General features: G+C 40.9%; 1 protein-coding gene across 2 annotated transcripts; it reads left to right on the top strand.

Moving 5' to 3' along the window:
• Positions 1–3,264: 3,264 nt before the first annotated feature.
• NPR3 (natriuretic peptide receptor 3) lies at positions 3,265–44,428 on the top strand. Of its 2 annotated transcripts, none has more exons than XM_079329873.1 (8): positions 3,265–4,442; positions 8,945–9,067; positions 12,929–13,095; positions 29,521–29,656; positions 33,389–33,483; positions 37,148–37,283; positions 38,736–38,823; positions 41,692–44,428. In XM_079329873.1, exons 1-8 carry the CDS (start codon positions 3,737–3,739, stop codon positions 41,801–41,803), a joined length of 1,563 nt encoding a protein of 520 aa, XP_079185999.1. In that variant the 5' UTR covers positions 3,265–3,736; the 3' UTR covers positions 41,804–44,428. The 2 variants fall into 2 exon arrangements, with proteins under 2 accessions (XP_079185999.1, XP_079186000.1); XM_079329874.1 differs by having other exon boundaries at positions 38,739–38,823.
• Positions 44,429–72,089: the final 27,661 nt, after the last annotated feature.

Below are 72,089 nucleotides of genomic sequence, written 5' to 3' on the forward strand. Positions count from 1 at the left end.
CTGATTACAAGTACTTACAAAATAGGAAATGTAGGGATACTTTTTGAAGTGAAAATAATTGCAAAAACATCTTTCATCTTAGAAATGCAAGTTATATGGAAGGTTGTGATGTCACCTTCTGATCATTATGTTCTTTCCTAGGCGTTAGTGGAACCACAGGTGTTCTGTAAAAACACTAATGACTAATTCACCTAGTCATTGCTGTGTGTGAAGCTCCATTTTGCCCATGTTGCGTGTTGTCTGGAGTGGCAGGCAGCAGAAATATTGTTCCTCCTAAAACATCAATGACAAGAAGCTTAACCTTTATTATTTATGGAAAAGAGAAGAGTGAGGACCAGTCTTTTTCATCCTAGCATCTCATTCAAAAAATAAAAATGACATCTACCTGCCTGCCTTTACTTTCTGCTGTGAAGTGGAAGCTGTTCAGATAGCAACAGTAGCAAAGTGTTACTACTATGCATGTGTGTGTGTATATATCTGTATGTATGTACACCTATGTTTTGTGTGCACTTTGTTGATCTTGGAGTTCTTGTATCTCCACAGAAATTGTTGTCACTTAAAAGGAAAAAAAAAAGTCCCATTTCTATCTATTTTTTTAGCATCAGATTGTCTCATCTTGGGTTTTCATGCTGCAGTATTGTTGCCTGAAAACCATGCTGATTTTTACATAACAGAAGCATATGAAGGAAAGGTCACAGAACACAAAAAGAGACACAAGATACATCGTGATGCATTTAGAAATCTATTAGGTGTGTACCAAAAGAGTATAAATCCCTTAGAATAAGAAGATAATAGATTTCTTGAAAAACAGGGAAAGAGTTTGCAAGTCTGAGTGTCAGGGCATATTTGCAGTACAGGCGATGTTAAAGCATTTCATCTTTTTAGCCTGTAGGTGGGACTGTGTTTTCAGCAAACTCATCTGTGAAAAAAATTCTGAATTGGCACCAGCAGCTCAGGCTGCTGCTAATGCTAGCTGGAGTGAGTCAAGTGATTCTTGACTTGTGTTTGAGTTATTTCTGGGGAGAAAATAGCCTGTGTCCGAAATTACTTTAGTCCTAACAGGCTATTCTGAAATCTCTATTCTCACTGCAGTCTTTGGGCATTCTGCCTGCTACAAATCTGCAACTGCAGGATTTGTTCCTATTAAAAAGCATTTATACAGCTGAAAAAAAATAATGTCTGTGGAGAAATGTTGAATTTATATATATGGAAAATACTGTAAGTGAACTGATGATGGTGACATTTTGAATTGAGATTAACAAGTAAATTCTTATGGATAACTTCTTGGCTCAGAAAAAAAAGTCGATCACAGGCTGGGATTCTTCTTTAAAAAACCACTTACTTAGAGCAAAGGGGAACAGAAATGTATATAGTACTCTAGGCCCACAAAGACACTGACTCCCATAACACTGAGTGCAGTTATGCAGGTGAGAAAGAACCACATACTGTGGACCAAATGTTTTTATGAAAGCACTGAAATTGGACTCTGACACTACTACTGCTACACAGTACTGGCTAGATGCCTTTTGTTTCTTGTTTTGCCTCATGCTGGCCCTGCTTCTCCCACCCTTATTCATTCACAGCAGTACTATACCTCACAAGGAGCAGCCCATGTGAAGGGGCAGCAGCCCTGTGGTTCATGGGCTTACTGTCTCCTCTATTGTGTTTACACAGCTTACACTCAAATAAGACAGCTAAGAGAATATGGAGCTTTACATTTCATGTAAAATGAAAAAGATACTCTGCTGGGGGAAGAAGGAAATTGAGAGAGATCTGACCAGATTTTGGTGCTGTAAACACATCTCTGGGTAACCATAAAGCAATGACTACAAAGGTCAGCATTTCAAAATGTGTCTTAAGAAAATGTTTTTGCAAGCTTTGTGGTAAAGATGGCTGGTGTGTTGTATATTGTAACATTCTGCCTAATCTCCTCTATGTTATATGGAGTCATTTACAACAAAAAATGCCTGACATAACTTACAGCACAGGAACACACAAAACCAGCTTCACCAGGGTGGATGTTTATGTAATCTTGAAGAACACTCTGAAGTTTGATTCAGTAATCAAATAAAACTACGAGAGGCACATTTCCCAGAGACACTACCCATCTTTGAATTTCTGAGCTTCTTTATTTTACCGAGCCTTATTAGATAAATGTTGATGATTATTTCTGTACTTCATGTTATCTGCTGCTTTCATTCCACTTCTTGGATGTAATTGCACAAGTGCTTTGAGCTTTCTTTATTTAATTGAGACGCCTTAAAGGTGAGCATATGGTCACCACAGGAGTGCAGGTTTCCCATTCATAGCCTGCACAGAGAAGACAGCAACAAAAAAAGTTTACACATACTGCCCTGACAACGACCTCTGTGCTGAACTAAACAAACTCCTTCTGTAAAGCCAGGAGCAGTTCTCTCACCTTTTGAATGCAAACCTAGCATTCTCTAGCAGCCATAAGACATCAAACCATGCAGCCCTGCCCTGGCTTTCAAGATTTGTGCTGCTACAGGGCTCACAAAGCTCCACAGAGTGCCATCCTTTAGGACATTGCAGTCAAAAAGCATCAGGTGTTCCAAAGCCTCTTTCACAAAACATCTTGCACATTTCACATCACTTTATTACAGAAAAGGCTAACAAAATCTGAAGCATAGCAGCTTTAGACCAGTGAGTAGAAATGAGCAGGGATGCTCTTAGGACCAGGCAGTGTTATACCAGTTATTCCAGTAATCCCAAAAGTTCTTTTTTTTTCCTGGTAAAATAATCTCAGACATCTCCTTCACTGGGGTTAACCTCTGTTGCTTGGTGCATGAAACTGTGTCTCTCAACACAATGGGCAATGACAAAACCCGGCATCCAGATTTTCTGGACACAGGGATGGCTCAAAAGGATCCCAGATGGACACAGGCGGGAAGCACAGATCCACTGTGAACTTCCCGGAGGCTTATGGTGTGGATGGGCACCTTTGTGCGTGAGGAGATGGGAGCAGGGCAGCCCTGCTTGTGCCCTGCAGCAGCGCCCTTGGCTGCCGCCTGCATCCCCTGCTGCTGATGCTGCAACCCCTCCATCCCCAAATCCCACAGCCCTGCCGAGCGCCGAACTCCTCTGAGCCTTCGGGGTGCCTCGAAAGCCTTCCTTGCACTGAGCGACAGCTTAAGCGGGCTGGAGCAACCCCCAAAAAATACTTAAGAAAAAAAAATGTCAGTGTAATGAGATCCTTTACTCCCCGAGCCCGATTGCGGGGACTCATTTGGCAAGGGAGAGCAGCAGCCGAGCAGGAAGGTACGCGAAACACACACATCAGTGTTGGACGTAGGCGATAAGGACACCCCCGCCCGCCCGGGCGCGGAGGTGTGCGGGGCGGGGGGGCCGCAGGGAGGGGCCGCCGGAGGGAGCGCCCGGGCCGGCTCCTCCCTGCGCACAAACCCGGCCGCGCCGCGCCGGGCGTGCGGCAGCCGCCGCTCCCGCGCTACTTAAGCGGGGAGGGCGCAGCGCGGCAGCCCCGCGCGGGGATCCGGCGTGCGGCAGAAAGTGATCGTAGTAATAGCCGTCCATCTATAAGAGAACGAGAAAAGCAGAGATGCTCCGTCCGTGACCCGCAGGCGGGGTGGGGAGGGGCAGGTTGTGAATCCGCCAAACACCTGAGAAATAAAGCACGACCGAACAATTTCGAGGCGGGCGGGGAAAGGGGGGGCGAAAAGTTTGCCGGAGCTCGGGCGGCTCCGGGGGGGCGGGCGCGATGCCGCCCTGGCTGCTCGGCAGCCTCTGCTGCGTGCTGGCGGCGCGGGCGGCGCTGGGCGGCGGCCCCGCGGGCGCGGAGGAGGAGGAGGAGGAGAAGCTGATCCGGGTGCTGGTGCTGCTGCCGCAGGACGACGCCTACCTCTTCTCGCTGGGGCGGGTGCGGCCGGCCATCGAGTACGCGGTGCGGAGCCTGCGGGAGAGCGGCGCGGGTCTGCCGCCCGGCTACGCCTTCCAGCTCACCTACGAGGACTCGGCGTGCGGCAACCGCGCCCTGTTCAGCCTGGTGGACATGGTGGCCCTGCAGCGCCGCCGCCCCGACCTGCTGCTGGGGCCGGTGTGCGAGTACGCGGCGGCGCCGGTGGCGCGGCTGGCCGCGCACTGGGACGTGCCCATGCTGTCGGCGGGCGCGCTGGCCGCCGGCTTCGGCGCCAAGGGCGGCGAGTACTCGCACCTCACCCGCGTCGCGCCCGCCTACGCCAAGATGGGAGAGATGCTGCTGGCCCTCTTCCGCCACCACCAGTGGAACCGGGCCACGCTGCTCTACAGCGACAGCAACCCCGAGCGCAGCTGCTTCTTCGCCATGGAGGGCGTCCATGTGGTCTTCCAGGAGGAGTCATTCCACATGGCCGTGCACAGCTTCGACGAGACCAGCAGGCACCTCGACATCGACGACGTCGTCCGCGCCCTGCAGACGGGCGAGAGGGGTGAGTGGCGGCGGAGTGCCCGGCCGGGCTGCTCCGCGGCGTTGGGTGGCGGCTGGGGCGGTGGGAATCCCGCGGAGGGAAGGACCTGCGGCAAGGGGAGAGCCTTGGCTCGTCCCCGCCCGTGGGGAACCCGCTGCGAGGGCATCCCCGGGCCCGACGGATGGGAGCCGCAGTCCGGAGTGAGAGCTCCGCCCGCAGAGGTAGAGTTTTGCCTCCCGACGGCGTGGAGAGCCGTTTGCCCTCGGGGACCACCCTAGGAGGGTTTTGTGGCATAGTAAGAAGTCAGCTTTCTGCTCGCGGTCTGGTTTACCCAAAGTTACTCAGGTCTGCAGGGCAGCAAATCTGTTGCTTATTCTGTGAGATTTTTGCAGTAACACTGTAAATTCAGGCACTAAGCAAAGATGTTTTCTTCCCATCCCGCTGTGCCATGCAGCAGGAGACCTTTTCACGACTTCTTCCATTGGGAGCCCTGTCGAGTACCTCGTAAATAACAGATGCGTTTAGGAGAAATGGCAATTTCAGGGAATGTGTGCGTGTGAGACACCTAAGTGCATGCTGTGATATTGTCACCGACAGTTAGCAAGACACCGTGGGAATAAATGGCTTGTAAAACATCTGAGTCAGTCATGTCTAGGCTGGATGAACTGACTTTGCATCATGGAGCTGCGAAGCAAAGTGCTTTGGAATGTGTGTTTTGTAGTTAGATGTGCTTTAAAGCGAGACCTTGCCTAGCAATGCATGGATATATGGGCTTATCAGAAATATTTTTAGTGAGTTTTCCCAGCCACAGGCTTCCCCAGTAAGTCATGCAAAAAGAAAATATGTGTTCCAGGAGTGAACTGCAGGATGAGGTTAAAGTCCTTAGGTATTTTCCAAGAAAGCCATGGATGTGCAAAGTCTTCTGTACAGTTCTTACATATCTTGTTGCAGAGTGTTAAAATAGCATCAGAAATGGACAGCTAAAGATGGTGCTGTGTGTGGCAAGCAGAACTGATACTATGGTGCTGCAGGCTGTGGATGGAACAGCCTTGCACTGCTGATGTTACTCTGCTGTGAAATCATTAATGTGTCAGAGTGTGTGAGATAACTGAGGTCTAACAGTTGTACAGCACTCTTCAATTTCCAATTCACTGAAGCAGGTGCTTAAAATGCAGCTTTCCTTTTAAGTACCATTTGGGGAAATATAATGAATGGAGAGAAATAAATGTGTCAGTGCTGGAGGAAACCACAGTGTGGGGAAAGATGCTTGTCAAGTGTGTGTGTGTGGGGGTTTCCTGATGCTGAGAGCATTACAGCATGCTTACAGCAGGAAAAGCCAAGTGTTCACCCAGCTCCACTCTTCACATCATGCTGACAGTCAGGGAAGGGCTTTTGCTTTAAGCCTGGTCTGAAATGCTTTGCTGAGCTGAGACATATGATCTTTCACAATTCTTGCAAATGACTGGACAGAAGCAGCCCTTTTCTTTGTCCCCACTGTGCCCTGTGGGATCCCTCCTTGCATCTCATCTCTTCATTTGTTCTCTGACTTCTTCCACACAAGTGGGGCCCTCCAGCTTCCACCTGTGCCTTTCTGACCTTAAAGAATCACCTGGTGGATTCCTTTGACCCTGTCTCTCATGGAAACTTTCAGGTTACCACAATATTTTAAGAGTTCTACATCATGTGGAGGTTGCACCAGATGAGGTCTGAAGATCAGTCAAGGTCTTTGTTTGTTCTGGGGACTCTGGGATCCCCCCAGCAGGACAGCAGGATTTGTGCTCAACAGCACACTGTCCAGAGCACTTTCTAGAAATGTTTTTCTTGGTTGGTTTCCAGTTTTTAATGACTTCTGTGTCACACCTGCTGTGACAATCTGATGATGGCTTTAAGCCCTCACCTTTTCTAGTTTTCAAAAATTGCTGCTGTTTGGGGTCCCACCTGAGTGGTCAGCCTTCCCTGAACTCTCTGACTGGGAGTGGGCTTCCAAGCAGATACAGGGTTCTTCCTTGAAATTCTGCCAGAGCTGGGACAGAAGCTGCCCCTCCATCTGTCCTGTGGGAAGCAGGGCAGAGGCTGGCCCAGGGGTTAGGTTGCTGCTGGCTGGGGGTTTGCACGGAGCTCTCAGATCCCTGGGAGGAAGGGGCACACAGCCATTCACCCCTGTGTACCAGGGACTGTGTTCAGTCCTTGGAGCTGTGTGAAATGACTGAAGTCTTGGAGCCACAAAAAAATAATGATGAAAAGTATGATAATAAAAGTGCTTGTCTACAATTAGTTTGATTAGTAGTTCAAGCTTCCTTTTAGGCTCAGGTAAGCCTGCTGCACAGTTCATATTGTAGTCTCAGGTTTGCTGTAAGGTTTACAAATGCAGGCCTTTGCTTAAATGAGTAGGCACGTAGTCCAAGGAATGTGTGTAGCAAAGGGAATGTTTATTCCTTTAAACTGGAATTAAACTCTAAAGTATTTTCAGGATGAGTCAATAATCCTAGTCAATAAATTCAGCATATTAGTATTAGAATTACTGTAGTCTGTGTGTATTATGGTGGAGGGAGAACATTTTGTATGGGTTTGCATGTTCGTACATATACAATGGTAAGGTACAGATGCAGATTAAATACATAGAAGATTTTGAAAAACATATCCATAGCTTATTTGCTTTTGCTTCAGAATCTTGAAATATGTAATCTCTGCTTTCCTGCTGGGTTAGAAACCCCTTCCAAAGTTAGTATTACTTCCCTTACATTCCTTTAGAGGCTTACAAAATACCATTTAATGTATGTTAAAGTAGTTCCCCACACACTCTTTCTTTTATTCCTTTTGCTCAATGTCTTTTATTGGTGTTGTGGGAATCCCTTTGATTCCATCTACAGATTACAATTTCATTATAGAAGTGAATTACAAAGGCAAAGTCAAGGAGGGAGGGCAGCAAGGAAATATTTCAAAAGGGGATCTCTCACCTATACTGAAATTAAGAACAGTGAGACAAATTCATTCCTGATGTGCGTCTGGAAAATATTTGGTCCAAATTTTATTATAAGAAATTTTTTTTTCTTGTTCGTTTTCCTTCATGCTAATATACTTCACAATGGTCATGAAATATGTCTTGCTCTGTTGCTCTGGAAATTATTATATTGCTCTGCCATAATCAGGAGGACAGAGCTATGCATGGTATAATTCTCCTGAAGCGTGGGGTTGCACTGAACATGACTCACCCCAGCGGCACATCTGGAGGTTTATGCCTGTGATGGCATCCAACCAGAAAGGCGATGGGAGAAGATTCATTGTGTGCGAAGAGATTTGGCCTGCTTGGCGTTTTCATTTCTTATAATAGAAAACACTTCCACCCAGAAGAGCAGAATGCGGTTTTGATTCATTTTTACTGTTGGGTTGAAATATTTGTGTACATTATTGTAGCTTTTGAGTCCTGCCATGTGTGACGGCGCTCTTGGAAACGTGCATGCAGTTGGTTTTGAGTCACCATCCTAACAGGGTCTCTTATGCCTGTTGTAGGATACAGTCCTACAATGATAAAATACCTTGTTCCTCCCTCTGATATCAGGATCTTCGTACCTGTAGTCTTGTGAACCCGTGTAAAAGCTTGTAGTGTAATTTGCTTTGTGTTGGAGTTCTCTCCCCATTGTTGAAGACCTCACCTGTTGGGATAATCCTTTCCTTTTGCAGAAGGAGGGAATGGCAAGGGCAGCAATCCCCCTGCCCAGCAGATTTGGGAAGAGACCTACCAATGACAATCATCACAGTGGGGGTCACACCTGGGCTTGCAGGTCTCATCACAGCAGCAGATCTTCTGCTTAGCTGTTGGCTCATGATAAATGAGGCTCTGTACCCACCTTTAATCTTCATGCTTAAATAATGGTGCTTGTTTTTTCCATTTATTAGCATTAAGCATCCCATCACAAGTTGTTGCCTAGGCTTATTGTATGGTCTCTGGAGAGAAAGTCACATTCTGGAAGGACTCATACCACTGTGCCTGCTGAAGAGGTGCTGCTCTCTTTTAAGTGCAGAGATGCAGCAAAATGTAGGCCAGATACCTAAATATTAGGTAGCTGAAGTGTAGGCAAGTTCAGACTACGTCAAACTGTTCATTGGAATGGAAATTGAAATGGAAATTGAAATGGTAAGGTCATGGTATATCCACCTTCGTCTTGTGGCTGCTCAGAAATAACAACAAAAGCTTCTGATTGTGGTCCAGTCTACAAATACATGCAGCTAAAGAAATTTGGAGCCAGAACTAACCACATTTTGCAGGGGTAAAAAACTAGATCACACAGAGGTTTTATTTGTCTGTCTTCAAAGGAGACAGGGAAAGAGGAAGCCTCTCTGTGTTCACCACCTGTCTTATCAGCTCTTTGGGAAATCAGCTTTGTTTGCAATCTGTGTTTCCATGTTTCTTGCAAAACTGGGAGGACAGCTGGGGTCACTGTTTCTGGCAGCATTCTTGCTTCACAATCTGTTCTCTGAAGTTCTTGAGCTGCTTCTTATCTGTGTTTCTCATTTTCTTCCAGTTGTAATCATGTGTGCCAGCGGTGACACTATCAGGAACATCATGTTGGCTGCTCATCGGCAAGGAATGACCAACGGGGACTATGCTTTCTTCAATATTGAGCTCTTCAACAGCTCATCATATGGTAATGTTTTTCTTGCCCAAGTGTGTTGCAAAGTCTTTTGTAAGCTTGGTGGTATTTTTAGATTTGTTAGCCTCAAAACACGCAGCACTGAGTCCCAGAAAACACCACTCCGTGTTGTTGCAGTTATCTTCCACTTGGGATATGGTGTTGCAGGAAATAAAACAGACCTTGTGGCTATAGTTACTGCTGGGTGGGTCACAAGATGCCAAATACACTACAGTGATTACTTATTTACTTACTCTTTGGGGCAGTAGCACCAGACAGAGGCATTGGTTATGGTGTGGGTCCCCCATTCTGCAGCATGTGTGCTCAGGTCTAGGTGACTGACACCATCCCCAGCCTGGTGACTGCCAGCTCTCAGGGCAGGGACACTCCTGGCAGCCTGGTGACCTGTGGGCTAAACAGATGGCTGGAGGGAGTAATTAGTACAGCCAGCAGCTGCAAGGTTTGGGTCTCCAGAAATCATCACTGTGCTGGGCCATCTACATGTCTAATTTATTTATCTTTTTATTATAGGCTCTGTCTGCAAAAATATTCAGCCATGCTGTGTTAAAGGGAAAGCACTGCATGGGACACAGGCTGTCCAAAGTTTCTAAAACAGAGTGAATAAAAGTGACTGTTTACACCCATGAGTAAAAGGGATCATTTTTGTCAAACTAAAACATGACTTCAAAATGTAAATTAAATGTATTTTCTTTGGGAAATATATCTAATATATGTATCCCAAAATATAATTGCAACTGCATGTTACATCAGTGCATGGCAGGGACTATACCTGCTCTTAGCTGGTGCTGCTGTCTCACTTAAATTCAAGGTAATACTGGAGCAATGTGTTTGCAGAGATCAAACATCAGATGGCTGAGGCTGGGCAGGTTTTATTGAAGTTTAACATGGCTCTTGAAAGGAGCAGATTCCTTTGCAGATGTAGAGAAAAGAATTTCTTCTGTGCAGACTGCTTTAACTAATCCACTACAATAACAAATTCACTTCAAGCTAGAAACTAAGTGCAAGCTGGGAAAAAGGGCAAAGTGTGGGGGTTTACTTTCTTTAAGCTGCAAAGACTAACCAACAAAAACAACTGAATTAAAAAAAGGATAATTAAAAAAAATCTGTTAATTGGAAGTTCTTTTGCATAAGCTTTCTGTTACTTATCTACTAGGTCTGAGATTATTTCACAGTAAACAGTACTGTGTGACACTGTATAATGAAGATACATAACTGCATAAATTCTGGGATCTAGATATGTACAGAATTACAGACACTGCTACATGTATCAAGATAAGCTAAAGGATGCAAAGTTTTGCTAGATAGGAAGGAAATCACTCAAATATCTAAAACATGAAGTTGTTGATCAAGATCAAAGCCAGTGTGGGAGCCTCATTACCACCTCCTTCGCATTACAGGTAGTCCAGTTTTCTTGTGGTGTTTCTGAGGGATTAATGAAAACTGTCTGCCTGCTGATGTAGTAAGAATGTGGCATTTCCTGACATTTGTTTTAAAACAATTTTTCTGCTTGGGCATGTGTTTCCCATGTAGAGTGAAATGACTGTGCACCAGGAGTTGACTTTTGCACAGATGGTCATTGCATGTGAAAAGCAAACACAAGAGGAGTGTAGAGAAATTCCCCCAAAAGTCCTTGTTTCCAGTGCCTGGAGATACTAGATTTTGTACTTCATAAAACCCAAGAGTGGGTGTGATTGGGCAATTGGCACTGTCTTTGTGTTCAGATGACTTTATTGCAGTTTGTTGTTGCCCTCTGTTCTGAATATTTCTAATTTTTCAGAACAGGCTTATTAAATGCCAAGATTGCAATAAGTGTACACAAGTATTGTAACAGGGTGACCTTCCACAAAATAGTCCATGAAGGAATTTAAATATGTAAATTATTCTAGGAACGCTGTTATGCAAGTGAACCTTCCCCAGTCCCAATGTCAGGATTTAAAGAAGGAACATGCATTAGTGTCCAGGACAGAAAGCTACATTTTACTGCACTACCTTTTTTTAAATTGTCTATAATCTCCTTTTTTAGCTATTTCCATTTGCAAATGCAAAGCTATAGCAAAGCCCTCCATGCAGTAGTCTCTGTACTCCTTGAATCCAGCATCTCCACAATCCAGGTGCCCAGCTGGGACAGAAGCTGTTCAGCTTTGAGGCTTTTGCAAGGCTGTACTCTCTTTTGGGGAAGGCTGCAAGATGTGCTTGCTTACAGCTGCCAGATGTGCATTTCTTTCTCTTTGAAAGCTAAGGGGGATAGGTGCAGGCCCTGAAGGGAAGAGTGGTAAAACCAGACAGTGTTTGTTAGTTGCTATCCAGTGACTCCATTACATGTGATGAATAGGGTTCTGGGTAAGTGATTTTGACCTTGTATTGGGAAATAGATCCATCAGCCAAGGCATATGTATCTACAGCTCCTTCCTAAAGAAATCAAATAACTTAAAAAACAGTGAAATTCACGGTATGTGTAAATATTACAGTCCTAGGTGGTGCTGGGCTGTAGTAAATAAGGCTATCCTGGAGTGGTCAAGAGAGGTGGAAAAGCTGAGGTGTTCCTGTGCAGGGACTGACAGGAGCTGCCCTGGACCCAAAAGGTGCAGGAGAAAGGGCTCAGCCCAGAGAAGTGCAGGGCCTGGACTCCTTCCCTTGTGCTCTCTGAGGAAGAAGAGCAAATCTCCAGTTAAGTCTCAGCAGCAGTGCTGGGAGGACAAAAAGCAAGCTCTGTTTACCTGCTCCAGATCCAAGAGTTTGTTCTTGCAGCTGTTGATGCAAGTGGGGAGCACTGTGCAAGGAGCACCACGGGTTTTTTACCTGAACTCCATCAACGTCTCTACAACTTGCTTCTCTTGGTCCAAATGACACTGTGCATTATATAATCCAATATAACCCATAACCCAAGCCAAATAGCCACATCCTCTCTGATTTCAGATTCCTGTGTGCCTCCAGGTCACCTTGGGAATTTGGCATTAGTTTTGTCTTGGCTCATTTAGTCATAATGGGGTTTATTGCTGTTGTTCAAAAAATAAAGACTGTCTAGCTTTTAATTACTTGTAAGCATTTAAAGGCTCACTGCTTAGGGCTACCACTGTTCCCTTTAGCCTGTTTTTAGTTATCATTTACATCAAATAGCACAAAACCTGCTCCAGGACAACATGAACCCTTCCACTGACCTCCTGAAGCTTTGGATCAGGATCTCAGGGCCTGCTAAGGCCCAGGTCTGTTTGTCAGAAGGACTTCTTTGCTAATAAATCAGCCAGTCATCTATCCTGCTTTTTAAAAATGTGGTTTCTTCACTGGTGGTCTGAGTTAAATTCTTCCCTTGCTGTGACACAAAACACATGTAAATACAGTGTAGGCGCAGGATTCCATTTTATTTTTACGTATTCCTTTTCCATTGAAAGCAGGGCTGCTCTGGCAGCCATGGCATGCATGGTTTTGTCTTTGACCACAGTGGGAGAGCTGCACCATCTGCCTCCCATTCTGGGTGATGACTTTGCTGGTGCCTTTCTGACTGTCCAGGAGGAATGATGTGTAACAAAAACTTTGTGCTTGAATTCTCCTTCACTTCATCTAACTTAAATATCTGTGTGTTTGAGATATGGCATATGTGTTTGGCTCCAAGATGCCATCTCACACTTAGGATTTATTCCACTCTTTTAAAATGAACAAACACAATGTGGGAGTAAGATTATCCTTTGGTTTACCCATTTACTTCTCTCACTGCCTGGTTTCCTGCACACCTTGAAAGAGGGTCTGTTCTCCTTTGTACTTTACTGTCTCTTCAGTGATCAAGAAATGGAACTTTTGGGTGGAAAAAGGAATCCCATAATGGTACCTGTTTGGAAATATGCTTGTTTCCCTCTTTAGGAAATGGCTCTTGGAGAAGAGGAGACAAGTATGACCTTGAAGCCAAGAAAGCATACTCATACCTCCAAACTGTCACTCTGCTGAGGACTGTGAAGCCTGAGTTTGAGAAGTTTTCCCTGGAGGTGAAAAGTTCTGTTCAGAAGCAAGGTCTTCATGAAGATGATTATGTAAGTACTTGATGACACTCTTCAGATCACAGCATCTTCAAACAGATGCTCCCAGTTAAAGGGCAGTAAGACCTTGTCAGGACAGAATCACCTGGGCTCAGTTGCGAAATTGTGCTGTTGAACATAAATTTTGGGTTTTTTGGTGGATAATGCAAATTACAAGGGTAGGCTTGGTCTAGGTGCACTGTATCTATGCACCAACATCCATGACCAGTTGTCCTGTGCTCATCCCTAATTTATCAGCAGAAATGATGGGCAAAAGCAAGTCTCTCACTCTACCTAATAAGTCTTCTTAACAGGCAAAGAAATACAGTTTTCTTTTTTGTTTTCTCACAATAATTATTTTTTTTTTTTAGAATCCAATCTCAGAAAGTTACACTATCTGTATTGCATGCAATTAAGTCATTCTTGATGTGAATGAGAAAAGCGGTCTTATTTCTCAACAAAGCATATTTAAGTAGTTGCTGTTTTTTATTTTGAACTGTCTAAAATATCAACAGAGTCCTTGCAAGTTGCTTTTAGCCTTGGAGAACGCCACTGTCTTCTAGAGGTGAACATGGGAAACTATGCCTTTTTCTAACCTCTCAAAATGTAGGAGGAAAAATGCCTTTGAGAATTGTTTTTGAGCTAGTGCTAAGCTAGTTCATTAGGCATTTTCATAGAAAAGTCATGTGTGGAAGGAAGAATGTGTAGCACATACCTGCAGGCATTTCTGCATGCTGATACAAGTACTTCCCAGACAGTCAACCTTCTCATGATGTAGTGTCAACTTTCCAGATATGCTTATGAAGAGTGGAGGCTTGAAGAGAGAGTTTGGTCAGTCCTTAGCTGTAAGAAATGAGAGCCTGAAATTCAATAAAGCATCCCAAACCCTTCATTTTCCAGCTTTCACTTGGGCTTCCATCTCATCCCTTTGCTTTAAGCATTGTGTCCATCTTTAATTCACCAGCTTGTGCTTGAATGGTGTGTTAAAGAATGAATAACCCTTCCTGCAGTTTATTATATAACTTTAGAAAATTTGTGGTTTGTGGTTTTTAGAACTTGAATATATTTCATTTAAATATTTTACCTAAAATATTAATTTGAATCACAACAGTGGTTTATATTATTCCTGTGATGCTTTCAAAATCTAGTCATAGTCTTTTCTTGGCATGTTTTGTCTGGGGCTAGTGGAGAAAACCCACCTCACAATTTCAGGGTGCTGCTCTCTGAAGAACCTGCTAAATGAGTTCTGAAGAAGGCCATGGGACTTTAATTTGTGTTGTTGCTTCCTTTTCTGTGTGTCCTTTTGCAGATGTTGCTTATCAAGCTACGTCCTTTCAAAACCTGCTATGTGCCTTTGGTTGTGGTTGTTGAGAAGTGTGATTTTAAATACTTAAGATCCATTCATCAGCAGTATTGTGCCTTTTATTTTTTTTTTTTTTTTTTTAAGTTTGGGCATGTGACATCTCCCTAGATAAGAACAGCCTTATACTGCTGAGAGCTCAGGATGCTGTCTGTGGGCAGTTTGGAGGCAGGCAAGAGGATGCTTGTCTCTTCTTTAGGGTGGGGACCCATTGCAAACCCTGTGCAGTGTTGATTGGGCTGCATAAACACAAGCCCTGTTCTGGTCAACCAGAACTGGATCTAGGGGAGAGCAAATTCCCCTGTGACAGTATGGGGAGATTTTTCAGGCTAATGTGTTTGCTTGAGTGACTTCCCCACAGCTGCACACCCACTGCCAGAAGTCCTCTGTTGTCATTCCTCACCCCATGGCTGCTGTGTGTGTTGTGCTCCTGGCTCTCCTGGGGCAGCAGTGGGGGCTGGCTCCCTACCATCACATCCTTGACCTTCTTCTACCTGGCTCTGGGGGCTGCTTCTCCCTGGGTCCCATTTCCACCTGCGATCCAGAGTCCTTCACTTTGTTCCAAACACTCCTTCACACAAAACCTTGAGCTTTTCCTAGGATCAAGCTGTATAGGTCCCCTCCTGCAGCTGCTTCTCCTTCTCCCCTCTTCTTGTTCTTCCTTTCCCACTTGGCTTTCTTCTTGCTTCCCAATCTGTTCTTACTGGGACAGTAAGAAGCATCTTGTGATCTGTGTGCACCTACCACAGATTCCTGCCACCTGAAACATCAGCCCTTGGCTCACAGGCAGTTTCTGTGGTGGAGGACATTAGGACCTGCAGCTCTCTGTAAAGGAGATGCAGGTCATGGCTGTGGGGGAAGGAGGTTTGGTTACAAATGCAGAGTATCCTGGTATTAGATGGATGCTTAACTAAAATGGATCTCAGCATAGCCCCCCTACATGCTTTTTCACAGCCTTCTAACAATGGTAAAATAAAATGTCTCTAAGACAGTTTCTGGTTGAGTATAGCAAAAAAAAAAAAAAAAAAAAAAAATCCATAGCTGTGTTTCTTCATTAACTGTGTGAACTTTAAATTTCTGGTTTGCTTTGCATCATTTATGATGAATTATACATTTTTCCACTTTGGACAGTTGGAAAGAGATGTATCATATTTCTTTAACTAATTGTCCTGCTGCCCTTTTCAGAGGAGAAGTATTTTGGGGCAGTCTTCAGGATTAAGAAAAAAAGCCATTCTGAAAACTAATGGGGAAAAAAAAGCCAGACTAAAGGCCAGTTCCTTCCCCTCTGAAAAACTTCTGTGTAGTGGGCACCCATTAAGTGTGCTTTCTTTGGCAACATGGGAAAAAAGTGGCCTGGATATGCATTAGGCAAAGCTGTGTCCTCCAAGGGAAGACTGGGAAGGAAAAGTCCTTGAGCTGGGTGGGTGGGAAGCAACAGAGATGGATATTGCTCTGCTGGATTCTGCTCCTGAAAGCAAAATTATGTAGAAAGATAATCAATTGTACAGCCCATGTCAAGTCATATCCACGGGTGTTGAAATGCAGTCCTCATTCTTTTCTGCAAGCTGTGTCCCAAGAGGAGGCGCTTAGGGAGGTTTGGGTTTGAAACATTCAGTGTGTCTGCTTTTCTGTGTGGATTTTTCCAATGTCATGGGAAAATGGGGCCCCAGGCCCATGGTCTAAATTATCTCACAGTGACCCTAACTCAAACAAAATTCATTAATGCTGCCATTTTGTCCTGGCCTCTTGCCAGCACTAATTCTAAAGGCATTATTATCTACCAAAAAAGAATATCATAAAAAGGGAAAATAAGCAGATGACAGAAGGAAAGATAAGGGAGACAGAAAGGGCAAAGTCCTAAAGCAGCAGCTGTCCCACTGCCAGATGCAGAACATACGGCCCTTGGAGGAGTAACAGGTCAAAGAGTGTTGGCTGTCTTCATCTCCAGCTGTGAAATCACACAGAAAACAGAAAAACGTATTTTGAGTACATCTTTCCCAGTTCAAAGTTTCTATTGTTTCTGCATGTATGTTATGCTTTGGAAATGGGGAAGGTGAATGAACATGTGCCTTAAGAGGGAGCAGGAAAGCACGGAAAAGACAAGTTCTAAGGGAATCTCTCTTGTGAAGTTAAAAGCTTCCTTAAGCACCTTTTAATTAGTCAGCATTGAAAATAAGAGTGGCAGAGAGGTTCTGAGAAAGCATCTTAGAAATATTTGGGTTGCACAGCATGGGGCAATGGTGATGCTCCCTGTCTGCAATGTCCCATTGCAAAGTCCCATAGCAGCAGCTGCCTGAATCCATGAGCAAATATTGCTAGATTGGTTGTTCACCAGTCTGAGTGTGAAAGCAGTTGCTGTCATGTTAAGGTAACCCAAAGAACTGTGGGTTGAAGCAGTAAAAATGCTCAGCCATCATTTCAGCATTCAGCAGTGTCTCATGCTTTTTCAGGAGACATCCTGTAGTTTTGTACAAAGCCTGACCATTTTTTCCTATGTGAAGATCTAATTCTCCGATAAAATAAGCAAAAAAGGAGAAATGTTTTAAAAATTCTAATCAAATTGGGGTTTTGGGCATGCAGTAGAATCACTTTAATCCTTTATTTAAATGGTGGTAGTTTTCTTCGTTTTGTAATGTTAATACATTAATAAGACATTAACAGCAGGGAGTCCTGTTCTCTATAAACCAGCTAACATCCTTGGTTTAATTGCAAAACACAGGGCAAGCTCTGCTTGCAGACCTATAGCCTAGTTGAGGCAGACAGCACTGGGAATTGAATGCAATTACTTGAAGGAAGAATGTAAAACTGTCTCTAAAGGGGTGTGTGAATAATTCCCAACACATACTGTAGTTAAAAATGTTTGTGAATAAACAGTGTTTCAGTTAAAGTATATGCATAAGCCATTTTTATTAAATAATGCTGAACAATTAATGAATTGATGGTAGGGTGCAGTTTGGAAGTTCTTAATGCACCTTCTGTTCCTGACTTAGGCCTAGGATTCAATAAATGCTTTTTTTATGTCCAACACAGTATTCTGAGCTCAGATGGTTTTACAGCCAGGAATATTTGCTCTTCTGAGGTTACAGACCACCCATGGCTTGTTTTTTCTTCTCATTTAAAAGCTGAAAATGTAGCTAATTAAACAAATATTTCTGCTGTGTTAACTACATGACAGCATTGTTCACAAGGTGGATGCATTGGTTTTTTCCTATCCACAGCCTTTTTCACTCTGAAAATGAGCATCAGGAGAAGGGAACTGGAGCCTGATTTGTGAGTAGAGTTATCTCAGCGAAAGAATGAACTATGTAAATTAATTAGATCAGCAAGATACTACTCCCTTTTAGAAAGGGGAACTCTGTTTTATTTAGCATTTTCAGCCCTCTGAAAGGATAAATGGTGCACTCAAGAACAACCTTTTAGCTCCAACAGTTAACTACAAAAGCTTCATGGGAGGTAGCTGTGCTCGTAAAGTTTATCATCTCATCCATAACATCCGTGCCAGACTCTTCCCTGTGTATTCCTTACGTCAGCCTTTTAATTAGGATTACACACCAGCTAAGATAAGGCTGGGAGAAGTGAGCAATTCAGTCTTGTAGCTGTGATGCTGAAAATGTAACTTATTCAGCAATGTCCTTCTCACTTGTCTTTTTTCAGGCACAGGCAGGCGAGATTCATGTCAGGCAGTCTTTTGTGTCTTCTGACTGCATGAGGATGGGAGAGATTTTCGAGGAGATTTAAGGGGAAAAAAAAAAAAAAGAAAGAACCCCCAAACCCTGCCAGGGGATAATTTGTTCAAATGAATGGGTCTATTCAGCTGCTGGAGTGCTTTGCTAATTGTGTTCCAAAGAATAAAAGCAAACCACAAGCTGCTTTCAGCAGCCGGAAAAAATGGTTTCACATGCCAGCTTATTAACAAGATGAATTCTATTAGTAAAACATATTTAGGATTTTCATGACCAACCCTTCACCCTTGGAATTTAATGAGACTGTCTTTATTTTCTGTAAGAGGAGTATTGACCTGTGGACTGCTAAATTTGGTGAATACAGCAGACACTTATTTTTTTTCCCTGAAGTTAATGGTTTCTCAGTGGTATGGTAGACCAGTGTTGTCCACAAAAGTACAGTGTAATAGTAAGTTATTTGCCAGTAACAGATGGCATAAAAGTCATTAAAAGAAAGAAATTGTTCTTCTCTCTTCCAGTGGATTTGTTTAGTTTTTCTAGCCTATCTAAGCATATTTTTGAAGAAACCATGGAGGAGATAGTGTAAAACTGTATGTATATCTGGAAATAGCAACATCTGAACTTTTTGGGAATGTAAAAGTTTAGAGTTGATCTTCATGGATATGTTGTATATTTTCCGTAGCCCCATGTTTTTACTTGAATTTCACAGATATTCACGTTCCAATTTACTAAACAGGCACTCAGAAATGTATGGGTAAGGCCCTCTTTGAAGTACTTGTTAGAAATATACCTTATTTTCCACTAATAAAGTGTGAAAAATATGTCCTCTTGCAGAATTCATAGCCTGTTTCTTGTTTTAATACTTCTCCATGCTGTTTGTGTTGCAAGTGAACAAAAAGCTAATTTGTCCCATTGAGGTATTATGTGTTTTATTGTAAGTTCATAGGCTTTTTGACACTGGTATAGAATGGTCCTCAGGCTGGGCTCTGAGATGTTTGAATGAAGCAAAGGTAGACTATCTCATTTTGCATAAAATGTCACTTGAAAAATTAAATACCTTTGCTTAATAGACTTTCTAGCAACCACTGTCTTTTTCTGTGAGTCTTATTCTCTGGGTATCTCATGAAAATAACACTGAATTGGAAGTGTCCTTTTTTACTGAGAGAATATTCATCTCAGCAAGGCATGAGAGGAGGTTTGGGTGAGTCTGTCCCATATCAGGCTGGTGTTGCCAGCAGCAGGATCCTGGGCTGGCACTTGGAGGCTGTTTTGCACTTGCTGATGGGATGCTCCAGCGTCAGCACCCTGGGTGCTGTGGAGGGTTCTCCTCACCTGTGCTGGTGCCTCCTCACTGTGGTCACACAGATTGGGTTGAGAGCCCAGTGTTTGAATTCTGTCTGAGCCAAGCAGTTTAAACAGGGTTTGATTATGAGGGTGGCAGGAGGTGTGGGGAAGGAGCCATGCTTTGTTTTCATTACAGATGTAAAGGAAAACAGTTCTTCAAGACAAGAAATCCATGTGAATCCAAGTGAATTCCTTGATAGCACCAGAGCAGAAGAATTGTTGCCTCCACATTGAGGTGTTCCAGGAAAGCTTTCTTGCACTCATCTGGGGTATTGGAATTATGTAACTGATTCTGAATGACAGCAGGGCAGGGTCTAACTTTTGTGATATTTATAAGTAACAAGTCTAAAAAACCAGTGCAAGTGTCAGTCAGTAACACCTCAAGTCTGAGACCTTATGCTGTGTCTGCACATTCATTTCTTATGGCTGAGTGCTTGGAGGTTGAGGTGAAGGTAGCTTTGTGAAAGGCTTATTCTTTGGAAGGAAAAAAATCTTTTAGCAGAAGGGCAGGCCAATCTCGTGGGTGAATCAGGTCACCCTGGTGTATGAGTGTTGTCAGAGCCAAGACAGGCAGCAGGGCTTGGGTGTGCTCCACTCCGTTGGGCTGTAAGAAAAGGTCAGTGTACAATGTGCCAGCTCTGATTTTTTTTTTTAATCCTTTTTTCAGGGGATATTTAGCAAAATGCAGAGGGGGTAATGTAGTCATCCTGTGAGAATGGGCTGTGAATAAAAGCAGTGGTGTTTTTGTGCACACAAGGAGGCATAGGAACCTGCGGGAGGATATTCAAAACTTTCCTTCTCTCTTTAGTAGATACTTTTTTCATTAGGAAGAGAAGTCTGGGACAAAAATGAGAAGGTCTAGCCCATTCTAAAAAGAACTAATATATCAAAGTGTTTTGAAAAGACAAGGAGTGTCTCTGTCCCAGAGCAAATGAATGAGAGGGGCATGAGAAAGGGGCAAGGGACAATGGGAGGAGGGTAGGTGAGGACGCCCTTTGCTCTGTGTCTGGGAACAAGGTGACATTCACTGAGCAGGACATTTACATTTGATGGGAAATGCGTGTGTACAATGTGTCCAGCTCCCCATCAGCCTGCAGACTACAAAATACCTTAGAGAGAAAAAGGAAGGAGGATCTCAGGGATCAGACAGTCAGCAAGTATCTCGGAGTGGCTGCAAATCCCCAGATTTAGAGGTATTAACTACCATGCTGCTGCTGAGGAGTGGGAGGATGTGTTTCAGGTGTGCAGCTGGAACCTTATTCCCTGCTGACAGGTACACACAAATACCTGCTGAGATAGCTGCTGTGCCTCTCCTGTGCTAATGGGATCCTCACAGGGGTGCCAGCAAAGGGATGGTTAATCAGCCAGCTGAACACCTTTCATCAGATATCCACTATCTGAAGGAAAATAACAAAACCAAATAGTTAAATTTTAAATTATTTGGAGTGGAAGCATGACTAATAGCAGCCTGAGGGTTTGCATTAGTTCCATGCCATTAAAGTTTTCAAGTTCATATGTCCATTTACCCTGGAATTTAATAAAAGGATCATTTGTCATGGCAACCACAGCCTCAGGTGGGCTCTCCTAGCAAATTATTTACTCCCAGCCCAGAGGTCCCCCAGGTCTTGGCAGGTCATACATCTCCCCCAGCACCTGTATTTCAGTTCCAGGAGTGCCTCCACCTCAGGATGCCCTGCAGACAGGGCAGGGGAAAGGTGGAATTCAGATTCTCTGAAAGCAGAGATTGGACCCTGAAGTTCTCTCATGCTAACTCACTAATGGGAGGCCTGAGGCTTTTAGATGAAAGGGGCAGGGAATTTAAAAGGACTGGTGGCCTGTGAGGTTTTGTAAAGGCTTTATTGCAAGTTTATGCAGGGGGGAGTCATTACCTGCCTCTGTGAGAATAAGAGGATCACATTCATCTCTCATTCTCTACCTCCTGTGCTGGCAAGGATGATGTGGGATGCTGCTGTTATGAATTCTGGTTTTGGGTGCCTAGTTTTTCCCTGCTACTGAGTAAGGATCTTAGATAACTGCTCCCAGCTCCAAACATACTTTTGAGCTAATCATCCCTTTTGGCTGTGTCTAATTTGTGTTTATCTAGTGCTTAAGACTGTAAAGCAAATGCTCTGCTGGTTAATCTTTGCTAATCTGCTGCAAAGCAGAAATCAAATGGTCAGATGTTTTTTTTACCCCATCCAAGATTTTACCAGCCCACCAGCTAGTATAGCAGAGGTAGATTCAATTTGAACACAAGTTGTCTCCAGTGTGATACAGTGATTTTTCTGAGTTTTGCATAGAACTGATCTTCAGAGTTTTTAATACAAAAACCAAAATATGTCCATGATTTTTGTGGTTTGGTGATAATGCTAGCAATCCAGAACCCAAAACAATTGCACATTGTATAATGATAAACATTTAACAAAAAAATGTCCTTCCTGTTTGTCCTAGCTCTGCATTCATTTAAACCACTTTAACTTACTTTAGCAAGTGGAACTGATTTTTTCAGATGAGGTGTCTGTAATCCTGAAAACTGAGGTGTTCCTGCTTGTAAAACATTCTTGCCTGCTGACATCAAAAACTTAGTATTTAAGGAAAAGATGGGGGTAGTGGGTTTTTTTTCTGCTAAGTGTTTCTCTGCAATTAAAATGTTGCAATTTAAAAGCCAGCTGAAAATGTAAGCATTCATTGCAACTGTATAACAGATTATCAGACCTCCAGTGGGGATTCTTAGAAAAATCTATTTAAAACACGCATATTTTGGTTTCTTCATGTCTGTGTGTTTTCAGCTGAAAAGAGTAATTTCTTTACTATCTTCTGTTTTTCACCACTATGACTAGACATAAAATTTTTGGACATAGTTTTGTTACTGATCACGTGAATGGCCACATAGTTTGTTAGAAGGCAGGAAATCCCAAAACAGTTGGAAGGTTAATTTTATAAATGACAGCTGTACTTTGTGTGGTTAAGATCTGTTCAGTACTCAGGCAGTCACAGTATGGTGCTGTGAGGGATCCTATGCATTGGCTGTTTGTCTGATGTTAGACATGCAATATAAACATGGGATTTTTCACCTTAACTGCAGGAGCACCATAATGCATTCTCTGATTCTATCCTTTTCCTTAATAGATGACCTGGGGCCCTTTAGAGCTAAATTATACATGCAGATAGTATGTGTGTAAATCATACATAAGGGAGAAATTCCTCTGAATGATTATTCTGTAGGTAGTTGAGTTCTGGTATGAAACAGTTCTGCTCCTTAGATACATCACTTTCACCTCTTTGAGGAAAACTTTAAAAGGTAATGCAGGAACAAAAGCCACAGAAGGGTAAACAGCTTGCAAAAGGAATCAGTGAACACAATGGATGGAGCCAGAAATAAATGCCACACAGGTTTTTCAGGGGAAAATCTGGTCTAGAAGAGCATCCTGTTCCTGGAGCAGGGCAGTTCTCAGCTCAGCCTGCCCTGCTTTGCTATGCCAGTGGAGGTCTGGGGAGGGTCTGAGAGCCCAGTGGTGTCAGGCCAGGGTTGGGTGCAGCAGCCAGAGCCCCTTGATGTGAACTGACTGTGGGTAAGGTTCTAACTCTGCTGAGGTGACAGCTCCTCTTTCTGTGTCTAAGGGAAGGAACTAATTTTGGCTGTAGCTGGAAATTTCCTCCCAGCCTGTTAGTAGCAGGCACTGGGGGTTTACAGCCATTTTTTAGATAACTATAAGAGAGTGTTGCAAGCAATAAACAAAGAATGGGCAGCTTTTGCAGGCAGTGGGGTGGAAGGTTTTCCCCATGCCTTTGTATCTCAGTTGTCACTGTAGCCTGACGTGCTTTAGCTGACATTTCACAGCACAGCTGCCCTGTAGTCTGGGACTGAATAGATTTTTGCTTCAGCTTGCCATTGAGACAATAGAGCAACTTATGGCTGCCCCAGCCAAATGATTGTGGGTAAATCTACCAGTTGTTCAAGAATGGGGTATTAAGAAGAAGACTTGAAGAATGAGATGCTCTGTGGTTAGTTTTCTTGCCATAGCAAGAAAATAACCTTCTCTGACAAATATCCTTAACTCCCTGAATTTGGCTGCCTTTTCTGAGTTAATCACAGATACTGCTGTAATTTGTGAATTTACTTTTATTTCCTTTTTGTTAATTTGTTTTATTTCAACAGACTTTTTCTTGAAATGAAAGGCTGGCTTCTGGTCCACAGTTGGCTTTAAAGTGGATGGGAGTTTGTCACTATGGTACTCAGTCCTGTTGGAGTAAGCATCCTCTTGTCTGAGTGGAGAAAGGCAGCAGTGGTTTGGCATGTCTGGAGTGCACATCAGTCGTGTACCAGCTGAACAGTGCAGGCAGGCAGAGGCATGGTCTCATCTCAGAGAAATGGGCTTAATTGCAGCACAGCATCTTAGTATCCAAATCAAACAGAAAGTGCAGAAAAAAGCAGGGATCCTGCCTTACATGCTGTCTCTCAGATGGTGTGTCAGGCTGTTTTGTGGTGGTGATGGGCAGCTGGTGAGCTGCAAGCAGTGCTTGTGCTGAGACTCCCCAAACCTGGGCTTCAGTTCCAAATTCTTCATGCCAGGGACACATTGCCTGGTGTGCAGAGTGCTTATGTGGAGCACACACCTCATCTCTGCTCTCAGCAGCACTGCTGCTCCAGCAAATGCTGTCAAAGAAATGAACACAAGCAGGCAGCCTTGTGGAAGAAGCCTCCTTACAGGGAAGTGATGTCTTGTTTAACTGTAGTGTTGAATTTTTAAGCTCTGAATTTTAGAGTGGAGTATAAGCCTCAGTCTGCAGAATCCCACTGATAAAGTCATATGCCCCCCTGTAAGAAAAATGTCTTATGGGTTTCCACATGAACACTGCCTCCCAGTGAAACAGTACTTGAATAAATCTCTCCTAGATATGTGCAAGACTCTTCCTCTTTTCCTAGGGAGAGATGTGAGTTCCAGCCCCAAATAATAAATGTAAGTTTGGATATATCCTTTAGGAAACCAAGTCCTGGGCCCTGGCCTCGTGTGTTCTTGAAGAGGTGCCCATTTATATATTTATAGAGACTGGGTATCAGTGAATGCAGTGTGAGGCTGTCCTTGGCTGCAGCTGTGTGGCCCAGAATTTGGTGTAATGCCATAGATTCTTTTTCAGTTTAGAATTAAATATTGTGGAAATGGCCTTCTCTGAAGAAAGCATGTGTTTCTATTATTTTTTCCTTTTTCTTGCTGTTTGGTTGAAGCACTATGATCCAGTAGAAGAGCAGTATAGTTGCCCAAGGCAACAATCTGTATTTTTAGTCTTAGGCATCTAAACATAGAGGTTTGATTAACTTACAGCTTTATTCTCCTTTCCAGCTCCCGCTTTGGTTCCACAGGGATGCATCTCTGTCTGTAGGCACCCCAAGACATTCTGTTTATGACAGCTGGCTATGGGTGTATCCCATGGCTTTGCATTTGTTGTGTTTGGGTGTCCTTGAAATCCCAGTCCCAGTGCATTACCCAGCTGTTATCCATAGGTGATGTTCAGGAGCTCTGTGAGTTTCTGTTGCATAGTGGAATGAAGAAATCCTGTGAGCATCTGAGGAGGTGGGTGGTGAGTTAGTGAAAACTTTGTCAATCCTGCTAGGGTGGTAGCATGCAGAATGATACATGGTTATGGCAGTAAGACTAATATATTACTGCAAAGCTGGAACTGCACATTGCTGGTTTGAAATGCACTTCACCTTTTCTCAGGTAATGATCAGGTGTAAGAATATTCTTCTTCAGCTTCACAGTCTCAATCTGTATGTCAGCTCCACCCAGAGTTTCTCACTGGGATTATGTGAACTAGAAGTTTAACACAAAATCAAATTGTAATAGTGATATTTTATGTTAAATTAAACATTAATAATTTCTACATGTTGATCATCTACTGTATGGGAATCATGAGCACCCAGATTTGTGCAGCTCAGAGCAAGGTCATAGCAACTCATCAAAGAACTGCTGAAAGTCCCTGAAGATCTCAGAACCATAAATAAGTACTTAGAACAGCATGGGCTGTGGCAGTATTCTGAATGGGAATATGCAACATCAACAAATGGTATTAAAAAAAAGAAATTCCTGCAGTGGAGTTAAGTGAATAGTGCTGGATAGTGAGTCAGCAGAAGACAACCTAAGATATGTGTAAAGAATGCATGTGAGAGAGGTTAGTTATGTCAGGGCTTCTTAGAAAAGCTCATAAAGAAGGGACTGTAATTATAATTGGCTTGGTGAAGGGGAATTAAAAGGGGAGAACTGACAGTAAATTGCAACTGCTCAGAAAAATACTTCTGTTGAGATACATTATAACAGTGTGAGATAGTAGGACCATCCTGTCAAATATGTGAATTGTTAAGATTTTTGCAAAATTGGTACAGCCCTCTGCAGTTCCCTAGGGTCCTCACTGATTGGGGCTGAAACTATAGTTTGACAACTTGAATATCACTATGAACATAGAAAGCAAATACAGTGTGGGAGGTGTCTTTTGTATTTTCAACAGAAAAAATGTGGTGATGATGATGTTCCCCACTAAGCATGAAGTGGTACAGTTGCTGCAATTGCTGTGATTCAGAGCTGGGCAGTTCCAGATGGAGGAGAATAATCCTATTTTACAGCCAGTAGGCAGGATATGGGGAATTATGGCTCCTGCATAGCTGTATCTTGGCTGTCTTCCACATCAGTAGTGTTTTGCATTGCTGTGTGTGCTGTTAACACCTTGGTATATATGAACAGTGTGGTCACGATATGGCTGCTTGGGGAACTATAACTTTGAACTGGGTAGGATTTATGCAATGTGATTTCCACTGAGAGGGGTTGTTGGGTTTTGGTTGTTTTCTTTTCTCTGATAGAAGACGATTAATTAGAGCAGAAAGCCAGGAAGTTAAAAGGGGTATATATCTTATTCACCTATGCAGTTAGCATACTTGATTTTTAGCTGTATATATTAGAATAGGATGTGAAAGTTATACAGAAGATGTCTCAGAATAAGGTTTCCATATATTTATACTGCAGCCCCCAAAGAGGCTCAGCTCACCTGGCAGATTCTCTGCTGCCACGTGGAGGGGGTGGCCCTGCAGTATGGGCCAGGGACAGCAACATTTCAGTAGATCTGGCACACAAATTGTGATCACACCATTTGGAGCTCTGCTCACACCTGTAATTAAAGGGTGGCATAAACGAAAATGGAAAACACTACAATAAAAAGACTCTGCTTTGTTTTGGAGCTCAACTAAAAGAGCTTTGAATTACCTGTAAGATTAGTGGGCCCTTAATAGATTTTTATGCTCTCTTCAGTTTTTATCCTGAGGGTGTCTGTGGCTGAGCTAACACATTATTAATTGTTGTAGTCACCTTCAAGCAGCCTGTGAAGACATCTTCACAGTCACTCTCATTCCTATTTGAAGCATTACTGGAATATAAACTTTATAGTGTAGCCATTTTTAATGCTTTTCCTGCAGCAAAGAGCAAACCCTTCAAAATTTTTTGCAGCTGTTGCTTCACATTTTAATACTTCTCTGTCCTACACATCATGCAAACCATGGTCTGTGTGGAACTGTGGCAGCTTACAAATGATTGAACGGTGATATGCAGGAAAACTTTATTCCCTTCATGGGATCCTGCATCACCTTTCAAGAACTGCTGCTTAAACGTGTTCCTGTATTAATGTGGAATGTTTCAGGTGAGCCCAGCATATGGTTTGGATGGGGAGTGTAAATGCAATCCCATCTGCAAACAGTAATTACAACTCTTTCAGAAGATTTTAAATGGCATTAATTATCTATAGTTTCAGCTTCCTTGACAACATGAGATAAAATGCTGGGGTTTGTGTATCAGCAATGGAGCAGTGGCATAAATGACTTTCTGACTATTTTCTAATGTGGTTTTTCACTTGCAATGTAAGGGGGTTTTGGCCAAGTGGAGCTTTGGCAAGAGGCTGTGGCAGTAACCTCCCAAACTGCCAAGTGAGTTTTGACAGGGCTTATCTGGCAGATCTGCAGTGTCTACAGAAGGGTTTTCAGGCCGGTGGCATGAGTAGATTTTAGGTGGAGCAAATAGCTGACAAAATGGATTTTGAAGGTTGTTGTGTTACACTGAGAGGTCTTTGCCATGGACAAAAGAAGTGACAAATAGCTTTCCTTGAAACAAATGCCAGCCACAAACTGTAAATCAGCCAGCAGGGAGGTATAGCTACTGGAGAGTCTAATTTCTCTCCTGAGAGAAAGAATGTCACATTAAGAAAGCTGAAGTTTGATCATCCACAGGCCACTTGGACTCTAACGCTGGCACTTGAAGCAGTTGTCAAGATTTGTGGTTTCTTGGTTTGGTTGGGTTTTTTCAATTCTGAAAAGTTAAAGCCCCTGCTGGCAAAGCCTGTCCTAGTATGCACTCAGTCCATCAGCTTTTATTATTCCACCAAAAGCCTGACTTTCCCCTCCTTTCAGGCTTTCTTTTTACTTCAGAATAACTGCAGCTGCCCTTTACTCTGTGGCTGTCAGAATGAGCTGAGCAGTTCTGCACCTCCTGTAGCACCATGGGCTCTTCCCCATGATGAATGTGATGCATTCAACTGCAGCATAGGTTGAAGTTACTGAAAGTCCAGTTTTAAATGCCAGAGAAATGTAAACTTTTATATTATCAGTAAATAATTCCGAAATTCTCCTTACTGTTGGCAACTGCTTTAAGAGTGAAGGAATGTCTTGGATGCAATTACATTATCAGGGTTTGATTAGTTCAGTTTAGCAAATCAACTATGTAATACTTTTTATCTGTTGAGCAGTTATTTAGTTAACTGTTTTGTTTTGTAACATTTTTAATGTCCAGCTAAACCCGTGAGAGTTAGAGTAGCACTTAATTTACTGGCATTTTAAATTGTTTAGATACACTGAAATGGAAGGTAAACTAAATGTTACTTCTATCCAGGAGACTATTTGTGGAGGTGAGCTGTTCACTGGCAGTTGCAGTAAGAGACCCCATAATTTGGTTACACCCTTCCTAGGATGTCAGGAGTTCTTTTTTTTGTTGTAGTGAAACTCGGAGTGGATGGGAACATCTTTCTTGTAGCTGAAAAGATAATTAATTCTGCGTTACTGTGCACTGACTGAGTAGATTGCACTGCTGAAATGTGAGTTGCTGCCCACAGAAGAGGAGTACCTGTGCTGGTCTAGTCATTCTGCATCAGCTTCTGCTGATGGGTCTCCATCTGAATTTCACTCTTGAAGTAATTATTGCTTCACCCCTGAAGCATATCAGGCTCCTGAGAGCAAACTTATAATGTTTCTGCAGCATTCAGCTGTTAACTGTTTTTGTAACTCACAGACTGTAGGTTGGCTATGAAGGTTCACTGGCAATCTTCTTTTGTGTTAGGGTTATAAAGCAGAGTTAGGGTTATTAGGATTGTTTCATTCATTTCATGTAACTTGCTGAGAAAACTATAAAGGACAGGAAAAGGTTCTCCTGGCAGTTCCAGAGAACACATTACTGGAGAGGGTAAGTAGTTTTCTCCATTGCTCATTTGCTAGTGGAGAGATGCTTGGCTGAACAAGAGCCAGAAATGGAAGTGGTAATCATTAAACAAGCAAATTCAACAGCTGAGCTCTCCAAAAAAAATCATGGCAGAAAATGCTTCCCAGTCCTGAGAGGTGCTAAGCCCCCTGTGCAGAGGGAGTGGGTTGTACTTGCTGCTGTGGGGTGAGGGTGCTCAGCACCTGACAGGATCTCACATGGTCAAGTGCAGAATTTGTGCTCTGTACATGGGAACTGGGATCTGCAGATTTCTCCCATATCTGCAGAGCTATTCAGACATAACATTATGAATGTCCAGAACAGCAGATAGTGGTTAACTGTTTTTAAAAATGGGTCAGGAGTTGCTGTCGTCCCCCTGAGGTTTTTTTGAGATATATTCATTTCTGTTCCAGCAGCTGAGAAAGTAACTCTCCAAATTAGTCAGTTTGGTTAATTTTTAGATCCTCTCTCATCAATCAATTACCTAAGAAAGAAAAATTTTGTTATGTGTTAATTGCTATTGGGTTTTTTTCTTCTTTCTTTTTAGGTGAACATGTTTGTGGAAGGATTCCATGATGCAATCCTTCTTTATGCTCTAGCTTTACAGGAAGTCCTGAAGATTGGTTTCAGTAAGAAAGACGGGGAAAAAATTGTTCAACAAACACGGAACAGAACATATGAAGGTAAGAGTTAATATCAAATTACAGTTTTCAGAGTCAGCTTCAGGTCTTTGTAAGAACTCATGCCTATTCCACTCCTAAGAGAGGAAAGCAACCATATGAAACTATATGCATCTTTAAGACTGGCTCATATCTCACCAGTCTGTCTTTTTTTTTGCACCAACTGTTGAGGTCTTGACTCAGTTCATAAAACTCTGAACAATCTAATGACCCTCACGGATGTTGTAAAGAAATACCAATAATTTTCTCAGGCTCCTTTTTTGTTTTTGAAAAGATTACAGCTGCTTGCTTTGTTCACATTCATCTATTAGCTCTGAGATTGCCTCATTTTTTCCATTTCACTTTTTTATCTTGAAAGCCTGGGAATGGATAGAAGCAAGCAGGTGCCAGAGTTGGGGTTATTTTGTGTTTCTCAATGGGATTCCTTTGGGCCCTAGAAGGATTTCCCCCAGCCTCCTTTCAGGAGCTGTGTGTGCTGTCTCAGAGGCAGCAGCTGAACAGCTCTGTGCCTAATCCTTGAGGCTGCAGTTCTGCAGTGCAACTGGCACTTGTATGTCACCTTGCTGATGCAAAGCAATGCAGATGCTTTTGCCAGATAAGACTTGTAATAAAGCAACTGAAGATTATTGGTTTAATCTTTCATGTCTTAAAATATTTCCATTCATCTCTTTCAAGTATTTCCATCCATCTCGTGTAATAGTCCAATCATTTGATGTAGGACTGGCAAGATTTCCTGTGGAAATGCCTGAGAGAAGGAAACATTTCCCCTAGATAAAAAGCGAATGATTCATCTGAATGTGTAAGAAAAACCTCAGTGGCCAGGTTCTCAGCTCTAAGAACATGTTGGATATAGTGTAGTAAGGGCAGCACCTCCAAACCAATTTTCTGTTCTCAAATTGAGGTGTGAACACAAGGAGGAATACTCAGGGCAGCTTAATGGAACACTCAAGCACTTTAAAACAAGGAATTGCTCTAAATTGTGCTGGTTGCAATCATCCCATAAACAGCCCTGCATCATCTGTAGGTTGTGCTTTGCATCCCACTGTATCTCTTCATGTCTGTGACTCCCCAATACACTGTTTTAAGAGGGAGGGATTCTGGCCACTCTGTTTGTTTGTGCTGTGCATGAGCAGATGCCCCAGCACAGGCTGTGTTTTCCCTGCTCCTGTTCCTGTGCTCCACCAACTGATGCCCATGCATCCTTTATATATCACATGCTCCACATGGACTACATGGTTAATTCTCACACCCTGCTGGTAAAACCTGGCAGGAGGAAAAAATGTTCTCTTACCCAGTTGTGAAAACCAGATTGTTGCTGGTGGCTGACCTGTTCCACCTCTTCTGAAAATGTAGCTGAGTTGGGCTGTAAGGGTGCAGTTGGTCAAAATTCTTGTAAGTCATGTGCCTTTTCCTCCCTGTGGCAGTACTCTGCTGGACATAAAATTGATAAAATTGATAAAATTGAAAGAGGCCTTTAACTCTATGTCTTGCAATCCAGCCCCTTAAGGAAGATCAGGTCCCTTTGCCTGTGAGCCCCTCTGCAGTGGATGCAGCATCCCAGAGTTCGTGCACACCCATCAGGTTCTGCTGCAGGACCAAAGCTTTGGAATTCCCTTTGACTTCTTCAGGCCTTGATAATGAGAGCTTCAGTTTTGCTAATGACATTAATTTAACTTCTGACATTGATTGTCTTGGCACCTCATTTTACAGCCTCCTCTGACTTATCAGGACTCCCAGCAGAATGTAGATGCTGCTTCCTGCAGAATTCCATCTGCCTGCCACAGCTGCACAGATATTATGGGCTTAGGAAAGAATAAGGCTGAGGTGATCAAGTGATTTCTTAGTGACTGGGTTGTTAAAGGCAGAATGGTATAATTTCAGGGCACATTTGGTGAAGAATATTTGCTATTCATTGGCATTTCCTCTGAAAAAGTAGAAGAAATTTTGTATAGGTATCTCACATAAAAAAATAGAAAGAAAGTTGAGATAAAATCATTCCACCTTCATGCAAATGCAATTCTTCATTAAGGTCGTTTCCAAATTTCCTAACTCTGTCGCTCAAGGAAATTGCAGGAAATTTCAACTTTTCAAATTCAAATTTTGATTCAGATGAAAAATTGAAAAATTAGTCTTTCCTGCTGAAAAAACAACATTGGAATTCCAAGTTTCAATTTCACTACCTGTTCGCAAAATCTGAGTTTTGGTCTTCTTAGATCACAAACATGTCTGTTCCAATAGCACCACCTGTCAGATTCAGAATCCAAATTGATGTGTGAGCAGGGACATTATGGATCTCTTCAGAGTAGCCTCTTCTTTCAGTGTCTCACAGCCAAGTAGTTGTTACACCCATTTGATTTCCCTGCAATAATTGAATTGACAATGCCTTGATTATTGTGTTTTTATAATTAAACAGATGCTTGACAATAATCTTTGATTACCTCTACATATTTTTAAAACCTCAGCAAGCTGAAATATTCCTGACATCACTAAATCTGAACAGGTACAGATTAAATGGAGGTGTGTAAAGTCTGTTGCACGCTCACCATCACCAGGCACAATGGGGGAAATTTATACTCATAATATCTGACCTCTCTTTTCTGAGTGTCAATGATAGCCTGAATCTCCATGGCTTTGTGCCTGGTCTAGATGTGTAATTGGTGTAACATGGATGTGCAGTGATGCCTGTTTTCCTGGCACGGGTGTAAATGGCTGTGTTTGCTGTCAGGCAGAGGAGGATCACATTTGGGAACATCTGAGGTGAAAAAGTGTATCAGCAGTCGTAAGAGGTCTTCACCATAGTGAATTGGTCTTGTTTGATGGATTTTAAGAACCTATTTGACTTACACCTTGAGAATTTGAAGCCAAGTACAAGGGCATACATTTAAAGAAGAGGTTTAGATTGAATCCAAGGATGTGTTCATTTTCCATGACAGATCAAACAAGTTTCCCCAGTGGGGTGTGAAGTTTCCGTCCTTGGAGATTTTGGAGAGCAGATAAAACTGCATCCTCCTGGCTGACATTGCTCTGAGCTGGAGGCTGGGCTCAAGATTTCCTGAATCCCCTTTCAAACCTGAGATGTCATATGAATCACTGAGTCCAGTTTCACCAAAGTTTTCTAGAAACTGTAAAACAGTGAAGTGGAATGGGGCTCTAAGAATATAAACCTAACTGCACATATTAACTAGTTAATAACCACATATTAAGTAGTTAATCTTATGCAGATGAATGCAGGGCTTAATGCATATGTAGTGCACGTGGTGCCCTTGTCCATGCCATCTCCAGTATCCCATTAGGTGTAAACAACATTGGGCTGGTGTATGGGTGCAGCAGCCCCTTCAGCCTGTGGGATCTACATCTCTGCCCCTGTATCCTCTGCAACATGAGCTGGACTCTCTTTAGTGAGATATTTCAGGATTAGGCTCTCTGTAAATAATTAATGTTAAATAGATTTGTGTTTTAGTCTTACATGCTGTTTTGTTGGATTAGATTTTTCTCACGTATTCTCTAGTCTCACACATTTAATATTTAAAAGGGAGAAATGTTAAGAATTCAGGAATGCAGACACCGAGATGAAATTACAATTTCTTCTGGAATGCCAACAAAAATGCAGGGAGACTGATGAGATTTCCTGTCATATCAGTCTGTAAAAACCTGTCCACTGTTTTCATGTTTTGCTTGGAAAGGCTCAGTATTTTAAGTAATTAATCTTCTGATTCCTCACATGCCATTCTTTAGGCATTGCAGGGCAGGTGTCCATTGATGCCAATGGAGACAGATATGGGGATTTCTCTGTGATTGGAATGACAGACCCGGAGGCAGGCACACAGGAGGTAAGGAAACAAGCATCATTGCAATTGGCCACTAAGGAATAGTAATTCAGTGTAAAGTAATGTGGTATCATCTCTTTAATTGGTGGCTTCATCTTATCAACTTAAAGACCAAATCCTTTCTGTAAAATAGCTATCCTGAAATAGTTACTGTAAGTATTTTAAACTTTCTTCTTTTCTTTAACAATGCAACTTCACATGATGCTAGTCTTTAACCAAAGGGTAAATTCTTACAGGCTGGCTAAGCAGTGATGCTTTTGAATATGAGAAATTACTGTTTAAAAATGAGCAAGGTCTTTTATTATTGGTGGGAAGATAGATTAATCTTACAGCAACAGTGATGCACAAGTTGTCCTGATGTATTCACACAGCAAGTACAGGTGTGGTCAGCCTGTGGTCAGCAGGAGTGCAGACCTTGCCTGGCCTTGTTTGCCAGGCAGCCATTCCTGAGTGCCTTATTTTCAGTGTTTAAGAAACATTTTAATCAGATGGCTCCATATATATCAGATGGGTTATTCCACTGGACACAAAAGGATGGAAGAGATGCTCTGCAAAAAGTCTGTGAGAAACAGCACCAGCTGCACACAGAGAACAGCATGTCTGGGCTGAGTTTATTAATGCATGCAGTGCCCCAAGTCCAGCTGCAGTGCAATGCTTTTGTTGGTTGCAAAATCAGCATCAGCCTCGGCTTTTCTGAGTTCAAACAAAATGTAGCAATATCTGAGCTGGACATTTCAATATGTGGTTTTGAATCCAGTGAAGTCACATTGTTATTGGTATTGCTGCAGCAGAGAAAAATTCAAGGAGCCCTTTTAAAAGCATGAGAATGTCTCGTGTGTTTTAGTGTGTAAAAGTGATTGAAAAACTACTTTACTACCAGTAAACTGCAGACACTCCCAGGGGCAGCAGGAGTACAAAATAGTTGGGATAACTTTGGTGCAAACAATCTGTGTTTCTTCTATTTGTTCAGGACAGTAGCTTTTTATCTCATTTATCAATTTAATTTCCTTCTCTTACTCTTCCTTGAATTGCTCTTTCACTTGCAATTTAAACTACATTTATTCTTTTAACTTATTGTGGAATTTCCCTCTGCTTTATTAGGTACATAAATATACATGCAATTAACATTTTGTGCGTGATTACTTACCACTTTTGTCTGCCACATAGTTTCTACTCATGCTTCACTCTAAAAACATTATTTCTTTGATAATTTGTTCTATTCATCTGGACTATTTTTTCTGTGTATGAGAATGTTTCTCAGCTGAGCTGAGCCAAATGGATGGGTGTTTGGGCAGAGCTGTTTTCCCAGGTCTATTCACAGAGTTTAAAGCTAGAAGAAAACTTAAACTTCCTAGTTTGAGCCTCTGCTATATTAGACACAGGCAGGTTTCATAACTTTGTGGAGCACTGTAGTTTACATGTGACTAAATCTCATGCTATTACAGACGTTTATTTTTTTGTTTGGGGACACTGAAAGAAAGAGACTGCCTTGCTGGTGCCCTCAGTGTTTGTTCCACAGATGAACCACTACTGCTCTTCAAAAATCTATATCCTACTTCTGATCTCAATCCATCTGGTTCCTGCTTATAGCTTTTTCCTCTTAAACCATTTTACATATTTTCTTATTTAGTAATTCTTGCTGGTAGAGGATTCACCTACTCCTGCTTGATAAATTAAACAATCTCTTAATAAATAATCTGATGTTTGTGAATGGTCTCTTTTTTTCCAGTTTACTGAATTTGCTTGAATTTTTGGACAAATGTTGAACACATTCATTTTTCAAAGGATTTTCTATCACAGCTGCAACTGTGAGAGAAATAAGTGTCTTTATTTAATGTGAAATATACATTTGTGTATTTAACCAGAGCAAATGTTCTTTAACTTCATTGGCTTCAATATGAAATTCAGGGGAAAGATTTGAAGACGCTGTCCATGCCTTAAATTCTAAACCTAGTGTATTAATATCCGGGTTTTATCTATGGTAGCACAAATAGATCTATTGATGTGCTTCTGCCATTGCTTCTGACCATTTCATTGTCACAGTATATGGTCTTGCTGCTGTACATAGATACCTTTAGACATATTGCTGCAGTAGATTTAACATAGGATTTTATCTTGAATAAAGCCTGAAACTGCTGAAGACAGGGCTGAAATCCTTAGGTGCCCTTATGAATTGGTATGGAAAAATATTACCATACTACCAGAATAAGGCATATGTAAATGTCAACAACTGCAGAAATGCAAGATTTAAAGTTTTAACTTAACATGATGAAGGACCTCCGAATTCTGCCAAAAGAGAAAATTCCAGCCTGCAGTGTGTAGTTGGGAGTCTCAGCATGCAAAGAGGTTGAATTCCTGGAACCAGAGAAGTGATTAGATTGGGAGAGGCCTTAAAGATCATTGAGTTCCAACTCCCCTGTCATGGACAGGGACCCCTTCCACTGGACCAGATTGCTCTGACCTCATCCAACCTCGCCTTGAACATTTCCAGGGATGTTGAAGTTATACCCTCAGCTTCTTTCTGCTGCCTGTGCCAGTGCCTCACCACCCTCAGAGCAAAGAATTTCTTCATAACATCTAATCTAAATCTTCAGTTTAATCTAATCTCTTTTAGTTTAAATCTGTGTCCTTGTACTGTCACTACCTGCCTGTGATAAAGTTTTCTCCCTCTATTTTATAAACCCTCTTAAAGTACTGAAAGGCTTCAGTGAGATTTCCCCAGAGCCTTCTCTTTTTGAGGTTGAACAATTCCAGCTCTCTCAGCCATTCCTCAGAGCAGAGGTGCTCCAGCCCAGTGATCACCTTTGTGCCTCCTCTGTGCTCTCTCCAGCAGGTCCCTGTCCCTCCTGTGCAGGGACCCCAGCTCTGGTGCAGTGCTCCAGGTGGTCTCAGCAGAGCAGAGCAGAGGGGCAGAATCCCCTCCCTGCCCTGCTGCCCACGGGGCTCTGGGTGCAGCCCAGGACACGTTTGGCTCTCTGGGCTGTCAGTGCCATGGCTGGGGCATGTCCAGCCTCTCACCCACAGCACCCCCAAGTCCTTCTGGGCAGGGCTGGGCTGGGGCTGTTCATGGCCAGTCTGGACTCATGTCTAGCTATTGATGCTTTCACTTTGCTGGGTCACAATCCTGAGTGCTCAGCTCACTATGGAGCAATTGAATAAAAGCCTAGGGAGACTAGGAAAATGCAGAATGTTAAGAAGTTTGTGTAAACTAGATTTATATAGAAGAGAAGCCTGAGGGCAGAATCAGGTAGGAGTCTGTAAATATATAAAGCAGTGTTTCAGAAAGGAAGATTTGCTATGACTGCTGGCAATTTGGTAACAAGTGATGGATAATTACAAACAAAGAATTTTATGTTACATGCTAGTGAAAACAACTGACAGTAAGGCTAGCTAAGTTCCAGAATAATTGGTGCAGAAATTGTCGAGTCTCCATCTTTGAAGGCTTTCATGAACAGATTAGATAAACATCTGTCAGGAATGCTTTTGTTCAGCTGATTCTGCCCTAGGGAGAGCATGCACTACATAACCTCCCACAGACCCCTTCAGCCCTCTTGTCTGAGATTCAGCATCATGCCACAGGAATCGAGTGAGTGATGCTTCTCTGCTGTTTGTTCCACTTCTCTAAGTTGACAGGAAAATCTTTTCATCCCTTTCTTGTTTTGCACAGGTGATTGGGGACTACTATGGGAAGCAGGGGCGATTCGAGATGCGATCGAACGTGAAATACCCGTGGAACCACGGCAGGCTGCGGCTGGATGAAAGCCGAGTTTCAGAGCACACAAACAACACACCGTGTAAATCATGTAAGTTTAGTGACTTAATACTTCTGCCCCAGCTCCAAAGAGAAGAATCCATGAGTTGCTGCAACACCATGGGCCATATTAAATTGTTTAGCACAGCTGTCCGACTGAGATGTGGTGACTGTCTCTCTCTTCCTTCAGCTGGGAGGTTAAGGTCTGGCAGCCACTGAATAATTTCACTGAACTTAAATGTAATAGCAATCATGCACAGGCCAGAGCTCTGGAGGCTTTAGGTCTTTACAGGGGCCTTTCAGCCAGAAAGAGGGATGTAACTGAAACCCCAGCAGAGAATAATCACACTGATAATTAGCAGCTGTGCCAGTGGGATCAGCATTCTCCCAGTGCAGAATGATTTCCAATGTCATGAAAAGGCATTGTGAGGGGCTCAGTAGGCTGAGGAGAAATGAGAGCAGTTGAATGGGGTGACATCTGAGAATTCAGAAGTCTGGAACTACCTCCAAAGGGCAGGTGTCCATTTTTTCCAGCACACTGACATCACAGACCGTGTTGTAATGAGAAGGACACTGCGAGGAGATTGGGGTAGGAGAATAACAGTGCCTCAGTGACAAAGGGTGGTCTTAACTTTCCACAAGAGACAAATTGCTAGTCCTGCAGTAAAAAGGTAACTCCAGGCCAATAATTCTTGAATCCTTCAGAAGATGGTGTGTACACAGACCATCTGTGGTGTAGCTATGCACCTTCTTCCTTCTGTACAGACAGAATGCCCTCCAAGGGTCAAGGATGAAGGAACAGAAGGGAGCAGTTTAATTTCCTTTTCTGTTCCTTTCCACAAACCCAGGTGGGAATGGAAATGGGAGTAGACTACATGCACATGAAAATGCCATTGTTCTTCAGGAGCCCTGCACTTCCCAAAGACAGTCCCTGTTTGGGCTCCTCTTCAGCCACTCTGTCCCTGTTTTGCCTCTGTTGAGATTTGAAGCAAGTCCAAAGTCATATGTCTTTAACTTTAAACAATTTATCTGCAAGAAATCAGAAAAAGTAGAGGAACAGTTGGCTAATCATAGTAATTTTAATAAACCTGGGTGATAGAGGGTTATGATTCTAATCCAGATAAGATGAGTTTGTTTCTGTTATAGTGACTCAAGACATATTCAGTGCTGATTCCCATTATGTATGTCACTGTAACCTTTGTCAGTGTTAAGATTCAGCCCAAGCTGTCCAGGCCAGTTTCCTAACAGCATTTGCTTGGATCACATCTCCAGAATTGTGCCTTCATCTGACACTGAGCTGGGGCATTTCTTAACTCCAAGGAAAGCAAGAACAAAAAGTAAACATGCAGACACTGGAACAGGCTCCCATGGAGTCCTGAGCTCTGAAAGGCTTTAGTTATTATCTAATGTTGGTCACTGATTTCCTAATTGTGTATATTTTCCAATACATGAATACAGATAGTTCTTAATATAAACCCTGATTGCTTATTTTTCCCTTTTCAAGCAGGTGGTCTAGGAGAATCAGCAGTTACAGGAATTGTTGTGGGCGCCTTGCTTGGAGCAGGATTGCTAATGGCTTTTTACTTCTTCAGGTTAGTCCAATTCACTGAAAGTTCTGTAAACTTTTTATTCGTCATCCAAACTTCTCAGCTCCTGGCAGAATATCCTTGGTGGGAGACAGAGAGGCACCATAATAATATGTGGTAACATTTTCACCAGAGAGAGGGAATACACTTTGATTGTCCTTTTGTGTTTATCCAAATAATTTTACTGACTTGGGTCTTCATCCTGTAACTACTTACATCTCTAAGTAATGTTACTTATGGAAGTAATTCCAGTGAGTTCCAGACATTCACAGTTGCTTTAGTAAAATGCCCTGGCCTTGAAAGCTGCCTTTGTTTCATACTCCTTGCCAGCACAGTTGTGCAGGCTGTGATCTGCAAGAGATTTATATCATTTGCCTGGTATTGAATGGAATTGTACTGCAGAGCAGAAAGAGATTTCTGTTTCGGTGTAAGAGAGCATTTGGATTCCAAAGCTGTGAATTTAACTTAATAAGCTGGGGTCAGTGCAGGGTGATCAGTGTTTTACTCGTGTTTAAGTAAAATAATTCTTATACTGCTAGTCAGCAAATTTGAAGTCTTGATAATTGATCCTATACTGATGGAATAAATTTGTAATACATGTTCAGCACCTTATGTATACAGTAATTTATCCTCCTGCTAGGGATAAGCCAGATAGGAGAATAGAATTAACCTTTGCATACAAGAATCAAATAATTCTATCCAATAAAAAATAACTGTTTATAAAAAATGTTAACAAAATAAAACAGGCAAAGCCTGCTTCAATTCACCAGGACACTTTCAGGGTTTCAAATAGCCGAGCTTATTTATGAGGTTCTTACAAATGAAATTCTGCAGGATAATTTTGTTCTTGCATACTTTCATTGCTTATATAGTATGTTGTTTGGGTGTGAGATAGTCTGTCCATTCCAAGCTAATTTAATGCTATCTTTAAAAGAAAAAGGGAATAAAAATCTGTCTGTATATTTTATGTTATCATAAGTTCTTGCATCTTACATAGATTCTCAACCAGAGATGACAGTTGTTAGGTGTGGGTAGCAGCATTGGTGACATTGGGAGGGAATTGGTGTGTAAGGACAAGAAACAGAACAACAAATATCCTGGGGTGGTATAAAGCTATGCAAATATCATTATAAGAACAGAACTTGAACTCCTAGTCATCTGACACAAAGATTTGGAAATCCATGTGAACAAAGGTGGGTTTCTGTGAAAGTGGATGTAATACACCTGAGCTCAACACCCAGTCTTTTTATGTATGGTCAGAGGGGAGAAAAAAACTTTTATTCTGTGCAGTTCATGTCATCTTCACATAAAAGCTGAACTAGATCTCTGAGCAGTGCCTGTTTCTCAGTTTACTGAAGAAAGCTGCAGGTGCTGTCAGATAGATCTACACTGGAGATGTCTCAAGACCTGTGGATGAATTTCACTCTGGAAATCTGATTGCAATTGCTCAAATCAAGAGTAGGGACAACCTCCTTATTCCACCATTAGAATAAATATCTGAAACCTGACAAATCAGGGTCCATGGGTCAGATTTTCAGAAAATGTAGATTTAGCAATTGTGTGCCTGGAAGTAATTTGTACTTGCAGTTTCTGTACCTTGTAAATTGTAAATTATCCTTCTGATTATCTTTCATTTGGACCTGTAATTGTCACAAATAAGTATGCAAATACAGGTTTGAGTGTGTATGCAAACAATTAAAAGGTCTGGGGAGTAGTTCTGATATGTAGCTTTGACTGGATTTTAACTTAAACACCTGTACATCTAAAATCTGGACCTGTCCTTGTGCAAGAGCTACTTCTGTGCATGCTCTGGCCCATGGAAGGGTCTGACTTGAAAACACATAAAGAAAGTAAACAACACAGGCTTTTCAAGTTATTTTGGAGCTTACTAATATCGACACAGGTATTGAGGGAATATTTTCAGAACTTTTAGATTGCCATTTTCTATTCAGCTGTGTTGCTTGAATCAAAACCTTGGTGTTGTGAAAATCTTACTTCCACTGCTGCATACCTAGCTGTGACTCCTGCCAGCTGTGCTGGTGGAACAGGGCTTTCCTTGGCATACAAGGTTTTTGCCATGCATCTGCACCAATAGTGCAATCACATGGAGCTGGACTAATGCCCTTCTGAAAAATTTCTCCTGAAACTGAGTAGAAGCATAAATGTATATAAAGTAAATGTGAATAATCTGATGATTTTTGGGGGGAGATTTGGGTACTAAAGGGGAAGCAAAAAGGCAGTCAGGGGGTTTGTTTGACATACAAAGTAACACAAAATTCTTCAAAAGGCCTTAGAGGAACACACACAGGAAGAGCTGTCTGATACATGAGCATTTGTGTTTATTTCTTATCTGTCTTCTACATCCCTCTTCTTAATTCATCATATTACCTCCTCTGACATTACAAACATAGTAGCTTTCTCAGAGGGAAATGGGAAGATTAGTTAGTTAATACATAGTTTCAGTGAGAAACACAAATGAGTAGTCAGATCTGTTGTTTGAACTCTCCAGAAAGTTCCCCCAACCCAGCATACTGAAAAGAAATTTGGCTTTGATCAATATAAAGCAGTGATGTGACACAGTTCACATGACACTTCACAAAAACTAGTAATCACTTAGATCAGAAATTTTCAAAGAAGCAAATTTGCATGCCTTAGTGCTTTGAGACTGCCATGTAGAAATTAACAGGCATTCTTGAGCCTGGGTAAAGAGTTCTGAGGCAAACTACTTTAATCTTTGACCAGGGTTTCACATTCTGCCACGTTTCATTTTTCAAATGGCACCCAGCTGTCCCCTACAGGCATTCTTCATAAGGGAAGTCTGTTAGCCTGTAGCTGGAGAAGGATTTCTCATTCTGTTCCTCTCCTTTCATGCAGGAAGAAATACAGAATAACTATTGAGAGACGGACTCGACAGGAGGACTGTAACATGGGGAAGCATCGGCAGTTACGTGAAGACTCCATTAGATCTCATTTTTCTGCTGCATAAAGAAGAAGATGAAAAAGAATCCCATTCTTCCTAGGGAAAATAAAGAATTAGAGGAAAGGACACAACCAAAGACATCAGTATAAAAAGAAAAGGCTCTTGAAGAACTCACTCTTTTAAGCAGTAATTTTGTCTTAATTTCTTTCAGAAGCTCAGGAATGATTTACTAATCACATTATGCCACATGGCCTTTCATCTCATGAGTAAAGAAAATTATGCAGTTTGATGTTATAGGATGTACTTAATATGTAAAGACAGTATTTCCTAAGGCATTTATTAAGGCTAGCAGATCTTGGTTTAGTTGATGGGGAATATCTCATTTTGTTCCTTTTTTTCTTTTTTTTTTTAGCTTCTACCACCTCCTTCCATATTTGCATCTCACCCACGGGTATCAAATATGGTTTCAGAGGCACAGGTGCTGGTTGCTGTCAAAAGGAAAAAAGGGATTCATTTGGGGTACCATCCTGCATCACTGAATCACTGACACTGATAACAGGGGATATGAAATTTGGTGTACGGGCCTTAGTTCTGGGAGGGAACTGGCACTTGGTTGTAATTAATTCCACTGAGAAAGTCGGGCAGGTGGAAACACACAAACCATTCTTTCCTTGTTTGTGTGGCATCACTCACAAACAAAAGCACTGTTTCCCCCTCTTAGCTGGTGGGACTTAAGAAAAACTCCAGTGAAGGATGAGGAGTTTCACATGTGAAGTAGTGACAGAGAAGACAGTCGGGTCTCTGGTTAATTCCTCAGTCTTGTATGTGCTTTGTCACTCTTTTCTGTCCACTGCCATGACTTTTCAGAGGGGCAGAGGTAGTCCATGTCAAGCCTGCTCCTGTTCCCAGTGAAGTCAATGGCCAAGTCCCATTAACTTCAGTGAGCACAGGACTGCATCCATAACTGTAAATATGAAAGTGTTTGTATAGCTGATGCAATTCAAAAGGGGATTTTTTTTTGTGTGTATGTAAAAATGACATTCCATGCTACCATTTTATTTTTTAGGATATTTTTAATCTTGTATTTTTCTATTAAAGTATCTATTTTTGCTTTGGTAGGATTAAAAATTAAGGAAGAGGATGTTTTGAAGACATATTTTTTATGATAGGACTAATATGCAGGGAAAGTCAACAGCTGTAAATATGTTTTAGAACCAGTATTTAGGGGAGGAGAAATGACTTTGTGGATGGTGATAGACTTTTTGCTCCACTTTTTTCTCCAGGCATGCGCAGCACTCAGATAGTTACTTAAACAACACAAATGCAGTTATTGAATTGTCTATGTGATGATCACCCTGATGCTGTAAATAATGCGTTTTTCACATGTCAGAATCCTACAGAAATTGGTGAGATTTAATTATCCTTGTATGTACAATTAAACACCCAAGGAACTCCCTTCAGGAGTCGTGTGTTAAACGCTGTTTGAAGTTGGACTTTAATCCTGCTGCCATTAGTATCCTGGAAATTCTGCCATTTATTTTGCCAGGATCAAAACTGAATCTGTGTTGAATTAGCTACTGACAGGTTATTTTATACTAGACAAGGGAGAGCTTTGCACTTTGTAGTCAACAAATGGAAAAGAACAGTACTTAATGTGGTGAAGAAGACCCATTGAAGTATTGTCTGTGGGGAAACAGAGCTATGACTAGGGTTCTAAGAGTTCATAAAATATTTTGGTTTATTCTATTCTGATTTCATAAGCAGAGATTTCTGGTCTCAGCAGTTCTAGTCAGACTTGAAATTTCAAAACTGGCTCTATAACCTGATTTCTACGAAAATTCTAGGCCCTGAAATGCCAACTACCAATTCTGAGAAACCACTTTGGGATACCTGGGACTGAAGAGCAAAAACTCGCTGTGTCTGCTTTCTGCTACCTTTTGTTTGTTGTTGGACATGCTTTTTTCCTTATATTCAACTTTATTCCTTGCATATGGAGGGTTCATCACCTGCCCTTGTGATACACTGTCCTATGTGCAGGCAGCCAGAGGGCAAAGCTGCCTGGCTGCCAGGGCAGCTCCAGTAGAGGAATCCATTTCCAGCATCCCATTTCCCAGTCTGGGCCTGTGTGACTTCTGCAAAGGTGCTGTAGCCAAAGCAGCCCTGATCAGTGGACAGTTTTCTGAAGTATTCTCCTTACTTCATGGGCACCAGAGAAGAATGGTCTTCTCTTTATATCATGGACATCAGAAGTGGGCTTGAGCAGCATTCATACTGCTATGGACTTGGGGAGGAAAAAAGACTTCTGATTAGTTTCTGGAATTTTTTTTTCCCCCAAGCAGTTGAGTTTGTCTAGCCCCTGGGCATGCTTAAGGTTTGGGATTTTTTCAGATACTTTCCAAAGTGGTTTTGATCTACTTCAGGTTTTGCTAATACATCATTCATATTTTGACTTTCTTTTACCCATTTGACTACTCTACCACAGAATAAAAGGCAAGGAAAATCTTTAAAAATGTACCAAAAAGAGGGCATGATTTGAAGCATAAGCTTTTTTGGAAAATTATTTTTGTTGTGACTTGCTTTGCAGTATGAAGTAGTACTCAAACAGTGGCTTGTTTGGAACCAAGACGATTGTGTAGATGTGCATTTTTCCTGTGCCATGCACAGCTGAGTCACACCAGAAGACAGGAGATCTGGATGGGACAATAAATTTTCATGACAGTTTATTTATTATGTCATTTTATGATACCCATTAAAAATATATAGTGAAAGATCACTTTTTAATCAAAAAATATTAATTCTGATCCTTCTAAAAAACCCTATGTAGGGTTTTAAATCATGACCTCAAGAAGTATTTCCATGAGGTGGGTTGCTGATCTAGGGCTAGCCTAAACTGTGCATCCCAGCACCTCCCAAGAAAGGTGAACCTTCTTTGCACCTTAGAGCATTTTAGATCAGTGGGCTTTAATGTTCGCAAATTGATGCACACAAACGTGTGCGTTTTTCCCGTGGAAGTGTGGAGATCATTTAAGACATTTCATATAAGTAGATTCCTTCATAGCATAAATAAACTTGTTCTTCTTAGATTCCTTTCACAGGCCTCTTGTTAATAGTTCCCAAGTCTTCCATGGGCCGTAGATCAGAAGCTGCCTTGAGTTTAGATTATTCAGCAGAGAGATTCTTTACTGGCTAATGCATTTTTCCTTTCTGGTTCATCTGCATTAGCTCAATGCCACAATGTTTAGGCTCTGAACTCCCTAAGGGAATGTCTAATCAAAATAATAATAATTGATTCTCAAAAGAGGTTTCAAAACCTACATTTTTGGCTTCAACAAATTGCCCATATGATAAACATGCATCTGTATTACAGAGAAGCACAAGGAGACCCTTGACTTGCTCAGCGCTTCAGAACACACTTAAAATATGCTCAACTTCAGTTTCTAAGTGCTTTGCTCACTTGGGACCAAAGGGTATGATCCTGGCCGTGGCTGAACCAAAGGGAGATTTGCCACGTGCTTGAATTTAAGAAAGGTTAGCTGTGTAGGCCATATTTATTGCTAAATCTTACAGTTGTGCCTGTTAAATTGAAAATGAACTAGTGGCTTCATACTCTGTCAAAGTATGACAAATTCTGCTAATTTAGTGTTTATTAAAATTACAAAGCAGTGATTAGCTTAATATCTGATTCACCTCAGAATTCTGTTCCTGAGGTTTCTAGGGACAGTTTTCCTGCCTTTTTACCCTCATAACTTCCACACCCAGGCTTCTACTGCAAGTGACAAAGATGAAGGAAAACTTTCAAAAGTGTCTGTGATTTAATTTCCTGAAACCCACAGCTTCAGAGTAAGATGTCTAGGTGCTTTGCCCCGGGCCACTGGTGGTTCTGAAACTTTTGTTTATGGACACTTTGTGTGTTCAGAGTTGCCTGTGGCTACCACCATCACAAGTTAATTACCAGTTCCTGCTCTAGTCTTCATTGAAGACCACACCCAGGTGTGCTCTGAAAGCAATCAATTTTTGTTAAAACTTGTGATTGAGTGTAATTGAGAGCACTTTGGAAGATTGTGGTTGGAATTCCATTTATTAAAGAGTTGTATTAATTAATTTCTGAAAATAAACCATGTTGACCTAATTTCAATTTGTTCTTAAGCCATGTGCCATTGTATTATTTGGAAGTATTTTGTTGGAGTTTTTCAGTGGAGAGTTATTAAGGTGTAATGCTTTGAAAACATTTACGCTGGACAAAATAAAGAGTGTTCTCCCTGACAACATGTTTTACTGGGAGGTTGATCTCTGATTCATTTTTTGGCTTAGAAATGCAATCACACATTAAGCTGACAAAAAAAACCCTCTTACTGATTCAGTGGAAGTAAATTCGGGCCCTCAATGAGTGTCTTCAGGCTTGGAGCAGTTCAGAGTGAGTTTCTCAGTTTTGCAGTACAACAGGCTACATCAGCCTTAGCTGACCTTGGCTCCAGTGATGTTTTCACCTCATGAATGCCATAATGCTCCTGGAAAGCCAAGAATAGACATCAAAGACAGGAAGCTAATAGTCGTGGTCATAAATTTCTTTGGCAATTCAGTCCACCTTTTCCGGAGCTCAAGACAGTTCCACATCCTCCTCTGCCCTCCTCTGTGCTTCAGAGTGTAGTTGTGTGGGCATTCTGGTTCTTTCAGTGAAGCAGTTAAGGTTATTTTTCCTCATTTTCTCCAAGAGAAGAGTGAATAGTCTTTAATTACCCTTTTGTTTCACAGTCTTTTGTCTAGGTTCAGAAGTACTTTGGAAAGAGGATGGCCATTTTCCATCATTTAGTCAGAAATTTCCTTCTTCACTGAAAGTGTTGGCTTTTATATAATTTCAGCCATGGTTCATTGCTGAACACTGCTCAGCTCTCAACACACCTCGTGTTGGCCCATGGCCATGCCAGCCACTATCAGAGTTCTAGACCTGGAATTACCTGTTCGGGTTTTTTTATATCCTTGTGGCTGTTGCTATAAAAGGATGTCAAATCTAGCGACCACTTTCCCCAAGGCAGGGCACATGGGGACAGAATTACCAGTTTCTAATGGCACATTACCTTTTCTGTTGGTTAGCCCATGCCCTAATGACTCACCTCAAAGTGGATGAATTTCAAAGTGCATGTTTTGTAGGAGTCAATTTTAGCTCTTTTTAGAAACAAACACAGGCGTTGCTCTTGGAATGCATTTTTAAGGACATGCTGGGAAAAGTTTTGCTTTCAGATATGTTGTGTGTGTGTGTCACCTCTCCTCCCCCCCTTTCCTTCTGCTGTTGAAAGCACAAAAAGATTTGTGTGTGTGTGAAACCTTTCAAGTGGAAGAATGGAAGAGTTTGCACTATGCATATCCCTGCTTAGAGGCAGAAATTGATTCAGATGGCTTGAGGGCTGAATTGTTCTCCATTCTTAGATACCTTTTAACATCTGATGAAAAATTATTGTTCAAATTAAAACAAATAGCTGTTTGTGAGAGACCTCAGACCTGGCTGTCTGCAGGGTCAGCAAGCTGTGCAGCAGACATTGATAGTGTCTGTTCTCTTCTAAAGAATAACAACAGCCTGAGCACTGTGGTTTGCCCCAGTGAAGCCTTAAGTCTGTTATAAAGGCAGCTCCCCCTTTATCTCACACATAGAGAAAGAAAGGAAAAAGGTTAATGTTGGATTTTTTATGGAGTTATTGCTGATTTTGATCAAGAAGATAAGGCTGCCATAGTTTTGAGGCTTACTTGGGTTAGTATTTAATTGTGTCCAGTGTATCACTCTATAGACTTTTATTATGACATTACTTTTCCTAGAATTTACCTTTTAGAAGGTCCTAATTGACATTAAAAAAATGTACAGCACAAAACACTAGCAAAAACGAGAGGCAGTTCCCTCAAAGTCTCTCACTAACCACTAAATTAATATTCTGCATCAAAGACAAATTACTCTGAATAACCTGACACTGTTACAGTTTCTATGTTAAGCTATCCAGAAATGTTAGGTGGATTCATTAAATGAAAAGTCTTTGAAAGGTTAAAATTAACTCTGCGTGAACTGTTCCTTGGTGTTCCTGTCATGTGAATGTTTCTAGAGGACACTGGAGCAAACAACAAAAAATGTACCAAAATTGGTATTTAGAAAAAAGTGAAGTCTTATTTTAGGGTTGTCTTTTGTAGTACCAGCTGGTATGCACAGGGAACACAGGATTCTGCCCCAACTATGAACAGAGGTTTTGCTGATTCTGTGCATTAGCAGCAGGCACAAGGAGCTCAGCTGCCTTTCTTTCTACTTGGGCATGGTCTGGGCTGCCCTTTCTCTCAGAAAAGAGTTTTTACCATGCAGGTCTGAAAGTGCTGAGAAAACTTGGAGAGGCAAGATGAAGGCATTGGGTAGATTTGCTGTGTTTCTTGAACAATCAAAAACTAACAGGACTCAGGATAGACACCGTGGACAGGAACTTTGTCCCCTTTTTTATGATGATGCTGTTCCCCATTAATGGAAAAATACTGGACAACAGAGAAAACTACTGCCAGTTGAGCAGAAACAAATGGAAAGCTGCACAGTATATTGTACTGATGTAAGTAGAACTATCTGCATATAATGTGATTTTATTTATTGGGGTTTTTTTTAGGTCTAGGAGAGTGTGTATTCATGACTGTGGATATAACCTTTGTTCATTTGTGTAATGTATTTTATTTCTTCTGTGACTTGGTCATTTAAAATATCTACATTCACTGGTGTCCTCTACCTTTTTATTCTGTGCATTTTCTTTCACACTTTTTAAGAATGCAAGAATATCACATAACCGAAATTGTAACAAAATATTTCCATTAAAGACATAGGAATATGTTATCACGTGTTTCTAAGGTGTCTTTTTTCATCTATTTACTACATCCTTGGTCTGTTCCACATAAGAGGAACATGGTACAGAGTTGATAAAAGGAGGGCTATTCTTGGTCTAGGAAACTGCATGAACCACTGATTTTAATAATGCTTAGCAACTGATTAAATCAGGAATCAGTCTAACCTTTCCTTGAGAAGAAAGCTTGTATTTTGTAAGCTGTATTTTAAGATCTGGGAAAGATTTTAATCAGTGAACTCCAAGTGAACTTTGAATATTTTTGTATTTATTCTCAATTGTCTAGAAATGCAAGTAATTATTGAAACTATTGAAAATGTATTGAAACATTAACTAGCAAGTATTAATTTTTATACCCTGCAGAGGGGCAAAACTTACATAGTTCACTAAGCTACAAGTTCATTTATTAGCAGCAGTCTTATCAAATTTGGGGAATTTGATTCTGTTTCTTTCCTGTGTTATTAAGTGCAGTCTTCACATCATCCTGTTTTGTCTAGCCTTCTGCTTTCTGTATGCTTGTGTCTGTTGGAGCAATGTTGCCAGATTTAAGATCTGTGTTTGAGACTATGCCAGGCCTTTATAATCTGAAATAATTGGAAATGAGTGTGAGGAAGAAATATCTCATCACACTTTTATTAAAATTTCAAGTATTCAGAATTCACTGGAGAGTTGATGGAGAGATAAAAACATCCTCTGGGTTAACTATGGACCTTTATACAGCCCAGGAAAATTTTGAACAAGAGTAAAAATACAGATTTGGAGAGACACATTCAGATATGGGAGGATTGAACTAATATCCTAGTATCAGTGCCTTTCACTGGCAAATCTACAAATATGTCACTACATTTAATTAACTCAATATTGAAAAGGAATTTTTTTGAAAACACCAGTTTGTACACCAGATTAAAAGTTCAAAGATAATAATCTTCTGAAATTGTAGAAGATTCTACAATTCTACAATCCCAATATTTGTTAGAATCAAGCTTGTTTTAAATCTGCCTCCTTATAGATACACTTATATGCATGCTTTGCAAATAAAAATTACTATTTCTCCTGCTTTTGCTTGGTGGTTATGCTTTCATGTCTTCATCCCATTACAGACAGAAATCCTCTGGAAGTACCTAGAAATTTTCCAGTATTTCTGTATAAAGCATTGTAGAAAAATTGTACAAATAGCCTTTTGTGTTCTAGATGACTGCAGTAACCATTAAAGGTGTTTTGGGAGCAAAAGTGGATGTTTATGACACATCTCCAGACTCTTCTAGCAATCTAAGATTCAGGTCAAGGTAAGCTTAAAGATTAGTTTTCTAATATTTGCTAATTTTCTAAATTTTCTAGAACTGAGAGTAGTAATGGTTAATGTTTTAACCCTGCTATATCACAGGGATGCATCTTCAGGGAAGACAGCAGGAAGACAGAATTTTCCACATCTTACCTTCATTGACAGCAACTGAAAAAAGTCTCATCAACTTTTCTGAAATGAAGTTTTCACTCAGGCTTGGGAGTATTTTCACTCAGGCATGAGAGATCAGTAACTGAATTTGTGTTCAGTGTATGACCCTCAGGCCAACATGTCCCTACCTTCACAGTGACAGGACTGTCTTACACTGCCACTAAACTGATAATTAATTTTTTTAATAGCTTATCTTTCAAAACAAGATGGGTGTGATGAATTGTGTACAGGTGTACATACATCAAAGTTTATGAAGCTGTTCATCCAGATGTGTCAGGGATCCCTTTGTCAGAGGGGACATCAGCCAGTCTGACAGGTAAAAATGTCATTTGCTGAAATTACTTAAGGCAATTGATCTTCAGTAGTAGCAACTTTTGGATATCATTTTAGATATCCTGAAGCCTAGCTGGACACATTTTTGTGGCTTCCTTAGGAAACTATTTCTTGAGAAACATTCATCACATTTCTGTAAAATTGTGGTGGCGTTTGAGCCAAATCTTGGTCTTGAACCTCAGCCAATGTTTTCTTGAGTTGAAAGAGCACTGCCAATAAAAAGTAATTGTACAACTGACAGAACCTCTTTTCTTTCCTCTTAGGAATAACCATAATTTACAGTCTGTAAAGCCTGTATGAACCAAAAAGGGTCTCACTATGTACATATGCTACTCTTGGTAAGTCTTCCTGTGTCATTTTAGTGTTGGTTTGATGGTCTTTAGTCCTCTGCCTCAGAACAAAAAATCGTCCCCTTCCTATAGGTAAGTACTCTGCTCAGTTAATTGTTCTGGCAGCATGGCAATTTATTTTTAGTGTCAGTTACTTCTTGATGTTGCCATTTAATTTAGACAAAAAATTCCTGCTTTCAGTTTTTTTATATCTGTGTATGTAATTAAAAAAGAAGCTGGTGACAAAAATTATAACCATATATTTATAATTGTCCAGGACAAGAGGCATAGGAGGCTCATGCCTGTGTAAGCTGGGTTTTCTCCCACCTGTATTTCTGTGCTATGAAAACAGACCAGGTCCCCAGCTGCTCACTACATGAACACCTCCAAAGGTCAACAATCACCCCTGTGCTGCCTGTAAGCCAGCAGGCTTCCCTTTTGGGGTCTAGCAGGCTAAAACACACTGAAACCATATAAAGCACATAGGAGAAGTGGTGCTTGTGCCTCTTCCTCCTGTCTTGCCTGGTGTTAGAGCGGGAGTGGCGTGACTGGAGGAAAACCAGCATCCTGCATTTGGATGAGGTGTAGAACTGCAGTCTTCCTGCCTTCTTAGAGAAAAAACATGCTATTTGTAGAACAGTGTGTACTCAATTTCCTGTTGCATAAAAAAAAAAAAAAAGAGAATGCCTCAGGTAAAGGCATTTAAAAATAATTTTCCCGTAATCTGAATGCCTAGACTACCAGACTACAGCAGACATTTCTCACTTTTTATTTCTCTTGCTGTAGCAGAACAATTTTTTATTGTTATTTAATTTTCAAAGGGGAAGAGTGAGAAGACAGACTTCACTGTAGCACAGGGACCATTTTGACAGCAATACAGATTTAAATCCCTCTTCAGCCCTTACAGGAGAAAGGTATGATCTGGCACTTACTGCAGCCCTAGTAACTAGTATTTGTTAAAATGACAGTATTAGGAGCAGTGCCTTTGACTGTGACTTAATGTGTCCTGGCCAAGTTAGAAGCCTGAATCAAGGACTGGAATAATGTCTCTGACACGTGAAGAGGGAGGAGCCTGCTCCCATAATGAAGAATATCAGACAGTCAAAAAGTCCCTGGCAGCACTGTCTGTCTCTAGCATTGCACACATTATCATTTGCCCCTCCTAAACAGGGTTAACCAGTAACCATTAAGTTGGACTTCTGCTTGGGAATCCTTAAAGTGTGGAGCACCTTGAAACCCCTCTACAGCATTTGGCTCCATGTGCAGGATAGAGGGTCCAGAGGAAGAATTCACAGTCCCTGACTAAATCCTGCTGTGCAAGATTTCTTCAGAACAAGTGAAGGGATCCTGCTTGCCCCTGTTTGATTAATGCAGAGTTTTGTGGGATATCAACTGAAATAACTGCTCAAGAAATACCTTCCTTTCTTCTAAAGAAGGATCTCTTGTCCTCAGACATCAGAGGAAACAGTGCAATAAAACAGATTGATAAACCCCTCAATTAGGTAAGGGAGTACAAAAAGCACAGCAACAGTCTGATGAATACAGGAAATTAAACTGGAAGGCTTAGGCTACTGGGTAATGATGAGAAAAAGACATATTGTAGATTGAGGAGATGAGGGCTTTAGTCTCTGTTCTCAGGATATTTTTATCAGAGCAGGGGACTGGCCAGTATCCAACATTTTACCCTTCTGGGATAGAGAGAAATGGGGCTTTCTACTGGGTCCTGGGTAGTTTCAGGGAAGAAATAACAGAGCCTGTCAGAAAGGCACCAAAAGGTTTAAAGAATGTGAAGAAGTCTCTGGCTTTTTGCATGCCTTCTTAAACAGAAATAAACCTCAGAACCACCTGGGATTCACCCAGCACCAGTTATAAATATGAATAACGGAGTAAAGACATCAAACAAAGGAAAGTGCAGGCTACGTATCAGGAAAACTTGTGTAAGAGTGTGATCTATTAGCCCTCATGCACTCCTCCCAAAGGGGGTGGAGGTAGAATTGCTGTTGCTCAAAGCATTAAAACCCCAGGCCCTGGGGAGTGTGCTGTAGGAACAATCCCACACTGACTGGAGGGATGAGGTGATTTAATGGGTGGTCATTTCCACCTTCAAATCTCTTTTATGTACATGCCAAGGTGCCTTTAGTGACAAGCTGCTGTTCGAGGCCAGAGCTGAATGCAGCCTGGACATAGCTCGAGAGAGTGATTCAAAAGAAGTAGACAGGAAAGGAGGTATAGAAAGAGGGGTGGGGGTGTTAATTTAACTGAGACAAGCCAAAGTGCATAAAAAATTTTCCAGTTCAGTTTGGGATGGGAACTGAGGCTGAAATGAAGAAAGAGTGGTTAAGTGATCCCATCATTCCTTAAATATTTATAGACACATATCGCATGCCCATGGCAAGTATTTTAAAAACTTATTAATATTGTTTTCCTTAGTCAAAGCCTGACAAATTAATACAGATATTAAGGGTTTCTGCCTCGGACACAGATACCACTGCTCTATAACCCCTCACCTTAGTCTGACCAGGGGAAATTCTTTCTCTGCCTGAGCTGCAGCTGAAACAAAGTTTTCCATCAGCACCAGGACCAAACACTTAATTTCCTCCTCCCTACAGCTCCCCCTTCTCTGCCAAGGAAATAAAAATGAAAGAGAAATAACCGTTCCTAATCGTGGATGTCTGCTTAAGAGATTATATTTTGGTTTCACCCCTTTACATTGTCAGTTGCTTCTATAGTCACTCCTTTCATTACTTGTTTTCACTTTGTTATTTTTTCCCTTTGTTTCCTCCATCATCCTCTCCAATCCCTCTACTCCACACCTAACCTTTATCCCTTCTTCTGCCTGCCAGTTTCTCTAAGTGCTTTCTTTTGCTTTCTTTAATGCCATTTTAAAACTTTTTTGTTGACTTACTTTGAAGAGCTCCCCCTGGACTGTATACTCCTGGAGGAAAAGTGTCAACCAGGCTGGAAGCCTGACACAACAAATGTCAGTCCCAGGGGTCTTTCCAGTCTGTCCCCCAGGCTGTGTTGAGGGATGCTGATCCTGCTCCTTTGTCACTGGTCTGCTCTGAGTGCTGCACTACCCCTTAACTGCAGCAGGGGCTGATACTGAGGGACTCTATTACTATGGGGCTCTGATTTTATTTCTGGCCCACAGCAGAAATAACACTGACTACAAACAACTCCATTCCTTCAGGGGACATTGCTTCTGTCACCTATCCATTAATGGATATCAGACAGTGTCATGATTTTTTAATTTCTCAGAAAAAACATCACAACTTTCCTTGGGATATTTTGATTTTTTAAATTTATTTTTACTAGATATAAGTGGCTTTGCTTTGGTTTCTCAGATTGTAAGAATGACCAAAATTCAATTGCAATATAGCAGCCCTCCCCACACAGACCACCTGTTGGAAATCAAGCTTGTTGTTTGTCAGACAAACATCATTAGGAGGCCGTGTCCTGCTGGAACACGATGTACCTAACTTGGCAGGCTAATGTTAACAGGATAGTGCCATCACAGAGGGTGGAGGCAAAGACACACCCCTACACAGCCCATGGTGCCAGCACAATCCTTCCTACCCCTCCAGGCCTATAAAATTTGAAGCTGCCTTTGTTATCTGTAGACCTAGAGCCCTGTGTTTGGGCAGGGCTGTGAGAGCTGTGCTGCAGGAGAAGCTCTTCGGACCCTGGCAGTGACTGTGCCTTACACAGGGCTTCACAAGGCAAAGGCTGTGGAAACATCAACTGTGGAAACATCAACTAGCACACACCACACAGCCTTGACAATCTGCAGTGCTGCCTCCCAAAGAACATTTTAATCCTCTGGCTGAATGCCAGCGTGGTTTAACTCGTGGAATAAGTTCTTCAGCTGAAACTCTGCATTAACTGATCTGCCCTCAGATCAGGCATCTGATGCAGCCCTTGCATTTCTGTTGTTAATTTGGCTAAATATCGAAACTGACTGTGGGGCAAAGGCCACAGTTTACTTGCATCAGAATAGGGTGGCTGGGTTAAAATGCTTCCAAATGTAGCAGTCAAGGCTTTGAAAAAGAACCAGTGGTTTTAAATCTCTCTGCTCAGAGGATGCCTGATTTGAGATGCTTTGATGTAACTTGACTTTGTCAAAGCCTGAGAAAATCACATCTACTTTAGATGGTTCAAGCAGGCGCAAATATAAACAATGCATCTAAAATAATTTGGAAAACAGGAGTATTAAAAAAAAAAAAAAAAGTCAGTTCTCACATCTTCTTAAACCCCCAAATCATTACTTACTGCAAAAGAAGTTATTATGGCCTTTTTTGGTAACGTTTCTTCTCAGCAATGGTTTCACAAATGTGCTAAGGGAGAAAACAATGAAATAGCAAGAAAAGTGTATAGGAAAATTCACAACTTTGGAAAATAAAGAAGAACCACCAGCCCTGTGGATGTAACAAAGCCCAAGTCACTGCTTGAACTAACACCTGCATTAGAAATTCCATCTGAAGCAAGGCTTTCAATCAAAACAGTCACCTTTCAGGTCTGCAGCTCTGGTTACTTTAAATGCCCACATATTTACATTACATTTTCACTGTTCCAGTGCTCTGTTTCGTGTGCTGCTTAGGCTCCCTTGTGGCTGCAAGGGTAACTGGATTACTCCATGATTTTCAAGAAAGTTAATATCCTAGGTGGGAGGTAGGAAGCTGGACAGTGTTGCAAAAAAATTGTTTCCTATTATGGTTTAAGTTTAAAAATCAAGGTGGTGTCATGTTATACTACACTACTAGTTAAAACTAGTGTTTTTAACCAGGACTTATTAAATGTAGGCAAATTTTATTAATGCGTTCTCATGTACAACACATTGTCTTCTGTCTGATCATGCCACATAAATATTGGAAAGACTACAAGCACGCATTAAGTACATAGTGGAAACGGAGCTAGGTTATGTAGCTATGTGGTTTTTTCAAAATATCAAGCCTAAATGCTTCATGTGCCATAAAAATAATTCCTCCTCCATATATACATAGATCTTTCTCAGTAGTTGGAGAGAAAACTAATAGTTGAGAAACAACAGTTTTTAATGGAAATGAGGGCTCTTTTCTCTTTCTGGAGCCTCCTTCTTTGCACAACTCTCTTCAGAGTCTGAAGTGTTCAGAAAAGGAAAACACTACTTTTAAGATTAAAAGACAAGCTTTAGAAATTTTTCAAGGCATGATCTACCAAAATACATAAATTCTGATAGAATTATTACTACTATCCCATCCTTAAAACATGTGTGCAAGATTTCTCACAAATACTTTTTATGTAATTCATTCAAATCAAAACACATTCAAGGATGAAAAACTTTTCAATGCCTATTTCTACTTATGAAACTTCTTGTTGTATTTTCTATTTATTGCCATTTTTACTCATGATTTGATGATCACATCTGAAAAGCTTTATATGTGAGCTTGCCTGAAAAAAGAAAACACTACCGAGCCCTGCTTATAATACTCTTTCCTTCAAAATCTTGGAAAGGCTGTTACTTCTTGAACAACAAAAGAATAAATTTCTGTCAACCCATTAAAAAAAAATCAGTGTTTGTTGCAAGGGAAAGGATCCTTCCACTTTTTCCTTTAAACAACTCTGTTTTCAAGCATAGAATGCACAGGATTTACTAAAAGGTAAGGGAAATAAGTAATGTTACCTTCAACATCATTCGCTGAAAAAAAATCAAAAGTTCAGACAAGAGTTTTGTGGCAAAGGTTTTCTGCAGTTTAAGGCGATCACTGTGCTTCCTCCTGTGCCTACCTGGACTACTGAAGGAATGGGATTATGCACTCCAACAGTTTGCACATCCATGGGAAGTTTTGAAACAGTTATTTCATTTCAACTATGTTTGATAGAGGGGTGGTTGAGTCTTAAAGATACTTGGGGTTCAGAGATTTCATGCAAATGCTAAGTACAGGAAGATGATAAGAAAGGCAGAGAGAAACAATTAAAGATCTCTGTTAATGGAAGAAATCAAATCTAGGTTCAGCATTTATTTTCTCTGTTGTCCTGGTGCTAGCCAGGCCAAATCCAAGCACTGAGCTGGTGGTCAAGCAGTCATGCCAGGCTCATTTCACAACAACAGTTTTCAATGGTAGTGTAAGTGTAAGTTACATGTAGTGGTAGTGTAAGTTAGAGTAATTATTTTTCGTTTGGCATAGAAATAAACAGAGGAAAAAGACAAGGAAAGGGAAGGATAAACATCTTTGCAAAACACATCTAAAATGCTAACGAACATTAAATCACTCCTCCAGGAGTTTGCAAATCAAAGGAAACAAGGAAGAAACACTTCTAAGGTTGTTAGATTAGGAAAAGCTGCTCTTATTTTTGTTTTTCTGCTACTATCAGGAATTTCCCTTCTTCCTAATTTTATAATTTACCTTAGGTTTAAGCTTATGCAAAGTGTGATTAAATGCAGGAGACATGTGGAAAGTTGTCGGCTCCCAAATGTTGTCTACACTGCATAGATCTGTGTACTTTGGCAGGTTTATAGCCCAGAATCTAGCTCCCTGGAGACTTGCTGCAACTTGTAAACCCATAAGGAACTTTTCAGGCCAGTTCTAAACCTAGTTATGACAACAGTTTAATTACAAGATTTTTATAGGGATTTTCTTTGTCATTCTTGCAGTTTGAAACACTGGAGAAAGATTTTATATTGCATTTCTGAACCAGACCTGGATATCAAGGTGGATTTCCTTAAACTTTCAGGTTGTTGTCTGGGGTGCAGAAAAACAGACAGGACAAAAAAGTATTGCAGCATTTGTTCTTGGCTTTTTACTTGGATTTATTTCTAAATGCACTTCTTGCCCTCTAGGTCAAATGCCTCTATCAGCTGTGCAGCTGGACAAAACACTACTAGTTGTAAAGGGCAAAAAAAGTGAACCAAGTATCATCAGAAGAAAAACTTTATATTATGATTAGCAGTAAACTTCAGGTAACCTGAAATATTTTGGTGCTATTATTTGTTCTCTGCTGGGAAAACATCTTAGTTTCATTTAATTCTGTTCTGAATCTGTTTCTCTGTCTGCAGATATTTTCAGACCACTTAATTTATCTCTAATGTAGAAAAAGCATGGACTGGGTTGTATATAAAAAGATATTTAATTCTACTCTTTCATTAAACATTAAAATATTCCAGATTTTTCAGATGACTATTCAGATGACTTTTTTGACTAGAGATTGTGCATGGAGCCTCAGTAATATGAAAACTTAGCTCAGTAAATTACTTTACACTTTGTCCCAGGATTATAACTTCTTTGTATGCTTGGGTTGCTTGGCTGGCTCTTTTTTCTGTTCTTCACATGAGTAGCTTCCAGTCTTCCTCTCTTACTCTTTCATGCTTTTTCTCTCTCCCTATCCTGTGGGACCTTATTTTGTACTATTAAAGCCACAGATGCAAATTGTTTTTCTGACAGACTCATCAAGTCTTGATTGATTCCTGAATACCAGCAGTAAATTGCAAATTATTTCCCCCACCATTCCAGCAGGTTCCTTCAGCACAGAGATTGGGGTTGCATTCAGTGTAAGATGTATTTCATGGCAGAAAGAAGACACTTTGGAAAAGTTTAGGGACATGGTTAGGGTACAAGTTTGCTGCACTTAAGCAATCCCTTGGGCTTGCTAGAAAGCAAAACCTTGCAGTGCACCTCTGTCCCTGCCCAGGATGAGAGGAGATGGTGATTTACTGATGCAGCTGATCCTTTTTCTGCCTTGCAGAGCTCCAGCACACCTGGAGCTCTGTCTCACCGGGACCACGAGGAACTGTGGAATTAGCCTCTGGAGGACTGGCTGCCAAATGGTTCAAACAGCATTGTACAAAGCACATTTCTGATAAAGTATTTACATACTAGTTTAAAGTGTTTTTATGTAACCCACACTTCCTCCTATTCAGTTCTGGTTAATTTACCATGTCCATGGTGAGTAAGAGTGTCCAGAGACAGTGTGATTACATCTGCATATTTTATCAATATGCACCATTCTGTGGAAATGGGAGCAGCAATTACTATTAAATTAAGCTGCTTTTCCCCTTTGAAATCATTGATGAAAATATAATCTACAAATATTATCTTAACCTTTTGCTAATATCACTGTGAACTCTTGGTTTAAGGTCTCTTTATTTAACTGTTTAAAAGAGGAAATGATAACAAATGTTTCAAGGAACATTGTTCCCAAAGACATAGGAACTCTGTCTCCAAGCAAAATACTTCACCACTTCTTGTTTACAAGAGGTATTTTGTGATCTTCTTTTCTGGTCTGAAAAGTTTCAAAACCTACGTTAAAGTAAAGGAGAAGCAGAGAAGTGTCTTTATGGAACTCACAAATAAAATCTTTCATTTTCATTGTAGCTAGGCTGATACAGTCACGAGAAGTTTGAGAAGTACCCAAAAGGGAATTTTCCATAGGACTACACTCTGGAGTATATAAGCACAAGGGAAATTAGTAACATCTAGCCAAGTTAAATTGCAATTAAGCAAAAGTTAGAGCATTCTTTTCTTGAGAAATACTAGCTGATGTTTCTAATAGAGATTTTTGAAATTGAATTGAAATAAGAAATTTAATGGTGCAAAATGTTTGGGATATTGTTGACTAAATTCTGCAATTAGGGGGAAAATCCCTACACATATTACAAATTGATTAAAACTTTTGCACCATGTTGGGCATTATTTTTATCCATATGCTCTGCATGAAATTGATGGAGCTGAGTGGGAGTAACATGGCACGTGAGAGGAATCATCACTTAAATTTGATTTACTTATCAAGGCACATCTAGGAACCTGCAGATTTGAGAGATTTTGATCACCAGTCTTTTGTTTCAGAAATAGTACTACTGCAGTCACAGGATAAGCAAGTGCCCCATGGGCTTTCCTGTCCTACAGAGTGCATGCTAAAAGAGCTCAGCAGTTCTAGAAGGGTTAGAGCTTTTGAAACCTCTAAGTATTACTAGTTGAAACAATTGTTAGAATTTATGTTGCCGATGTGGAGAACATAACCTGGCCTGCAAAATTCAGTTCCCTCCTCAGTTTTCTGCAGCTGTCCTGGACAGTTGCTGAATCTGGTCTCTTATGGGATTTCTCCGTTGAATAATTTCTGACCATTGGACAGAAAGACCTTTGCTTAGTTGTTTTCTTCTTTGCAGTGGTAAGAGAATTCACTCTAGCAGCTAGTTTGAGGAAATCTTGACATGGAGGGAGGAGGAAAACTTTTCAAGAGGGTGATATTTAGCATTTTTAAAGGTAAAGAAAACAGGCCAAACTTCTGACCACTCATAGTCGGCATTAAAGACAAAACTAAGGAATGCAATTTTTTTTGGGTGTTTCATTTATTTCCTCTTAAAAGACTGTAGAGTAACTAAGTGAAGTTGATAAGGTCACTCAATTGACTTGAAACAAGATTTCATTTTTAAGCCTGGATGTGGATATTGGATTAATATAGGAGAAGTTCAATTGCTGTAGCTGGAAAAAGAAACCAGGGAGGCTGATTCTTCCTGGCTAGTCTTCTTGTCTTCTTGATGAGAGTCATTATGACTTTTTTGATAGTGAAAAATGTATGCATTACTCAGGAGAATAATAATAACAATGAGAAAGAACTCAGATTTTCCAAGGGATCTTTAATTTCATTGCATTTATCCTGTGTTCTGCTGTGGTTAGATGGTTTAAAGAAGGATGAGAAAAATCTCATCATGTAAAATCTTCCCTGAGGATAAATTTCTCCCAGTCTGTATAAGTTAGTGATTATTTTTGTCCTGAAGCAAAGGATTCATACATAAACATAAGCTATAATTCCTATTTGAATTCTTGCAGAATGTTTCTGTCAGATATTCCTGTGCCTTGGGTATTTTTGAAAAGCAAATTAAACCCCATTATGTAATGAATCTGTGAAAATGGGATATGACACAATTAAAAATGGGCTCTGTACATTTTTCCTATGCTAAAACATTGCAGTGGGTCTAGGTGAAAGTTGCATGGTATGCACACCTAACAAGAAGAGTAACTAAAGGAAAGTTGCAAACTTTTTACAGCTTTCCTGAGAGAGGCACTTGAACAATGCAACAACCACACCAAGAAGCCTCAACAGTAACTCTGTCCCAGGGCAGGTCTTCAGCCAGTTTTGGAGCTTTCACAAGAGCACATGGACATGAGGAAATGTGTGTTGATTTTTGCCAGCGCCTTGTGTTATAAAAAAAAATAATCTGTCTAGCAATTCCAGGAGGAATTTTGGAGGTGATTATTTCTCACATAATTTTACAGTTTTTAAATATTTCTCACTTTCATGCAAGCAGAAGGAAAATTATAGTCAAGACAGCAAGCCATGCAACAGAAAGCTGAGCCTGATGGTGCTGCCCTTAATCAAGCTGAAGTGCAAATCATTTCTCATAGAAATTATTTCCTGTCTGCTGGATGTATTCCCACAGCACTAATAGAGAGCTGGTATATTGCTGTAATTGAAAAACCTTATGTTGTCTAGGAGGCTGGCTTTGTGTAAATGCAACTCAGAACATTTGCTATCAGATAGCAGAAAATACAGAAGTTAATCCAAACACGTCTGTGTTGCTTTCAGCTTTAAAAAAAAAAAAAAAAAAGTTTCACAAATGAGAAAACTAACACATGCTTGTTATCCTGTGCATTGTGCTATGCTACCCTTTTAATAACCCTGACTCCTTGAGCCTTTCACAAAATTGCTCTTTGCTCTCTCATATTTACCTTAAAGCATTTTGTCATTCATTCTAATCTCACCTCATTTATTTTCCTGAGCATTTCCCCTTTCTCATCTTCTCTAACTTCTACTTATGCAGAGTTTAATGCTAGTTTAATAAATAAATACATAAATACACATAAATGCCCAAGTCTTTGTCATATGCATGGATTACATAGGAGTTGCTTTCATATTTTATGGAACTATACACAAATCATCCAGGCACCAGTTATGGTTCACAGACTTCAATATATAACTGTTTGTCAAACCTGCTGTGTATTCATGAATACATGAATACTTAAAATGCAACCTATAGCAATTAAGCAGACCTGTCTGTCTGTAGGTGCACTAATCTAAACCAACCCTAAACCAAATTATTGAAAAAGGTCCTACTTCCTTCTCATGCAAGGATTTACAGAGTACTGATCAAAAGCTATTATGAACCAAAAACTCCCTGTCTCAGGTAATGCAAACCTGACAGCACATTTGTATATATGCAAGCAACCTTCTTAATTTAAAAATCTGAAGAGAAAAATTGAAGGGATTTATGCTGTGTCAAAAGGGGACTTCTGCAAAGCGTCTGTGCTCAAGAAAATCATCAAGCCATCACCTTTGCACATTCCTGAGGTTGCTGAGAATAGTAAAATCCTTATTCTCTTCTTCCCTCTGATTTTGGTGCTTAATAATCCATTTCTGAGAGCTGGAAGGCCGTGGTCCCTGAGTTCAGGCTTTGTGATTAGTAGAGCAGTCACAGGCTCCCCCGTGCCTGAGCATAACCTTTCACTGAGTTCCATTTCATGGACAATCTGACTTAGAGTTCATTTATTCACAGATGCACAATGGTGGAAGCAGACACAGGACTTGAAAAAGATCCAAATCTATTAATCTTTACTTCTGGTAGCACAAGTGATCTCCAAACCCAGTCACACAATAAGCCATATGTATATGTATGCCTGTTTCAGTTTCCTCATGCTTAAGCAGTCTTTTGGTTTAAGTTTCTCTTCTAAGGAGTTCAGCATTTTCTTCTTCCTACTGTATTTTGACTTTTCCTTCAAAGTACACAGTTGAAACAAGCTCTTCTCTAATTTTTTCCAAAATGTCCACTAGTGAAAAAGAGGAGTTTTTAAAGACTTTCTTTACCAGGACAAGATAATTAACTTTAATTGCTCTGTCTTGAGGCTTTCAGATATGAAGCAGTAGTTTGTCCTAAGGAACAGTTCTCTGCAATGCTACTTGAATGCAAAATCAGCAAAAACTTTAACAGATTATCATTATCTTTTATCATCATCACTGTAATGAGTGCATTACTGCTGAGTTTTAATCTAGTAGGGAGGCAAATGACAGCAGTGAAAGAAGTCAAGCTCCACCTCTAAAATAGATGTTGCAAACTGACCAAGTCATGTGCATATGAAAATCTCATTTCACATTGACATTTTCAGTGACCTTTTTTGCTACCCTATTGCAGAAGTGATATTCTGCAATAACTGTGTCCACATGGCCAGCTGTTTCCTACTTAATTTCTGTAACAATGGCATAAAGACAGCAGGGGCCTGTTCTGGGCAGGAATCCTGTGCTGTTTTTTCCAGATGGTGAGCTAGCTGTTTGTGTTCTGGATCCTCTCTTGCAATGTGTTGTGGCTGCACTGCAGAGCCAGCTGGAATCAGCCAGAACTGCAGGATTTGTGGTCAAACTACACATTTGCAGTGATTCATCTTCTTTTGGTGTACCAAAGCATTTTCTAGTTGCCATCAGGGAACTCTTTATTCTGTCATGGCCCTAGGAGCCTCTCAAACAAAAGAGTTGAGATCTCCATTCTGAATGGATCCCTGTGTGGAAAACACACAGGATTCTGACAAGTCATTTAGCAGCTCTGATAAAGTGGTGGCACCAGGAGGAAGATGGGAATACAAGGCAGGAATAAACAGTTTCTGAAATAAATTCATTTTCTAGGCACAGGTAAAAGATTGAACATGCTGGGGAACTGCACTGTACTGTAGATCTGTAATGGCTAGTGGGACAGTAACAATATAAGAACTGTGATGATTTCTGTTCTTGGGATCTCTGTCATGCCAATAGCACAGCAGCATGGACATAAAAAAAAAACATAAAAAGCACAGGAGATTCCTGGTGGTGCTGCTGCTTGTTCCCATGTGATTTTAATGTCTTAATAGCATCCATGTGCCTGTACTTTGCCTGCTGCACCAAGATGAAACATTCTAAAGAAATGTTCTTAAACAGAAGTTTCTGTATAGGTTTTAATGGCCTGCTTGCTCACTACGGTGGCTTCTCCAATATCATAGTCAAAAACCCATGTATCCATTGAACAGAAAAAGACATTGCTCCAAAATCCTCAGGGGATACTCACAGTGTTAAAATTGTTGCTACTGTTTTGGAAAAAGAGACCTACCATTCCCCTTGCCCTTAAGCAAGAGTCCTGCACAGAAAAAAAGTGTTAGTTTTTCCTGGGAAACTACGGATTGGCAGTGGAGATGGTGGATTTAAGAGTTGGAGCAGGAAAAGAGAGTGCTTAAGTGGCTGACTGTGAGCACTACCTCCCTTGTAAGTGCCTGCTTGCTTGCTTCAGATTGATGAGTAAAAAGATCATATCTCATGGAGTCAAAGAACAAGAGGTGTTCCCAGATGGCAACTGGCAATAACAATAAATTCAGAGAGCATTTGAGGTCCTACATAGAGCATCAAAATAAAGTGACTTAATTCACCATATGCATCATATGCATGGGAATTCTGGAAATACGGAATTATGGAAAATATAATTACTTTTCACAGAACAGCATAGGTTAAATATATTGCTTTGGCAGTGGAGACCACTGTAGTTCACAATACTTTACTTTTCTGATGTGGGTGAGGATCAATGTTTTTGTCAGCCACTCACAGTGCATTCAGCCTCAGGTGCTTTGCCTTACAAGAATCAGATCAGATGTTAACAATGTATCAATTAAACATTGCAAGTGGACATATAAACTCTATAACCACTGAAAAATAGTAAAAATCTGAGGAAGGTCCAACTTTCTATCTCTTTCTTGATGAGTTCAGCAACATACTGAAAACTTCACTTTCAAGCAGGTCATGTACCATCCCCAGAAGTTCTGTGTGCCATTAAGGGAGCTGGAGATAGACAGAGGAAGGTGCTGCATAGAAAAACTCCCCTCTAGCAGGCAGCATTCTCAACAACTCATGTTTGTGACTGGATTGTTTCATTGCCTGAGTCTGCTGTGGTCTCTGAGAAGCCAACAGTAATAACTGCACTTGTGCAAAATCATTTGCCTCTTCTTCAGCTTCAAGAGATTCCTCTGCTTGCCTCTGCCCTTGGGCACTATTGTAGTGCAGGCAAATACTCTCATATAAGAGTTCTGCTGCCCAAAGCTGTCACATAGATCCTTAACTTTCTTTTCTCCTGAATAAGATATCATCTGCTTTCACTTTCTTCTGTGATTTTGGTAGATTTCTAGCCTGTCATTTTTTTTCATCTCACTACTCCAGTACTTAGCAGATAATAACAAAGCTCACCTTGGGTGTCTTGGCAGTTTGCTTATATTGGTTGTAGAAAATGGGTAAAAGAAGGAAAGGCCCTGGTCTCTGGGTGTTCACATCTCCTTGCTTAGGCTGCATTTTCTCAGGCCAAATTATGAGTCTTCCTTCCATGAACCAAATACTGTTACTGGTTGTGTGAAGTAATGGTCTGGACTAATGGGCAACAGCATCTGGCTTTACAGTGTGAAATGGGACACATTTAGCATTCAACCATGCAGCAGCCTTGAGTGTGAGGCAAGGGGAGAGTGGATTGGGTGGGGACAGGTCTTTAATTACACCTGCATGTCTGCAGGCAGACTTATAGTTTTGGGAATTAATATTTGGATTCAATATTATTAGAACAGACTCTTTGAAATACAAGGAAGATTGAAGAAATGTGCAAGAATGATGAACCAAGTGAATTCCTCCAAAATCATGGAAGGGAAATCCCTGTTTATGTGTCCTTGCTGTACAGTTCTGTCATGCTGTCTGTCTTGTGCACTAAAAGCCAGCATCCCTCTGGTTCTTCAGAAGGCTAACAGTACATCCCCCTCAGATTTCTACACAGATGTCCTCAACATCTGGGGGAGTCACTGTGTCAGTGAGAAGTCCTGACTTTCAAGAAGAGTTGCTTATCATTAATAACTAGGCCATATACCTCACTAGTCTCTTTGTCATTGTCCTCCACAATACTGGGTAATGGAACATCCACACATAGAAGATTAGAAGAACCATTAGAATGCCCACAGTACCAACCAGGAAGACAACAGAGAATGGAAAAGCTCTAGAAGATAGTTAAACACATGCAAAGATTAGTCAGCAAATAATAGTGGGCAAAACACAAGGAACTGGAACCTTCCTCAGCATCATCAGGAAAGGTCACACCAACAGGCAAGCAAGTTCTCAAAGAAAAGATGCAGAAAGAGTAAACGTGGAAAATAGTCTGATGCAGACATGCCCATGGATACTGGTGGAAATTTCCCACTACCAAACCGTGAAGCAGACATAAATTTCTCTCAAAATTTAGTATGAAGTTACTTGTTATGTATGTAAACACTGCACAAACTGGAGCTCAGGTTCACAGGCTTTTAAAAATGCATGCAATTATGCTCACCAGTCAGGTGTGAAAAATTAAATTCTAGATATTTGCATATAGCCCTGTGTAAGTAATTGATTTTTCAGTTGGTTAGGCCAGGCTTTCTGTTTGATTTCACTTGAATGCCCAGAGGAGAAACAGACTCCTCATTAACATGAAACGAAGAAATATTTCTGTCTTTGTACTTCAAAGACTCCTATAAATAATGCAGACTATACCTTGATACAGTTGGAGTAGGAGGTAAGGTTTAGTTAATCGTCTAAGATTCTGTTTCTCTTTATTTTAGATTTACAAATATACTTTTAATTTTTGAAATCTGTTGTATTGTTGATGTTCAATGTGAATTATTGGAGTAGAGATGTGACACACAACAAACCTGTGTAGTCTTAGCTTTGATATGTCCAGATGAGGTTAATTTTTAAAGAATTTTTTTCATAACCAGCTGATTCATGTCTAGGTTAATATGTCTAGATCATTTTCGTCAAGAGCAAAAAACAACTACAGAGATAAAAAGAGTTATACTCAGTTGTGACTCATATACAGATTCATGATTCATCACATCACTGATGTGTCTTGCAATAATAACTCACAATATCTGTTATGGAGATTCGTTATAACACAATGAAAATGTGACAAGGCCCCAAAAGTCACACTTATATGTCTATTAAAACCACACTGCTCAGGCTGGCAAATGTAAATATCCAGATGTGCATCAGGAAAGAAAGTGAAAAAGTATACACTGTTCATCTTTAGCTATGAGGAAAACATTTTCATGCATAAGGTGGCAACAATTTCCAGACATGATCTCAATATCAAGGTCATGCTGGCATTTGAGAAAAGGATCGTGCTCAGCTTCAGAGTCAGTAAGTCTTGGCGGTTTGGTAAAATATTTCACATCACCATTTCTTCCATTTTCAGTTTGCCTCTATACAAAATAAAGCATTTCACAGAAGGGTTTTGAGTTCAGGCTTGTAGGTAGTTGACATGGGTGGAAATTTTGCAGTCTGAAATTTCCTTAGGAACCATGTTGAGCAGATTTTTGAGAGTGTGCATGGGAACCCAAGGCTCATGCTGAATGCAAGGAAGAGGGGATTAAATGCTTTCCAGTATCAGCACTGTGCCTATGGCTCAGCTGCAGTTTCTAGGGTATGTGTATGTCTGGGCATGGAGCTCACATACACATCAAAACTCTGTTGTATCTAGTGATTTTACCTGAGAATGAGTCAAATCCACGTTTGCATGTCATTTAAATATAACAAATTATTGAATTTTAGATTCACAGATGCCAAGAAAAGGATTCCCGTGAGCCTCAACTCTGACATCCGGATAACAGAGGAGAGCAAGGTTTTGATCATCTGATTTATAGGAGCATTAAGACAAAAGTGCCACTGGGTGCAGTGAGCTGATATACTTTTGGCAACTACAATAAAAAGGTTATTGCTTTTTTATTGCAAAATTTTAATTGAAAACACGTTCATTGATGAAGAGAGCTTGATTTTCAAGTACAATTTGCTGAATTTGGGGACAGCTCTAGCATCAATCAAGGCTGTGGATTGCTGGTGTGAATGAATGACCATAACCCCACAGTTTCTCTTTCCATACTGTAGGAACTTTTAAGCATCCCTGCTGCCAGAGGTGAGTGCCAGAGCTCATGGACAGCAGCTGTGGCTGGTGGAACCACTGCACCTCTAAGCAATGACAGCTACCTCCACCCTCTCCTCTTCATGTCAAGAGCCTCAAACCTTCTGCCTTCTTCTCTCTTCCAGTGTGAGCAGCTTGATCCAAGTTAGGAACATGTCACTCACCTGTTATGCAGAAAAAAGCAATACTGATGCTAAGAAACTTCCACTTAGCCCCATGTCAGGAATACTACTCTTGGATCTTGAAATTAATAAAGTATGCCTTTAGATTCCTGACAGGACTCCTGGACCTTGTATTATTGTTATTTGTTAATACCAAACTAAAACTGTAGGAACAAAAATTCATTTCGGAAATAATTCCAGGCAGTCATATTTCCAGTGCATTTGGGATTTTGTTTCATGTTGCCCTCAGGTGAAGCATGAAAGGACTAGGATCACACATGCCATCAACCAAAGGACCCAGAGGACCTGTCATTTTTAGTGCACACAGTAAAGTAGAGATTTATAATGCTATATGCATGAGGTTTTTGAATTTTTAGTGTGCTGAAAGCAAATTCAGACATTAATTTAAATACATGAAGATTCAACAATGCAACTTGATGAGATATGTCCCTCCTGGACAGATATCTATCTGTTGAAAAACAAGTGAAGCCTTGGATTTTTTGGTTGGCTTAATTCCATATTGGGGTTTGCTCCAAAGTAGCCTCTGGGTCTTGGTGCCTGCTATTTCTGTGCTTTCTTTTGAATGAATGTATGTTCTGATGCACATAGCAAAAAAGCCAAATTTTCACCCAAGACATGTGTTTCTAGTCACAGTTTGGGGTTTGGAAATACTTTGGGCTAAATGCTGGAAGGGAGGCTGTTCCATGGCATGCTGCCACATCTCTTTTGATTAGGAAGGTCAGAGCTGGATAACTTCTGAAAACAGGAAGGTATGACAGCAAAACTTTATTTCGATTAAATAGATGCTATGTAAACACAGGAATTTCACTGTCATCCCGCTCCTTATCCTCAGCAGGTTCTGCAAGGACAGACTGGCTGGGTGACAGGTCTGGTGGCCCTGTGCTGGCCACAGGTCACTGACAGCAGGTTGCTGACCTAGCTCAGCTGGCAGCTGAAAGAAATTCTCTGAAAAGCCACAACACAGCCAGAGTTAGCAGAATTTACTATTCCTCTGCGGATCTAGTGATTTTTTAAAATTTTCATGGAGACTAAGAGGAGAGCTTTCAACACCTGAATTGTCTTAGACACAAAATGTCAGCCACCTCCTGTATGCCAGTGGCTTGGGAGACAACAAAATGACTGCCCGTATGTGTGAGAAGAACAAATGGAGTGAGGTACAGGAGAAGAATGGAGGAGACAGCAAAGAGTGAGAGCTGGATGCTGAGGATGGCAGAGACAGTGGGGAGGAAGGCCTCCCCTTCGGCAGCTGTGCAGTGGCTGTTCAAGGATAAACTGTAACCTTACAAGCCAGTGGGCACTTTGGAAGTACCATCCCCATTAAACTCAACTGAACAGCCCTAAAAGTAGATTACATTAGTGTATTAACAGTGATTTTTGGTGTGTGCTTCTGTTGAGGGCCTGGCTGAGGCCCTGTTGAGAGCCAAAATGGCCCTGGGTGGTGCCATTTTAAATGTTGGCAGCTGCTGACTAGTGAACTGCCATTCTTCTGAATTACTTTTGGTAATAAACACTATGGAAAAAAAAATACAAAGATGTCTTTGGAACTGAAAAGAGGTATGTTCTTTCCCAGCCTCTGATGAAAGAAATGACCTATCTCAGATGTGTTTCCCTCTTCCCACAGGGCAATGACAACTGTTTGGGTGAATTTGGAAGGTGAGGGCCCAGTGGGCTGGAGGGAAATCAGGTAGAGGGAGGTGGAAGGTGATTTGAAGATGACTGAAGGGAGCCAAGGGAAGCTGCAAGTGGCAGCAGCATTCCCACCAAAGCCCGGGGGCATTGAGGAGAGGTGGGCTCAGCTCCTGGGCTGCGGGCACTGAGGAGAAAAGGAACCACTGGCTTAGACTGAGGGGTGTGCAATGGGTCATGGAGGGAGAAATCTACAGAGTATAGATAGTGAAAGACACATCTGTACTCTAATTTTTAAATTATTAGATGGAAAGGATTTCTGCTTGCAAAACAGCATGCAAGGCAGTAATGAACAAGCAGATATCCTTCCCACACTACAGATTCCCCGGCAAATTTAGTTCTGTGTTCAGTAGCATCATGAACACTACAGTTAAACACAAATTGACCTAGATACTACTAACTACCCAGTGCACATGTAAAAATCACTGATCCACATGTATTGACAGAAAGCAAGCTTGAGAAAAGATGCAGTGATTACTTGATGAAATACAGGAGGGAAAAAAATTGCAATAGTAGTGGTATTAGCTGGTATCAATTTGCTCTGTTTATAGCTCAGTTCCCCTGGTATTTTCAATGAAGTTTAAAGTAAAGTATGAAGGATTACTAAACATATTTGTTAAGTAATCAAAACAAAACTCTGACACACAATTTCTTAGAAGGCTGGTTAAATTAATTTTAACTTAAATAAGCTGTTCCCAAATCACTATAAAACTCAATCTCACACAGAAATAAAAGGTGAATTTTAAACACTTGGTGTTTGTGAAGCAGTGTTGCATTATTTAATTCCCATATTTAAGCCACAGTTTAACCCAGTGATGTTTTCAGTGTTTGTATACATACAGTGTATTGCAGGTTCAACAAATCCCTTTAGAAGTTACAAACATTCAGGTGAAAATCAGGTAGGAGAAAATAAGAACAGTATTTCAGAATTATTATTTAAGCTCTACTGTCTCCGCACAAAATTTTGTAATATTAGTGGAAATCTAGTTTCTTAATAATTTTAATCCTCATTAACTCTCTGCTATGCAGCTCACAAATTACTTAGTGTTAGACAAGGCTTGTCATTCCTTCCACAAACTCACCTGGGCTTTAATTACAGACAAGTCTGAAAATTTTCTGTATATTCACCATTGTAGACCTCACACTTTGGATAAACTCAGAAAAGTTCATTGTTCTGATGAATTAAAAATCCATCCTCAAAGTTGCCCTTAATAGCCATACGTTGTTTAAACATAGTGTGCAAACTGTGACTCCTTAGAACAATTACACAGATCAGTTGCCTATATTTTTTTTATAAACAATACTGAGATTAATTGGTTGGAATGGCTTCCTTTGCTTCGCCTCTGATGTCATGAAAATGCTATTGCTAGCTCTTCCTTGGACAGAATAAACAAGCATATCTGATATGCAAGCTAATATAATGTCCTTTATTTACATGATTGTAAATCCTGTTAGCTTTAAAACAATTTTGAATTTAGGAGAGAGCCAAAAAGGGGAATAACAAAGGAGAGAAGTGACCTCAGCGATTCCATGCTGACGTATCTTCAGCCTTAGAACTGCCATGGGAAGGTTATGTTATCAGTTGGCTTGGGAAACCTGAGTGCTGGCTCTGCCATTCTGCCCAGAGCAGGACATAAACAACTACTAATTGTTTCAGGGTTCATATCTTTTACCTGTATCTCAATTAATCTTTCTGTAGCATATGTAGGGTTTCAGAAACAGACAGAGTTAATCCTTTGAAAAGAACCAGGTTTTTAGAGCTTCATCTACTAAAGAATTTTGTATTCACTACCCAAGTGTTTTAGGCTTCTAATATAACATTCCTGAGTACTTTTTCAGGGGCTGCACATCATACTGGACAAGTTAATTTAAGCATATAAAAGAGAAATGTAGCCTCTTTCAAAAATAGTGATCATATTCCCACTGAAAATATTGCTCTATGATACAAAAATGTCACAGAAGATCATACAGTTGGTGCTGTATTTGTGAGGGAGTACTACCCAATCTTAAGCTCAGGTTGGTTACCTAAGCACTCTTAGTAGTTTATTCTGAAAAGTGTAGATGTTCATGTTTCCTCATGACATCTACTCAAGAATGAACATATATTGTAAAAGATGAGCATTTAGCACACTTTTTCTATTTAAACATATCTTTTCATCTACTTCCCACACTTCATTATGATATTTATTAAACACCATCTCTTAAAGATTGCAAATTAAGAACCAGAGTGGAAGCCAGATTCATAATATGAATGGCAGAACTAGTTTTTTTCATAGAACTGAGTTTTCAGCCCAGCCTTTTTCAAGGAAGAACTCACAGGAAAGTGGCTAGGACTTTTTCTTGTAAGATGCTGGCTTTGCCTCATGAGTAATTGGTTGACATCAGGATTTCACATACACCCAAGCGTTTTATTTTGGTCAAATTTTGCAATACTTGCACTAACTTTACAGAATAGCTCAAATTTTATAAGGCAAGGAAATGGAAATTTTGTTCAAAGATACCCATAGAGGTTAACACCAATTTAGAGCTGATGTACTGTAACTTAACTCATA

This window comes from Erithacus rubecula (genome assembly GCF_903797595.1).
Source record: "Erithacus rubecula genome assembly, chromosome: Z".
NCBI classification, from domain to species: domain Eukaryota; kingdom Metazoa; phylum Chordata; class Aves; order Passeriformes; family Muscicapidae; genus Erithacus; species Erithacus rubecula.

Coding starts and splice junctions, on each gene's coding strand:
- NPR3 (XM_079329873.1), top strand. CDS start 3,737: ATGCCGCCCTGGCTGCTCGGCAGCCTCTGCTGCGTGCTGGCGGCGCGG. Junction 9,068..12,928: donor CTTCAACAGCTCATCATATG/GTAATGTTTTTC, acceptor TTCCCTCTTTAG/GAAATGGCTCTTGGAGAAGA. Junction 13,096..29,520: donor GTCTTCATGAAGATGATTAT/GTAAGTACTTGA, acceptor CTTTCTTTTTAG/GTGAACATGTTTGTGGAAGG.